This window comes from Solanum verrucosum, unplaced genomic scaffold (assembly GCF_900185275.1).
Source record: "Solanum verrucosum unplaced genomic scaffold, falcon-dt-bn FXZP01000062.1, whole genome shotgun sequence".
Classification (NCBI taxonomy): domain Eukaryota; kingdom Viridiplantae; phylum Streptophyta; class Magnoliopsida; order Solanales; family Solanaceae; genus Solanum; species Solanum verrucosum.
The window spans coordinates 1,866,634-1,938,722 of NW_026020477.1; the positions used below are offsets into that span (position 1 = coordinate 1,866,634).

The 72,089-nt window shown below is 37.5% G+C and overlaps 1 pseudogene; it reads left to right on the forward strand.

Annotated features, from left to right (window-relative positions):
- The first annotated feature begins 20,886 nt into the window (after positions 1-20,886).
- On the forward strand, positions 20,887-52,208 carry LOC125809286 (putative late blight resistance protein homolog R1B-16; annotated as a pseudogene).
- Positions 52,209-72,089: the final 19,881 nt, after the last annotated feature.

The window sequence follows — 72,089 nt, forward strand, 5'->3', positions numbered from 1 at the left end:
ATTCAATCAATGGTCCGTTGATTGGATCCGTAGGTCGAGTCTGCCCGACAGGGTTTCACTAAAATGAAAATAACGTTTTACTCGGAGGTCAAAATTTAGCAAACTCGGTGGCGTTGGAAAGATAATTCAATTATCAATCATATCATAGGTCATGGGACACCTAATTCATTTTGTGATAAAAGTTATGACCATCTGAAGTTGATCCATCAACAATTTTCAGCTAACTGGCTGTTAATCCTTCCTACGGTTAGACCTACGGATCGTGGATCGATTGACGATCCGTGCTGGTCGACCGTAGTTTGTGTCAGAGGCTGGGTAAGAGAAGTCTCGATCCACAGACACAGACCACGGACCGTGGTCTGATCTACGGACCGTGGGTCTGTCCGTGAGTCAGGACTTAGCCAAATTTTTTGACTGAGTTTTGGGGAAGTTTTCTGTCACGAACCACGGACCTGCAGGATGGACCGTGAGTCCATCTACGGTCTGTGGATGGTGTCCGTGAGTGCCACCTGTAACACCAGAAATCTGAAATCTCTATTTTTGGATACGGGGTGTTACATTATCTCCCCCTTCGGACCATTCGTCCTCGAATGAAGACTAATCTAGCTGAAATAGAGGAAGAGGGCTGCAATCCCTACCACTAAACACTGAGAACTGAATTTCTAACTGAATTGAGTTCCAAGAACATGCAAATACGCTGAAAATGGAAGTACAAACTGAAGGAACATGATTCTAAGACTGAATTTTCGCATGGATGACTGAAAAACTGAAGAGGAACTATTACCTCAAGCTGGAATGGAATCGGAAGGAAAGAGGTGAGGATACTTGGACTTCATGACAGCTTCTGCTTCCCAAGTAGCTCCCTCTACAGACTGACTCCTCCACAAAACCTTGAGTGAAGCGACTTCTTTATTCCTCAACCTTCTAACCTAACGATCGAAAATCTCAACTGGTACATCCTCATATGAAAGGCTATCTTTCACGGCCACACTCTCTAATGGTCCTATGGGTGCAGTATCACCCACACACTTCTTCAAAAGAGAAATGTGAAAGACTAGATGTACTGCTGCTAAGTCTGCTGGCAACTCTAACTCATAAGCCACTTTACCAATCCTTTTCAAGATCCGGTAAGGGCCTACATATCTGGGGCTGAGCTTCCCTTTCTTGCCAAATCTCATCACCCCCTTCATCGGTGACACTTTCAGGAAAACCCAATCATCAACTTGGAACTCTAGTTCCCTTCTTCTCACATCTGCATAAGACTTCTGGCGACTCTGAGCAGTCTTAAGTCTCTCTCTAATGAGTTGCACTTTTTCCATAACATCAAGTTCCGAATCTGGTCCTATCAAGGCTATTCACCTACTTCAAACCAACCAACTATAGATCTACATCTACGCCTATACAATGCCTCATAAGGGGCCATTTGAATGCTGGAATGGTAACTATTGTTGTAGGCGAACTCAATCAGAGGAAGGTGATCATCCTAACTACCCTTGAAGTCGATCACACAAGCTCTCAACATGTGCTCTAAGGTCTGAATGGTACGCTCTGCCTGACCATCCATCTGCTGATGAAATGCGGTGCTAAGATTAACCTGAGTATGAAGACCTTTCTGAAATGACTTCTAGAAATAAGATGTAAACTGAGGAACTCTATCTGAGATGATAGACAAAGGAAATCCATGCAACCTCACAATCTCATTAATGTAAAGCTTGGCGTAATCCTCCGCCGAATCTGTAGTCTTGATCGCCAAAAAGTGAGAAGACTTAGTAACCCTATCCACAATCACCCAAATGGAGTCATGGTGTCTGTGAGTACGAGGTAAACCTGTGATGAAGTCCATGTTGATCACTTCCCACTTCCAAGTAGGAATTTCAATCTTTGAGTCATACCTCCTGGTTTCTGATGTTCTACCTTGACTTGCTTGCAATTGGGGCACTTAGCCACAAAGTCTGCTATATCTCTTTTCATACCATTCCACCAATAGACTACCCGCAGATCAGGTACATCTTAGTGGCGCTTGGATGAATAGAATATCTGGAATTGTGGGCTTCTGCGAGAATGTGTTGTCTCGATTCACCCACATCAGGAACACACAATCTACCTTGATAGCGAAGTACACCATCTCCCCCTTGGGAGAAAACCTCCACTCTCTGATTGTGGACTACACCCTTAAGTTCAAGCAAGATTGGATCACTATCTTGCATTTCCTTAACCTCTACTACCAAAGAAGATTCTGCCCCATTCTGAACCATTACACCACCATCTGATATGCTCATAAGATGAACTCCTAGGCGAGCAAGTCTGTGAACATCCTTTGCTAGCTCTCTCATTTCTTCCTCAACATGTGCTACACTACCCATGGATAATCTGCTAAGAGCATCTGCTACTACATTCGCCTTACTCGGATGGTAATGCACACTCATAACATAATCTTTGAGTAACTCAAGCCACCTTCTCTAGTGAAGATTCAACTCTTTCTGGGTGAATACATAATGAAGGCTCATTGGTCTGTGAACACATTTACATGAACACCATACAAGTAGTGTCTCCAAATATTGAGGGCAAACACCATGCTGCAAGCTCGAGGTCATGAGTTGGATAATTCTTCTCATGTACCTTAAGTTGTTGAAGCATAAGCTATAACCTTACCTCGTGCATCAACACACAACCTAGGCCGACCTGGATGCATCACAATAGATCACATAACAATCTGAACCCTCTGGTAGAGTCAAGACAAGAGTTGTAGTCAACCTAGTTTTCAGTTCTGCAAAGCTATTCTCACAATCATCTGACCACTGGAACTTAACTTTTTCTGAGTTAACTTAGTCAATGGAGAGGCTATGGATGAAAATCCTTCCACAAACCGTCTGTAATAGCCCGCTAGACCCAAGAAACTTTGATATCTGTAGCACAGGTAGGTCTGGGCCATTGTTTCACTGCTTCTATCTTCTGGGAATCTACTCGAATTCCTTCACTAGATACAATATGCCTAAGGAAGGCAACTGATTGTAACCAAAACTCACACTTGTTAAATTTTGCAAATAACTGGCGATCTTTTAGAGTTTGTAGAACAACTCTCAAATGACTCGCATGTTCTTCCTCATTCCTAGAATAAATGAGGATCTCATCAATAAAGACGATAACGAACAAGTCCAAGTACTGCTTGAACACTCTGTTCATCAAATCCATGAAAGTTGTAGGAGCATTGGTTAGTCCAAATGACATAACTACAAATTCGTAATGACCATACCGAGTTCAGAAGGTGACTTTGGAATGTCACTATCTCTGACTCTAAGCTGATGATAACCTGATCTGAGGTCTATCTTCGAGAAATGACTAGCACCCTGAAGTTGGTCGAACAAGTCATCAATCCTGGGGATGGGATACTTATTCTTGATTGTGACCTTGTTCAACTGCCTATATCAATGCACATTCTGAGAGAACCATCTTTCTTCTTTACGAACAACACTGGTGCACCCCATGGCGAAATACTAGGTCTGATGAAGCCCTTATCTAGAAGGTCTTTCAACTGCTCTTTCAATTCCTTAAGCTTAGCTGGAGCCATTCTGTAAGGAGGAATAAGATAGGTTGGGTATCTGGAAGAGATCAATTCCAAAGTCGATTTCCCTTTTGGAGGAACTCCGGAAGATCATCTGGAAACACTTCTGGAAACTCACTGACTACAGGAACTGACTCAAGAGTTGGGATTCGGAACTAGAATCCTTAACCCGAACTAGATGATAAATATAACCCTTAGAGATCATCTTTCTGGCCTTAAGGTAAGAAATGAATCGACCCATGGCGCTAAGCTACTACCCTTCCATTCTAGGATTGGTTCGTCTGAAAACTGAAAACGAACAATCCTAGTTCTACAATCGACTGAGGCATAACAGGAATGTAACCAATCCATGCCTAGAATGACATCGAAGTCTACCATTTCTAACTCTACAATCTGCTGAGGTGACTTTCTGAGAGACTTTACAGGGCAATTTCTGTATACCCGTCTCTATAACTGGGTCACCGACTGGAGTTAGACTGAGAAGGGTTCTGAAGATTTCTGGGCTAACACTGAATTGGACTGCTATATAAGGAGTTACAAAAGACAAAGTAGCCCCTGGATCTAACAATGCATAAACATCAAGATCAAAGACTCGTAACATACCAGTGACTACATCAGGAGAATCTTCCTGATCTTGACGAGCCTGAAGAGCATAGAGCCTGTTTTGGTGCTGTCCGCCACCAGTACCAGATGAGTTACCCTGCTGAGTCGGGCGACCTGCTGGTGCTGCTGAAGTTGTAGACTGAACTCTACCATTATTTCCTCCTTGACCTTTCTTGAAGGACAATCCTTCAATCTATGACCAGACTGACCACACCCAAAACATCCTTCCTTACCTGCAAGGCACTCGCCCGGATGGTTCTTACTACATTTGGGCAAGTTGGGTAGGTTTTGGTGCCTGAAACACTACCTTGAACTTAGAGCCTGACACCCTACCTTTCTATCATTACGGAACCTGGGGGATGGAACACTAGCTGATGAAGGGGCTGGAGTCGAAGACTTCTGCTGAAACTGCGAGCGATTTCCACCACCCGATTTCTGTTGGAATATCATAGTTACCTGTTCTGGCTTTCTTAGTCTCCTTAGCTGTTCCCTAAGCTTATCACCCTCAACCTGCTGAGCATGAGTCATGAGCCTAGAATGTTCATGTCTCCCAACAACATAGCATTCTGCACTCTGTTTTCACTAAGTCTGACACTCCATAGAGAAACTTATTCATCTGAGCCCTGGAATCAACAACCATGTGAGGAGCATACCTGGAGAGTTGGTTAAACTTGAGCCCATACTCTTGACAGTCATGTTACCCTGCCTAAGTTCATAAATTCCTGGGCCCTTGCTTCTCTCAACTCTATGGGGAAAAACCTGTCCAGAAAGGTTTCGCTGAAACAATCCCAAGTAATAGGAGCGACATATGTACCCCTGTTCTCCTTCCACTGATATACCAGATATGAGCCACATCCTTAAGTTGGTAAGATGCTAACTCAACCCGATCATTCCCAGTGACCTGCATCACCTCAAAGATCTTCTTGATCTCATCCAAGAATTCTGGGGATCTTCACCAGTCTGTGATCCTAAGAACTTAGGGGATTCATCCTAACAAAGTCAGGACCCTTGCTACTGCTATCCACCATTTGCATTCACAGGAGCTTGAACCCGCTGATTGTTCTGGTTAGCGACACTCTGAGCCAACATCTGAATGGCATTCCTGAATTCAGCATTCGACACTTCTTGATCTGGAACTGGAGGACTGCGTTTGCGTTCTGGCATTCGCATTCCTGGCATAAGCTCTACGAGGAGGCATGATCACTGAAACGTAGAACGTCGAGTTAGAATGGAATTAGATCATACCTTACGCACGATAAGAGTAACAAGAAATGAAGTTTTCCTAAAACACTTTGTAGCCTCCCTCTCATTAGATGTGGTGCACTACACACCCATGAAAAGACTCTACCTAGTGCGGCTTTTCAGACATCCTAGGACACTTAAACCTAATGCTCTGATACCAAGTTTGTCACGCCCCGAGCTACCCCCGAGACGCGGACACGGGACCTAGGACCACAAGTGATCCCAAGCTAACCCTGTGGCATGATCATGAGCATACTAAAGATAATAAACTGATGCGGAAGCTAAATCATAAATAAACTGAAAAATGGGGAATACCCATATACTATAACTGAATATATCAAATCTGAGAGTTTAATACAAAAGAAATATCAAACTCAAAATACTAAGCTGAATCTAACTATGTCTGAAATAAGCCTCTAAACTGACTAGAAATGTTGGGACATGCCCAACTAGATCTAGCAAAACTGAAACTAAAGACTAAAAGCATAAGATAAACATGTCACTAGTCCTCGAAGAATGAGGACTCACCACTGATGCTGCTGAACTGAAGATCGGGAATCATCTAAGCGTGATCTGGATGCTGAGAACCTGAACCTACATCACGAGAAGATGTAGCGCACGTATGCGTCAGTACTTGAAAGGTACTGAGCATGCAGGATAGAGTAAAGCTGAAATAACATATAACTGAACAAAGCAATAAACAATGAAATCATCTGAACATGATATAGATACTGAAATACTGAATACTGAGCTAACTAATGCAATGACCAATTTATAACATGCTGAGACTGAATACTGATACTGATAAATGGTCAATGCAATAGAATCTGACTGAACTGTGGGAGCTACTAATAACCGACATAAAACCACATGAGCTAAATGTGGAGTCCGATGTATACGCCCCATCGAGAGGACCCAATATACCCTGCCAGAGGTATAGAGGCATGCTGGCGTGATCACTAAACTGATGTTGCCCACAGAGGGGACTTACACCTACGTGGCTCGTAGTTCTGGACTATATGGGTACCTGAACCCTAGTCCAACTCGGTATTATGCTACTCCCAATGAATTAAGTGTTAACTGGTTATGACTGAATTTCTGTAAATACTGGATAGCTCAAAACTGAACATGCAAACTGAGAATGCAACAATTAATCTGATAATGATGCATTCATAAACTGAGGCATGTATAACTGAATATTGAAATATCTGACCTAGCATGTGTAATTCAAGAACTAAAGAAATACATAGCTAGGGTTCTGAAATTCATGCAAGAAACGATGTAATAACATGATAATCTGATTTGGAAATTTAAATAACTAATTCATGATGATCTGTTGAAATTCTAGAAACCCTAGGTCTGTTCATAATCATGGAATCAAGAATCTGACTAAATTCTAGGGACCCAATGGGCGAAAGGAACCCACTAGTGAAATCCCACATACCGTGACGAATTCCACGAGAAATCTTTCGATTTGGGGCTGAACTGAAGAACCTTGTTGCGTTCTTGAACTAGGGTTCTTGACCTTTTTCTCCTTCTTGCTTCTAATTTTCTAAGTTTTGATTAATGATTTTGACTAAGGTAAGTTCTAGTTATGTTTCTAGGTTAAACTGACTAAAACCTCATGATTTAGGGTCTAAACGACGTATCTTAGGGGTTAAATGAAATAGGAAAAGACCAAAAGACCCTGAATTACTGCTGTCGGAGTGACTACGGACGGACTGACGGGCCGTCATCAATCGACGGTCCGTCGATTGGATCCGTAGGTCGAGTCTGCCCGACAGGGTTCACTAAAACGACATAACTTTACTTGGAGTTAGAATTTAGCAAACTCGGTGGCGTTGGAAAGATAATTCAATTATCTATCTATCATAGGTCATGGGACACTAATTCATTTTGTGATAAAAGTTATGACCATCTGAAGTTGACCATCAAAATTTTCAGCTAACTGGCTGTTATCCTCATCTACGGTCAGACCTACGGACCGTGGATCGATTGACGGTCGTGCTGGTCAACCATAGTTTGTGTCAGAGGCTGGGTAAGGGAAGTCTCGATCCACGGACACAGACCACGGATCGTGGTCTGATCTACGGACCGTGGGTCTGTCCGTGAGTCGGACTTAGCCAAATTTTCTGACTGAGTTTGGGAGGTTTTCTGTCACGAACCACGGACCTGCAGGATGACCGTGAGTCCATCTACGGTCGTGGATGGTGTCCGTGAGTGCCACCTGTAACACCAGAAATCTGAAATCTCTATTTTTGGATACGGGGTGTTACATTATCTCCCCCTTGGGACCATTCGTCCTCGAATGAAGACTAATCTAGCTGAAATGAGGGAGAGGGCTGCAATCCCTACCACTAAACACTGAGAACTGAATTTCTAACTGAACTGAGTTCCAAGAACATGCAAATACGCTGAAAATGCAAGTACAAACTGAAGGAACATGATTCTAAGACTGAATTTTGCATGAATGACTGAAAAACTGAAGAGGAACTATTACCTCAAGCTGGAATGGAATCGGAAGGAAAGAGGTAGGATACTTGGACTTCATGGCTGCTTCTGCTTCCCAAGTAGCTCCCTCTACGACTGACTCCTCCACAAAACCTTGACTGAAGCGACTTCTTTATTCTCAACCTTCTAACCTGACGATCGAGAATCTCAACTGGTACATCCTCATAGAAAGGCTATCTTTCACGGCCACACTCTCTAATGGACTATGGATGCTGGATCACCCACACACTTCTTCAAAAGAGAAATGTGAAAGACTGGATGCACTGCTGCTAAGTCTGCTGGCAACTCTAACTCATAAGCCACTTTACCAATCCTTTTCAAGATCCGGTAAGGGCCTACATATCTGGGGCTGAGCTTCCCTTTCTTGCCAAATCTCATCACCCCCTTCATGGGTGACACTTTCAGGAAAACCCAATCATCAACTTGGAACTCTAGTTCCCTTCTTCTCACATCTGCATAAGACTTCTGGCGACTCTGAGCAGTCTTAAGTCTATCTCTAATGAGTTGCACTTTTTCCATAACATCAAGGACCGAATTGGTCCTATCAAGGCTGTTTCACCTACTTCAAACCAACCAACTGAGATCTACATCTACGCCCATACAATGCCTCATAAGGGGCCATCTGAATGCTGGAATGGTAACTATTGTTGTAGGCGAACTCAATAAGAGGAAGGTGATCATCCCAACTACCCTTGAAGTCGATCACACAAGCTCTCAACATGTCCTCTAAGGTCTGAATGGTACGCTTGCCTGACATCCGTCTGGGATGAAATGTTGTGCTAAGATTAACCTGAGTACCAAGACCTTTCTGAAATGACTTCCAGAAATGAGATGTAAACTGAGGACCTCTATCTGAGATGATAGACAAAGGAACTCCATGCAACCTCACAATCTCATTAATGTAAAGCTTGGCGTAATCCTCTGCCGAATCTGTAGTCTTGACCGCCAAAAAGCGAGAAGACTTAGTAACCCTATCAACAATCACCCAAATGGAGTCATGTGTCTGCGAGTACGAGGTAAACCTGTGATGAAGTCCATGTTGATCACTTCCCACTTCCAAGTAGGAATGTCAATCTCTTGAGTCATACCTCCTGGTTTCTGATGTTCTACCTTGACTTGCTGGCAATTGGGCACTTAGCCACAAAGTCTGTATATCTCTTTTCATACCATTCCACCAATAGACTTCCCGCAGATCACGGTACATCTTAGTGGCGCCTGGATGAATAGAATATCTGGAATTGTGGGCTTTTGCGAAAATATGCTGTCTCAATTCACCCACATCAGGAACACACAATCTACCTTGATAGCGAAGTACACCATCTCCCCCTTGGGAGAAAACCTCCACTCTCTGATTGTGGACTGCACCCTTAAGTTCAAGCAAGATTGGATCACTATCTTGCATTTCCTTAACCTCTACTACCAAAGAAGATTCTGCCCCATTCTGAACCGTTACACCACCATCTGATATGCTCATAAGACGAATCCTAGGCGAGCAAGTCTGTGAACATCCTTTGCTAGCTCTTCCTTTCTTCCTCAACATGTGCTACACTACCCATGGATAATCTGCTAAGAGCATCTGCTACTACATTCGCCTTACCGGATGGTAATGCACACTCATATCATAATCTTTGAGGAACTCAAGCCACTTCTCTGGCGAAGATTCAACTCTTTCTGGGTGAATACATACTGAAGGCTCTTATGGTCTGTGAACACATCTACATGAACACCATACAATAGTGTCCCCAAATCTTGAGTGCAAACACCACTGCTGCAAGCTCGAGGTCATGAGTTGGATAATTCTTCTCATGTACCTTAAGTTGTCTGGAAGCATAAGCTATAACCTTACCTCGTTGCATCAACACACAACCTAGCCGACTCTGGATGCATCACAATAGATCACATAACCATCTGAACCCTCTGGTAGAGTCAAGACAGGAGTTGTAGTCAACCTAGTTTTCAGTTCTGCAAAGCTTTTCTCACAATCATCTGACCACTGGAACTAACTTTTTTCTGAGTTAACTTAGTCAATGAGAGGCTATGGATGAAAATCCTTCCACAAACCGTCTGTAATAGCCCGCTAGACCAAGAAACTTCGATATCTGTAGCAGAGGTAGGTCTGGGCCATTGTTTCACTGTTCTATCTTCTGGGAATCTACTCGAATTCCTTCACTAGACACAATATGCCCAAGGAAGGCAACTGATTGTAACCAAAACTCACACTTGTTAAATTTTCAAATAACTGGCGATCTTTAGAGTTTGAGAACAACTCTCAAATGACTCGCATGTTCTTCCTCATTCCTAGAGTAAATGAGGATATCATCAATAAAGACGATAACGACCAAGTCCAAGTACTGCTTGAACACTCTGTTCATCAAATCTATGAAAGTTGCAGGAGCATTGGTTAGTCCAAATGACATAACTACAAATTTGAAATGACCATACCGAGTTTTGAAGGATGTCTTCGGAATGTCACTATCTCTGACTCTAAGCTGATGATAACCTGATCTGAGGTCTATCTTCAAGAAATGACTAGCACCCTGAAGTTGGTCAAACAAGTCATCAATCCTGGGGATGGGATACTTATTCTTGATTGTGACCTTGTTCAACTGCCTATAGTCAATGCACATTCTGAGAGAACCATCTTTCTTCTTTACGAACAACACTGGTGCACCCCATGGCGAAATACTAGGTCTGATGAAGCCCTTATCTAGAAGGTCTTTCAACTGCTCTTTCAATTCCTTAAGCTTAGCTGGAGCCATTCTGTAAGGAGGAATAGAGATAGGCTGGGTATCTGGAAGGAGATCAATTCCAAAGTCGATTTCCCTTTCGGGAGGAACTCCGGGAAGATCTTCTGGAAACACTTTGGAAACTCACTGACTACAGGAACTGACTCAAGAGTTGGGGATTCGGAACTAGAATCCTTAACCCAAACTAGATGATAAAGATAACTTTAGAGATCATCTTTCTGGCCTTAAGGTAAAAATGAATCGACCCATGGCGTTAAGCTACTACCCTTCCATTCTAGGATTGGTTCGTCTGGAAACTGAAAACGAACAATCCTAGTTCTACAATCGATTGAGGCATAATAGGAATGTAACCAATCCATGCCTAGAATGACATCGAAGTCTACAATTTTAACTCTACAAGACTGCTTAGGAGACTTTCTGAGAGACTGTTACAGGGAAATTTATGTATACCCGTCTTCTATCACTGGGTCACCGACTGGAGTAGAGACTGAGAAGGGTTCTGAAGAATTTCTGGGCTAACATTGAATTGGACTGCTATATAAGGAGTTACAAAAGACAAAGTTGCCCCTGGATCTAACAATGCATAAACATCAAGATCAAAGACTCGTAACATACCAGTGACTACATCAGGAGAATCTTCCTGATCTTGATGAGCCTGAAGAGCATAGAGCCTGTTTTGGCGTTGTCCGCCACTTGTACCAGATGAGTTACCCTGCTAAGTCGGGCGACCTGTTGGTGCTGCTGAAGTTGTAGACTGAGCTCTACCATTATTTCCTCCTTGACCTTGTCTTGAACGATAATCCTTCAACCTATGACCAGACTGACCACACCCAAAACATCCTTCCTTACCTGCAAGGCACTCGCCCGGATGGTTCTTACTACATTTCGGGCAAGTTGGGTAGGTTTTGGTGCCTGAAACACTACCTTGAGACTTAGAGCCTGACGCCCTACCTTTCTGATCATTACAGAACCTGGGGGATGGAACACTAGCTGATGAAGGGGCTGGAGTCAAAGACTTCTACTGAAACTGCGAGCGATTTCCACCACTCGATTTCTGTTGAGAATAGTCATAGTTACCTGTTCTGGCTTTCTTAGTCTCCTTAGCTCGTTCCCTAAGCTTATCACCCTCAACCTGCTGAGCATGAGTCATGATCCTAGAGATGTTCATGTCTCCCAACAACATAACATTCCTGCACTCTGTTTTCACTAAGTCTGACACTCCATAGAGAAACTTATTCATCTGAGCCCTGGAATCAGCAACTATGTGAGGAGCATACCTGGAGATTAAACTTGAGCCTATACTCTTGGACAGTAATGTTACCCTGCCTCAAGTTCTTAAATTTCTGGGCCCTTGCTTCTCTTAACTCTATGGGGAAAACCTGTCCAGAAAGGTTTCGCTGAAACAATCCCAAGTAATAGGAGCGGCATCTGTACCCCTGTTCTCCTTCCACTGAGTATACCAGATATGAGCCACATCCTTAAGTTGGTAAGATTTTAACTAAACCCAATCATTCCCAGTGACCTGCATTACCTCAAAGATCTTCTTGATCTCATCCAAGAAATTTTGGGGATCTTCTCCAATCTGTGATCCTAAGAACTCAGGCGGATTCATCCTAACAAAGTCATGGACCCTTGCTGCTGCTGATCCACCATTTGCATTCATAGGAGCTTGAACCCACTGATTGTTCTGGTTAGTGACACTCTAAGCCAACATCTGAGTGGCATTCCTGAATTCAGCATTCGACACTTTTTGATCTGGAACTGGAGGAGCTGCGTTTGTGTTCCTGGCATTCACATTCCTGGCATAAGCTCTACGAGGAGACATGATCACTGAAATGTAGAACGTCGAGTTAGAATGGAATTAGATCATACCTTACGCACGATAAGAGTAACAAGAAAGTGAAGTTTTCCTAAAATCACTTTGTAGCGTCCCTTTCATTAGATGTGGTTCACTTCACACCTATGAAAAGGACTCTATTTAGTGCAGATTTTCAGACATCCTCGGACACTTAAACCTAATGCTCTGATACCAAGTTTGTCATGCCCCGAGCTACCCCCGAGACGCGGACACGGGACCTAGGACCACAAGTGATCCAAAGCTAACACTGCTGGCATGATCATGAGCATACTAAAGATAATAAATTGATGCGTAAGCTAAATCATCAATAAACTAAAAAGATGGGGAATAGTCTAAAGCTGAAATAACATATAACTGAATAAAGCAATAAAACAATGAAATCATCTAAACATGGTATAGATACTGAAATACTGAATACTGAGCTAACTGATTCAATGACCAATTTATAACATGCTGAGACTGAATACTGAATATACTGATAAATGGTCAATGCAATAGAATCTGACTGAACTGTGGGAGCTACTAATAACCGACATAAAACCACATGAGCTAAATGTGGAGTCCGATGTATACGTCCCATCGAGAGGACCCAGTATACCCTGCCAGAGGTATAAAGGTATGATGGCGTGATCACTAAAGTGATGTTGCCCACATAGTGGACTTACACCTACGTGGCTCGTAGTTCTGGGACTATATGGGTACGCTGAACTCTAGTCCAACTCGGTATTATGCTACTCCCAATGAATTAAGTAGTTAACTAGTTATGACTGAATTTTTGTAAATACTGGATAGCTCGAAACTTAACATGCAAACTGAGAATGCAATAATTAATCTGATAATGATGCATTCATAAACTGAGGCATGTATAACTGAATACTGAAATATCTAACCTAGTATGTGTAATTCAAGAACTAAAGAAATACATAGCTAGTGTTTTGAAATTCATGTAACAAACGATGTAATAACATGATAATCTGATTTGGAACATTTAAATAACTAATTCATGATGATCTGTTGAAATTCTAGAAACCCTAGGTCTGTTCATAATCATGGAATCAAGAATCTGACTGAATTCTAGGGACCTAATGGGCGAAAGGAACCCACTAGTGAAACCCCACATACCTGGTGACGAATTCCACGGAGAAATCTTTCGATTTCGGGGCTGGAACTGAAGGAACCTTGCTGCGTTCTTGAACTAGGGTTCTTGACCTTTTTCTCCTTCTTGATTCTAATTTTCTAAGTTTTGATTAATGATTTTGACTAAGGTAAGTTCTAATTATGTTTCTAGGTTTAAACTGACTAAAACCTCATGATTTAGGGTCAAAAAGACGTATCTTAGGGGTTAAACGAAATAGGAAAAGACCAAAACACCCCTGAATTAGCTGTTGTCGGTGTGACTGACGGACGGGACTGACGGGCCGTCATTCAATCGATGGTCCGTCGATTGGATCTGTAGGTCAAGTCTGCCTGACAGGGTTTCACTAAAATGAGCATAACGTTTTACTCGGAGGTCGGAATTCAGCAAACTCGGTGGTGTTGGAAATATAATTCAATTATCTATCATATCATAGGTCATGGGACACCTAATTCATTTTGTGCTAAAAGTTATGACCATCTGAAGTTGATCCATCAACAATTTTCAGCTAACTGGCTGTTAATCCTCACCTACGGTCAGACCTACAGACTGTGGATCGATTGACGGTCTGTGTTGGTCGACCATAGTTTGTGTCAGAGGCTGGGTAAGGGAAGTCTCGATCCACGGACACTTACCACGGACCGTGGTCTGATTTACGGATCGTGGGTCTGTCCGTTAGTCGGGACTTAGCCAAATTTTCTGACTGAGTTCTGGGGAAGTATTCTGTCACGAACCACGGACCTGCAGGACGGACCATGAGTCCATCTATGGTCCGTGGATGGTGTCCATGAGTGCCACCTGTAACACCAAAAATCTGAAATCTCTATGTTTAGATACGGGGTGTTACATGAGTACCCATAGTCGAATATCATATCTTTGAGTTGAGTATCTAATCTTTGAGTTGACTATCTTATCCTTGAATACTTCTTAGTTGAGTAAGTTGAGTAGTTTTGAGTATCCTTGAGTATTCCTTGAGTTGAGTAAGTTTGAGAAGAGGTAAGTATGTTTCCTTTTTATCAAAGTTCAAGCTTATGTTTATGCTTTAGAATTCCTCTTACATGCTCGTACATTCCACGTACTGATTCATTTGGCCTGCATCTTCTCATGATGCAGACACATGTATTCAGGATCATCAACAGGAGCTTCGTTGATACATCCGAGAGTTCGAGTTAGCTATGGTGAGCCTCCTTGCTTCTGGAGGATTTCATTTACCTTTTAGTTATATCAGTTGTTAGGATGCCGTGGGTCTTGTCCCGACTTCCATCTTTATCAGTTAGAGGCTTCATAGATAGTCAATATAGTTGAGAAGTCTGTATTATTCATTTATTTTATTTAATGTTTAAAGACTTAAGTTGTCTATTTCATGGCGAGTTGAATATATTATTTTATTCTAAGTTGTTCATTTGAGTTAAAGTTTTGAAAAGTTGAGTTTATTGAATATATTCAGTTTTTAATCTTTGTATGCTTGAGTTAGTCTTCCGCTTGAAGTCAGCCAGGATGAGGGTTCGTTTGGGGGCCAGCATTGGTTCTCGAGTGCCGGCCACATCCATGGTGTAGGCTCGGTTCGTGACAAACTTGGTATCAGAGCCCAGAGTTTAAGTGTCCTAGAGTGTCATGAAGCCGTTTCAGTAGGTTCTCGTTCATGGTTGTGAGGGCCCCACTTCTAATAATGAGGGACTACAGACATTTAAGGAAAGTTTCCCTTCTTTCATACTCTTAATCGTGCAATATAGCTATGTCGTAGAGACTTATTATAACTCGTGCGTTTCTCAGAATCATTCGACTACCCATCATACTAGTGGTGGTTGAAAAGCAGAGTCAGTTCTTTGTTGATGTGTTGTTCTTAGCAAGAGTCTTGAGAAAGTCATGAGACTCTAGAGGGGCTTGAGAGAAGCCCAAGAGTAAGTTAAGTATTCAGTTTTAGAGGAATGCACCCATATTCATTTGAATCGTGTGTTTGAGCTAAAAGTGAGTTGTACTCACTTCCCTAAGCCGTGTTTTAGTTGAGATCCTTTTTAAGAAGTATGTTTAGAGCTTGGGTAAGATTTTCACCCGAAAAGGTAGCATGAGTTAAGAGATCATGATGAATAGTAGTGAAAGAGCCCAGAGTTAGTATGCATAGGTTTAGTAATCTAATTGGTGTATTGACAAGCTATGTTACTATAGTCATGCACCTAGTAAGTTATTAATGAGGAGTTTTCCCTTATGGGTAGACTAAGAAGTGATGAGTTGTGAAGATTCCATCATAGGAGGTAGAGTGTGTTTTAGCTAGAAAGGAGTTTGTGATGAAGTGTCATTGTGTAGGTAATGACCAAGTGTAAATGTTGAATAGAAGAGCAAAAGTATTCATAAAGTGATACATCTAAGCTAGGCTTATGATTTGTTTGAGAGGGTCATGATATTCATAAGGTTATAGAACTGATCAAGTAATGAAGTATAGTATATAGGCGAGCAATCGTATTGATATTTGGGTTTAGTAATGAACATTAAGCTTGAATTTGAGATGTGTGTCATGATCAAAAGAATGACAACATAAGGTTGATGATATTAGTCTTGAGATTTGATCTAGAAGACGTGACATAAAGTAGGTGAGAGAAATTGAGATGATTAGCTGCATTAAATATGAGTGGTATAAGTGAGAGACCTTAACCTTAGATAAAGGCAGTGAAGTATGGCTAAGTCACAAGAGTAATAAGAGCGTTAAGAGGTGTACCGAGAGGGTATGTAACCAGAAAAGGTTAAGGGAAACACCTTAGAAAGAGGTCTTAGTACCACTTATAGAGAGTTTGGTAGGCATGAGATAAACTTCTCCCAAGTGTTAGATTAAAAGAAGAGGTAGACCATTTAGAGATGATGGAATCTGTCCATAGATTTCAAGTGTTAGCTTTAGACCTAAGCGGGAGATAATAAGATGAGAAATCAAGTCAAGTGTTGATAATTTCTTAAGGAGTTGATTAGTAGTTGTTAGAGTACTAATCTTGAATGTGGTGTTGTTAAACATTAGGTAGCTCTTGATATGAGACCAATGTGGTAGTAAAGAGTATTAGTCTTACGATGAGATTTCCTATAGAGAGCTATAGAACCTGAACCTAAGGATTTGAGTTAAGATTGACTATATTAAGAGTATACCATTATACTCAGACCTTAGTAAGAGTAACCCATTCCATACCCAGTCCAGTCGTCATTCGAGGACGAATGATCCAAGGGAGAGATATTATAACACCCCAGAAAATTTTGAGTTAAGACTCAAATCGTTCTCCGTAGTGAGTGAGATTTTACCAAGGAATTTAAAATTTCTTAGGTTTTAAGGTCACTAGATGTAGCACCTTGAGTTCCAAAAAGAATTAAATTGGAAATAGCAAGATCTAAAATTTTGCAAGTTAAGCTAAGTTTGAGTTTTGGGTCGACTTCAAATGATCATAACTTCTAGCTCAAGATGAGTTAGGCGTGATACCAGAGACCATAGGGAAGAACTTTGGATTATCTTTCCAACGCCACCAACTTTGCTCAGTTTCGAGTTCGTATGAGGGAGATATGTCCATTCGAAGTTGGGCTGTCTAGATAAGGAAAGTCAAAACCGGATTTTAGAGGGGTATTTTGGTCTTTTCCTTACCCAATCAGATTTGATTCATTTTTAGTAATATTTTAGGGGTCTTATCTGATTAGGTTCAGTTTTATAATCCTAAATTAGCCTAGGGTTTTAGTTGAGAGTTCAAGAAGAGAAAAGAAGAAGATAGAAGAGGAGTTTCATTCTCAAAAAGTTGAAGGATTTAAGTTCTTGATAGGTGTTCTTCAAGTTCATCCTAAATCTTGTTTTGTTGGGTTTTGATGATTTCTTGAGATGAAAGTGATTGTCTTGAGTGTTGTTTTGAGTGGATTAGTGTGTACTTAGGTTGGGTAATTGAATCTAAAGAAAACTTGAGAAAATAAATTGATTAAAGGCGATTTAAGGTCAGAAAATGAGAGGAAGAGTTTGTTAGTTTTGCCTGGGGCAATGCTGGCACGAGGCTCCCCCGTTGTGCCAGGAAGGCTAGGGTGACGCGCCATCAGTGCGCCAGAAACGAGCCCCAGTAAATTGGGGCTTGGCGCGGCTCGCCAGGGAGGCGCCCGGATAAGCGTTTTTCACCAATTTTTCATCATTTAGCCTATTTAAGTTATTCTAAAGTGTCCTAACACTTTCCATTGATTCTAACTACTCTAAATGACTTCAAAAAATCTAGAAACCATCAATGAACATTAATCATAACCTTTAATCCATAAGTTCAAATTCAAGGTAGAGTTTAGATTTAAGCCTTGACAGTTCCTGCGAACATATATATGAGATAGTCCCTTTGAGTTTTCTTTGAAGAACCTTCTACAAATTTAAGTAACTTGTTTCAAGACTCGAACAAGTGAGTATGAGGATAAGGAGAATGTATTCATGAGTCTACTTTGTCATCATGAGACCTTTCATATCATGAACCATAACTCTTGAATTCATAATTCACATTCAAGAGAGAGTTAAGAGTAGAGTTCAGGCAAAGCTTTGAGTTCAATTGTGAATCCTTTGAGATCAACTATCGATTTGAACTAGGATCTGAAAGAGTAAGTATGAGAAGAGTTGTATTCACAAATTCTATTTTAGTATGTAGACCCTCGAGTCGAGTCGTTCATTCCCATAACTTCCGCATGAACTCCATCAGTTGAGTACCTTTGAGAGGAATAGTATCTTCAAGTTCTAAGTCTTGAGTATTGAGTTCCTAATCACCTTTAAGATTATATTTCTAATCATGGGACTATTACATGTTACCCATGAAGTCTTTGAGTTGAATTGTTCATGCTCATAATTCCGCATGAACCCTATAAGTCGAGCAGTCTTGAGATGCGATGTATCTTTGAGTCCTTGAGTTGAGTAGTTCATGCTCATATTTCCACATGAACCCTCTGAGTTGAACATTCTTGAAGTGTGTTGTATCATTGAAGTTCTTGAGTTCCAAGTATTTGACTCTATATATGGTTATTGAAAACCTTGCATTCAGTCATTCAAGTCCATAATTCGGCATGAACCATATTTTTAAGAAGTCTTTTACAAACGTTTTAACTTTGTTTTAAGACTTAAGTTTTGAGTTTAGTAAGGAGTAAAGTTGAAGTTCATTTCTTCAAAAGTATATGGGGACTATGTATTCCCAAAAGAGTTTAAAATGTTTTCACATTTAAATAAGAACGGAAAACTAAGATTTTCAGTAAAGAGCCTTTGGGCTAGTTTTCAGTTAAAGAGTAAATGCTTTTACAATAAAGCAAGAGAGGAAACCTTGATTTCCAATATTGCCTTTGAGATAAGTTTTTGAGCAATTATATCATATCATATAAAGAGTTTTGTTTTTACAAACATATGAGCTAAGTATATTTTTGGAGTAGTATTGAGCACCGATATGGGGATGCGAGTTCAGATAACTCAAGTCTCCATAAACCATGTAGCCATCATGGGCAGAAAAGGATCTTACTTTTCCGATGATTCCTTAGTGCTTTTTAGCATAGACTAGTGGATCCACTTAGTAGTTCAGGTTCTATACCGATGGCAAGGTATAGGACCGTCCTTGGCAACATGATGTAAAATGTTGTACCATCACTTAGGCTCATAGTGATGGTTGTCGGTTAGAGAATCTCTCACAGAAGTTATTGTATTCTTATATACACAGTTAATTGTATTTTTACATACATTTCAGAGTTATGTTGTATCCTTGCATACACATAGAGTTGACAACATGTTTTTAAACAATTTGTTTCTTTATATTGCACCTGTTTTAAATTGCTTTATATTGAAATGAGTTCAGTCATATTGAGTTGAGTACCCAGAGTCGAATATCACATCTTTGAGTTGAGTATCTTATCCTTGAATACTTCTTAGTTGAGTAAGTTGAGTATCCTTGAGTATCCTTGAGTATTCCTTGAGTTGAGTAAGTTTGACAAGAGGTAAGTATATTTCCTTTTTATCAAAGTTCAAGCTTATGTTTATGCTTTAGAATTCCTCTTACATGCTCGTACATTCTACGTACTGAGCCATTTGGCCTGCATCTTCTCATGATGCAGACAGAGGTATTCAGGATCATTAACAGGAGCTTCGTTGATACATCCGAGAGTTCGAGTTAGCTATGGTGAGCCTCCTTGCTTCTGGAGGATTTCATTTACCTTTTAGTTATATCAGTTGTTAGGATGTCGTGGGTCTTGTCCCGACTTCCATCTTTATCAGTTAGAGGCTTCATAGATAGTCAGTATATTTGAGAAGTCTATATTATTCATTTATTTTATTAAATGTTTAAAGACTTAAGTTGCCTTTTTTATGGCGAGTTGAATATATTATTTTATTCTAAGTTGTTCATTTGAGTTAAAGTTTTGAAAAGTTGAGTTTATTGAATTTATTCATTTTTTAAGCTTTGTATGCTTGAGTTAGTCTTCTATTATTCATTTATTTTATTAAATGTTTAAAGACTTAAGTTGCCTTTTTCATGGCGAGTTGAATATATTATTTTATTCTAAGTTGTTCATTTTAGTTAAAGTTTTGAAAAGTTGAGTTTATTGAATTTATTCATTTTTTAAGCTTTGTATGCTTGAGTTAGTCTTCCTCTTGAAGTCAGCCAGGATGAGGGTTCGCTTGGGGACCAACAATGGTTCTCGAGTGCCGGTCACGTCCAGGGTGTAGGCTCGAGTCGTGACACTTCAAAACACTTGTGTTTTAATTTCTATATGGTCTAGATAATAGAAAATGTATATCACACAAAATAATTAGTCTTTGCTCTGTTGAACAAGTTAAACAAATTTTTTATTTTTGTTTTCCTCTTTAAATTTCTATTTTAAAAAAAGTGTAGTGAACTTGTGTTATGTATTCTAACTTTTTTTTTTTACTTTCTTCTCCTATTTGGGCTATTCCTATGTGTGATTCTACTAAGATGCTTGCAGCCTAAATGGTCTTAGCAGTCCACCCTCCATCATTAGCGTTACACATTTATGTTAGTTTCCTTTTGTTTAAAGAAAATGACTATTAGTTGAGTGACCATATGAAAGTTGAGTGAAATGTGATTTTTTTGTGATAATATGCACCATTTGTTAGATGAAATAGTACATAAAATGTATTATCTTTCTCAAGCATCAACATAGCTACAAACACTAGATATGAAAGACACGAATAAAAATGTTGTTAATGAACCTAATTCCAAGAGTTGGCGAACTTGCAGGAACGTTTTTATAGAAAATGGCTCAAAATGAAATTGAGGAAATGTTAGATCACCTGAGAAGGATCAAGAGTGGATGTAATCTGGATAGTGCCAAGATTGATAAAATTAAGGAACTTGAAATGGTGCTAAGAATTTTGAGAACCTTTATAAAGTATCATCATGTTCTTTTTCGTGATTCCTTAGTCAAACACACAAATAATGCCAAATTGACTATGGCAATGCTTCACCATGTATTGGATGGGATTCCAGATCAATGTAAAACTAACCTTAATCTAATAAGGCAAGAATCACATTTGTTTGAATTCTTGGAACGTAATACCATTTTAAGTGACAATTATGAGTTGAATAATGTTGATATGTCAGAATATATGGATTGGCTCGGAAAGAATCTAAATGATGTACTGATGATGTTACCAGAAGGGGATAGGTCTGACCCTCCTGAAGAAAACCTTGAAATACACAGATTTATAAAGGAAGTGAAAATTATTCAAAAGAAACTGATATTTTTGACATACTTATATGCCACAGATATAAATGGTTATGTCAACCATGAGAAGCTAGAATGTTTGGAGACTCAAATTCGGTTCATGGCTAACAATGTGGGACAACTTTGTCTTGATATTTTAGGTTACGTTGTTTCTGATGAGGTCGCTACATATGAGTATTATGATATCATGTATAAATCTCCTTATCTATTATTCTTGATTGTGTTAGTGAAGCTGGAAATGAAGAAGATTTTTCTTAGTGATCTAAAGGCTTCAAAGTTTACTTATTCAAGAACTTTCAAGGACAATAAATTACCAAAAGGATTTTCTCATCATCTCCATAGTCTGTTGATGTAACTCAAAAAAGAAAACCTCGAGAACTTTCAAAATAGTGTCTCTGCTCAAACTATTGATGTGGCAATAGAGTTCTTGTTGGTTTTCCTTGATGTTGATGTGTTAAATCATGTTATTAACGGTAAATGGTTCAATGAGGTTATGGAAAAAGTTGGAGCTATAGCAGGTGATGTTATATATGTCATATAAAAACTTCTTCCTAGCTCTATAAACAAAGATGATACTAGTAGAATATGTCTTTGCTCAATACACATATTGGAGAAAGCTAAAGATCTGAAGGTACAAGTGGAGACTTACTACAAATCCTTAAAATTTACTCCATCTCAGTTCTCCACCTTTTATGGATTGAGCTTTCTTGATTCTCTTTTAAGGAAACTGAATGAGATGTCGAAATATGATTTAGATTTCTTGATGAAACCTCTTTTAGGTAATTTGGAGAAAGAGTTATCAACTCTTATATCCATTTAAGAGATGGAGTTGTCATTTATATCATCAATTTTCAGAGATGTCGCAAAGGTGCACCATGAACATAAAATTCCTAAAGATCTTCAGGGACGTACCATCAATTTGGCATATGATGTTGAAGTTGCCATTGACTCTATTCTTGCTCAGTATAATATTTTTTGCATATTTTTTGCTCACTTCCTACAATCTTAAAGGAGATCAAACAAATTAATGTGCAAGTAACTGAGATGTGGCAGCAGAAGTTGCTCTTAAGCCTTGCTATGTGGTAGCACCATTTAAACACCTGCCAACTCAACATAGCAATCCAATGACTGATGAGGAGATAGTGGGTTTTCGGAATGACATAGAAAAAATTATTCAGTATCTAATTAAAGGTACAAATGAGCTAGACGTCATCCCAATTGTAGGCATGGGGGGACAAGGGAAAACGACAATTGCTAGAAAGGTGTACAATAGTGAAAACGTTGTTTCTCATTTTGATGTTTGAGCATGGTGCATTGTTTCCCAAACATATAACCGGAGAATGATATTACAAGAGATTTTTAGTCAAGTTACTGGTTCCAAGGACAAGGGAGATAAGGATGACATCCTTGCCGACATGTTGAGGAAAAGTCTAATGGGCAAAAGATATCTCATTGTATTGGATGATATGTGGGATTGTATGGAATGGGATAACTTAAGGCTTTGTTTTCCAGACATTGGAAATATAAGTAGAATAGTAGTAACAACTCGACTTGAGAAAGTGGGTAAGCAAGTCAAGTACCGTATTGATCCTTATTCTCTTCCATTCCTAACAACAGAAGAGAGTTGCAAATTATTGTAGAAAAAATTGTTTCAAAAGGAAGATTTGCCGCCTGAACTACAAGAAGTGAGTCAAGCAGTTGCAGAAATATGCAAAGGATTGCCCCTAGTGGTTGTCTTGGTAGCTGGAATAATAAAAAAAAACAAAAATGGAAGAATCTTGGTGGAATGAGGTGAAAGATTCTTTATTTGACTATCTTGAATGTGAGTCCGAAGAGTATAGTCGGGCTACTATGCACTTGAGTTTTGATAACTTAGCAGATCGTTTAAAGCCTTGTCTTCTTTATATGGGGATGTTTCCGGAGGAAGCAAGAATTACAGGGTCTAAATTGATAAGTTTATGGATAGCGGAAGACTTTGTGGTGAACACTGAATCAGCTGAAGATTACTTGATGGATCTCATTAGTAGTAATGTTGTAATGGTTTCAAAGAAAGAATATAACGGTAAGGTTAAATAATGTCAGGTTCATGATGTAGTCCTTCACTTTTGCTTGGAGAAGAGTAGAGAAGAAAAGTTTATGTTGGCTGTGAAGGGAAATCATAGCCAATTTCAACCTTGTGATTTGAAGGAAAGTCGAGTGAGCTTCAATTTGAGTAAAGAGCATTCTAAGTTTGCATCTCTGGGATCCAAAACACGGAAGCCTTTCCACCAACAGTTGAGGTCACCGATAACGATCAGAAAATCTTTTGATGGGATTCCTTTAAGGTTTTGATTCATAAATTGTGACTTCTTAAGGTCTTGGATTTGAGTTCCCATGAAGTGAGTTCTTTGTCTTCAGCTACATTGAAACCACTAAATCACCTTAAGTACCTCACAGTTTGGGTAGAGAAATTCTATTTTCATCCAGAATCACATCTTCCCCATCTTGAAACTTTAATTGTGAATAATTGGAATAATGTAGTACTGTTACCGGCATCTTTTTGGGAAATGGAAAAATTAAGGCATGTTGAGATCGTCGAAGCTAAATTTGATAAACATGTGTTCTTTGAAGGATCCTCTAAATTGGAAAATTTGAGGATATTAAATAATATTGTTAGATTTCCAATTGATAGGGTAGATGTGTTATCAAGGAGGTGTCCTAATCTTCAACAACTTCACATCACGTTTAGGGGTGATAATGATTCTTCAGAGTCGTTTTGTCTGACATTGGAGAATCTTACACAGCTTCAATTGGCTTCAAATTTAAAGAAGTTGGTACTAAGAGGGACTCGTATTGAAAACATGGTTCCCTTCATTGCAGGACTATCAAGCCTGGAGTATCTCCAATTATGGAACTCAGATTATTTTGAATCAGAAGAGTGGTGCCTAGGAGATATCACCTTCTATAAACTTAAGTTTTTGAACCTGACACACTTACGTATCTCAAGGTGGGATGCCTCGGAGGAATCCTTTCCCCTACTTGAAACACTTGTTATAAAAGAGTGCTATAATCTTGAGGAGATCCCCCTTATCTTTGCAGATATTCCAACACTGAAACAGAGTAAGTTGATTAGGTGCAAGAACAAATCCCTGGAAGCTTTAGCTCTGAGGATTAAGGAAGATGTTGAAGAGAATGAAGGAAACGATCGTATTGACCTCATTATCAAAGTAAGTAAAAAAAAACTCCTATGTTTTGTTTTTGAGTATCTACCTGCATCTAACTTGACACCAATATGTATAATACAGAAATATGATTAGGGTCATCTGGCAGCTGTGAGCCAATCATGTGCCAGCCTGAAATCACAACAATGGTATATATTTTTTCTTGTTTATTCTTATGCTTGCTTTCTCTTAATTTCTCCATGTTGATCTCAAACTAACGAGGATGTCTTTCAATTTGATAACTGCAGCAAAAGTACAGACAAAGTGGATGGAATTCTTTCTTAGCTAATTGTTGCAGCCCTGCTCATGCGCTGAAACGCCCCTCCTTTTTATGTATGTTTCAGGTGATTGGAGACCAATATATATCAGATGATCCTTCACTGTGATTTCTTGTTGTAAAATCATGCCTTTGTTGTCAAAACATTGCTTCTTGTTTGTGTTTTGTAATATAGTAGTAGTTTCCCTTCATCTTATATCTGCAAAATTCAATGAAGGATACAATTGAAAGCTGGTTGAATACAAGTATACCTATGAAAGTTGTTTTGGTAGCTTAGTACTAAATAATTTAGGAGTAATCCGTAACATACGTCTCACTTCATAAATACGTATTGAGTACATGTACAATAGCTATCTATATTGTTCAAACTCTTCAAAAATGTCGTCAAGTGTATATTAGATTTTCCATTGCATTTTTGGAGGATTTGACATGCGTGCAACAATAGCTTCGGAGAGTTTGACCATCATAAGAAGCCAAATAGATATCACTTGTCAAACCCCTATTCAGCTTTCTAGGGAGGACAATGGCGGTGTCTTTAAATTTATAACTATGCCTCAATCATAAATAAGTTGGAATTGACTATACGAAACCTCAACTACACCGCTAAGTTCGTTCAACTCACGTCTTCATCATACCAGATAAAATAAAAGCAAAAAATAAGTTAAATATATAAAACAATATTAGAAGTTCTTAAAAAAAAACACTAAATCCTACTCTCCACGGCTAGATATCATCTATATATGGTTCTTTATCTTCTATTATGCAATATTTTTTTGTAAGTATTTCAAGATTCTTCCTCGTCTCCTTTTCAACCTCCAGTCACCATAGTTTCACACCTATAAACCAGTGTATCTGTAGGTTGACACAAGACATGTCAAACCATTTCAAGCACAATTCTCTGTTTCATTCTCAATGCTACTTGCACTTCTAGCGAATATGGATCATTTTTTATTTTATTTAATATTATATGACCGCATTCTCAATATTACAGCATGCTTGGTAAAACCAGATCACTCTATGCTTAGTTAGTGTCAGGCAGTTTGATTCAAAGACATCAGCATGTAACCATAAGCCAGTAGAATTTCCAGATTACAAGAAGGCTTATGATAAGGACTTACAAATTTGACTGGTTCTTGGACAAGTGCGTTGCACATGTAGTTCAAGATATATAAATTAAACTTTATTTTTAAATTTTTGGAAGTATGTTTAGGTACTTAGTTTTTTCTCCCTTCTACGAAGCTAATTTCGATACGTATTTGCAATTATAAATTCAATAAAAATATAGGTTTGATTTATGATGATTTGGGTTATGTTCTTATACATGTTTTGTATTTTTCTACTTGTATATCATTGGAGTTGAGACTACATATTTAATGAAATGACTACCTATTTAATTTATAATTGTTCTTATTAATAATTTTATTATAAAAGGAAGAGAGTAAATTAGGAAAGAAACTGAAATTCTGTAATATTAGATTTAATTTGCATCCTTAAGAAGGCTGGATTTTAATTACATGAAATTTTATTTTCAACTTCAAAAAATAAAACATGATAAAAAAAAAAAAATATGTATCATCATTGACTTAAAATTGTAATTAACAATTCAAAGCAAAGAAGAAAATGCTAATAATAGGTAGGAGAGAAATAAAAGGGAATTTTTAGAATGTGGTCCCATCACATCACATGATAATTTTACATAATTCATTACTTATTGTTGCTAAATCTTAAACAGAAGAGGAAATAAAGAAGTAATGTCGATTGTAATTAGCCTAATATTGGAATTAATCTATTTTAGACAGGACAATATAGAAATAACAAAGGTAACACTTTTCTATTGAAAATCAGTAAGTACTACATCATTGATAAAATTTATATAACCAAATCCAATTGTATGATAATAATTAGTTAAATATATGTAGATAAGAAAGAACTACAAACAAAGAGGATACCCAACAAAAACAATAGTAAAAAGGAAAAACTCTTGCTGCAACAATCTTGCCTAAGTCTACCTCATTTCATTCAATATTTTTGACCAGTTTCTATGTGTAGCGTGATTCATCGATCTTTAACATTCATCAATGAGCTAAGTCTATAAATTGATGGTGTGTGTTATAGATGATAAGTAGGTATGCCAAACGAAAAAAATCAACTGAGAATGCTTTTTGGCAAGGTCTAACTGGTTTCATATTTATATTAACAAGTGAAAGAAAGAAAATGAAAAGGTTGAAATGAGTGAACAAGTAATGTAGGAAGCTAAAAGTGTCACGCCCCGAGACTAGCCCCTAGACGTAACACGGGGCTTAGGGTCACAACTGACCCCAAGCTAACCCTGAAGTTGACATATCACAAGCATACTGAAATAATTCTAAGTAAGCGGAAGCATAACTAATAGATGAATAAATCAAAAAGAGTTCAACTAAGAATATAACTGAGTTAAAATGTGGAACAACCAAAAAACAACTGAGTTTGAATCTATGTCTAAAAGCCTATAATACTGATGACCTGCTGGGGCAAGTCCCTAGCTAACTCTAAATTACTAAAACTAGTAACGAACTAACTAAACTAAAAGCATAAAGAAATGTCCTCAAATGATGACGACTCACCACTGAAGTTGTTGAGTACGGACTGGAAGTCGAGCTATGCGCAGTTTGGATGTTGAGTATCTGAACCTACATCATGCAAAGATGTAGCGCAAAAGTATGTGTCATTACTTTGAATGTACTGAGCATGTGGGATATATACTAAGCTAAACAATATAAAAACTAAAAATGGAAATAAATTTACTAAAGCATAAATGGAAACAAAGTTGGATGCAAAGACCAAGTACTAATGATGAAGATATATCATGTTGAACTGAATACAAAACAAAATAGTGAATACATGGTCAATGCAATATGAATCTAACTGTGGGAGATACTATTAACTGACATAAACCACGTGAGCTAAACATTGAGTCTGATGTATACGTCCCATCAAGAGGACCCAATATACCTTGCAAGGGTATAAAGGAATGATTGTGGCGTGATTACTAAAACTGATGCCCAATAGAGGAGATTTATTAACCTACGATGGCACGTAGTTTTGGGATTTGAGGGTACGCTGAACCCTAGTCCAACTCGGTGCTAAGTTTACTTCCAACTGAATATAAAGCTAAAACTGCAACTGTAATACTGAATAGCTCAAAATACTGATAATTCTCATAGAATGCATCATACATATACTGAAAGATATGGCATTCGAATTCTGAAGCATGATTGTCTGGCTAATCTGCCTAGCAAGTATAACTCATGAAATACGGATAATTAACACAAGCTAGGGTTTCTATGTTTTATACATAGGACTATTAATTCTCCAAGAAATGTGTAATTAATATCATAGAAACTATAACAACTAAATTTCATTGGATCCCTAAGATTTAGGAACTCTAGGTCTGAACAAAGTATGGAAAAGCTGAAGAATTGAGTGAATTCTAGGGACCTAATAGATGAAAGGAACCCACTAGTGAAATCTCACATACCTGGTGAAGAAAACTACGAGGAAATCCTTCGAATTTCGGGGCTGAAATTGAAGGAGAGCTCTACTTTTTCTTGAGAGAAAATTGTCTCCTTTTTCTATTCTTTTCTTTCTAAGTCTAATGATTTTAGGAGAATGAATGTTTTAGGAAGTTTCTAACTAGTGCACTAGGCTTAGATGAAGTAAAACGATGTAGTTTATGTACCCAAAGCATAGGGGAAAAGACCAAATGACCCTGACTTAAAGTCGATGAAGTGCCTCTCACGAGAGGCTTCACGGGCCGACTAGAGCATCATTCCCCGTCTAGTGGGTCGTGATGATGCCCTGCCGACTGGTTTCACTAAGACAGGCATAATTTTTTACTTTGGCTTATAATTAGGTAAAATTGGTGGCATTGCAAAGAGGACTCAAATATTTTTAATTTAATAGATGATTGGCCACCTAACTCATTTTGTGATGAATGATATGATCATGAAGTTGACCCAAAACTCAAAGTATGATAAATATCTTCCACGTACGAATTCACAGTCTGTTGTGAAGCTTTACAAACCGTCTAGGCATCTATAGTCTTTCATAGTGACCTGGGGTATAACCTCACTATCTGGGTGACTTGTACATACCCCTAGATGGGCCGTCCAAGTTACCACGAGTCGTCTAAGGCACCGTCTTGGTGACTCCTGCCCAGGCAGTCCCTGGATGGTCACTCACGACACCCTTAACAAACCATGGAACCCTCAACAAATTGTCTAGGGTGTCGTGAAGTGTCCATGGTCCATTTTAGGTTCGTGGACTTGCCCATTTTCTCTTTTTAGCCCTTTCTCGAAGTTTGAAGTGTTACAATATCTCCCCCTTGGATCATTCATCCTCGTATGAAGATTAAACAAGTTGAGTTTGGAGGGAAGGAGTTGCAATCCCTACCATTGACTTTTAAAAATTGATATCTAAGTGAATTGAGTTTCATGAACATGCAAATATGTTGAATGCAAGGATAACTGAGGGAACATGATACTGAGACTGAATTTACACAAGATTAACTAAAAGACTGGAGAGGGACTATTACCTCAAGCCGAAACTGAATCGGAAGGAAAAAGGTGAGGATACTTGGCCATCATGGTTGCTTCTACATCCCAAGTAGCTCCATCTACAGAGTGATTCCTCAACAAAACCTATAATGAAATGACTTCCTTATTTCTCAACCGACTAACCTAACGGTCACGAATCTCAACTGGAACCTCTTCATAGGTGATGTTATCCTTCACAACCACACTCTTTAAAGGTACTGTCGATGCCGGATCACCCACACACTTCTTCGACAAGGAAATGTGAAAGACTGGATGAACGTCTACTAGTTCTGCTGGAAACTCTGACTCATAGCCACATTACCAACCTTTTTCGGATTCTATAAGGACCTACATACCTGGGACTGTGCTTCCCTTACTTGCCAAATTTCATCACCCCTTTCATAGGTGACACCTTCAGGAAAACCCAATCATCGATTTCAAACTCTAAGTCCCTTCTCCTCACATCTGCATCGAACTTCTAACAATGCTGAGTTGTTTTTGGTCTATCTCTGATGACCTGAACTTTCTCCATAGCCTCATGAACCGAATCTATCCTAATCAAGGTTGCTTCACCTACTTTAACCAACCAACCGGAGACCTACATGTATGCCCATACAATGCCTCATAAGAGGCCATCTGAATACTGGAATGGAAGTTGTTATTATAGGTGAAATCTATGAGAAGTAGGTGATCATCCCAACTACCCTTGAAATAGATCACACAAGCTCTCAACATGTCCTCTAAGGTATGAATGGTATGCTCTGCCTGACCATCTTTCTGCGGATGAGATGTTGTACTGAGATTTACCTGAGTACCAAGACTTTTCGAAAACGATTTCTAGAAATGAGATGTAAACTGAGGATCTCTATATGAGATGATAGTCAAAGGAACCCTATGCAACCTAAATATCTCGCTAATGTATATTTTGTCGTAGTCCTCCGTTTAATCTCGCTAAGAAGTGAGCTGACTTAGTGACTCTGTCCACTATCACCCAAATGGAATCAGGTTGTCTGCAAGTATGATGTTAACCCATAATTAAATCCATGTTTATCACTTCCCACTCCCACGTAGGAATGCTAATCTCCTGAGTTACACCTCCTGGTTTTTTTTCTACTTTAACTTGTTGATAGTTAGGACACTTAGCCACAAAATATGTGATGTCCCTCTTCATGTCGTTACACCAATAGACTTTCTGTAGGTTACAGTACATCTTAGTGGCACTCGGATGAATAGAATATCTAGAATTATGGGCTTCTGTAAGGATTTGCTGCCTCAACTCACATTAGGGACAAATAAGCGACCCTGGTAACGAAGCACACCATCTCCCCCTTGGGAGAAAACCTCAACTCTCTACTGATGAACTACACCTTTCAAGTGAAGCAATATAGGATCAATATCATGTTTCTCCTTAACCTCCGCCACCAATGAATATTCTGACCCATTCTGAACTATCACATCACCATCTGACGTGTTCATAACGCAAACTATTAAGAGAGCAAGCCGGTGAACATCTTTGGCTAATTCTTTCTTCTCTTCCTCAACATATGCCACACTACCCATGGATAGTATCCTGAGGGCGTGAGCCACTACATTGGCCTTACCCGGATGGTAGGGCACATTTATGTCATAGTATTTGAGGAATTCAAGCCATTTCCTTCGATGAAGATTCAACTCTTTCTAGCTGACCACATACTATAGGCTCTTATGATTTGTAGTCATGAGTCGAGTAGTTCTTCTCATGGACTTTAAGCTACTTGGAAGCATAAGGTATGACCTTGCCATGCTGCATCATCACACAACCTAGGCTGACTCTAGATGCATCAAAATAAACCACATAACCACTTGAACCCTCTGGTAGAGTCAAAACAGGAGTTGTGGCCAACCTGGTCTTTAGTTCTAAGAAGCTTTTCTCACACGAATCTGACCACTGAAACTTGACCTTTTTCTGAGTCAACTTAGGCAGCTATGGATGAAAATCCTTCAACAAACATCCTGTAATAACCGACCAAACCCAAGAAACTTCTAATATCAGTCAGAGAGGTAGGTCTGGGCCAGTTCTCTACAGCCTTAATTTTCTAAGAATCCACTGGGACTCTTTCGCTGGATATCACATGACCAAGGAAAGAGACCAACTGTAACCATAATTCACATTTTCTGAACTTAGTAAATAGCTGGTAATCTTTGAGGGTTTTGAGAACAACTCTCAAAAGAGTCTCGTGCTCTTCCTCACTCCGAAAATAAATGAGGATATCATCAATAAAAATGATGACGAACAAGTCCAAATATTGTACTAACACCCTGTTCATTAAGTCCATGAAAGATGCAGGAGCATTTGTTAATCCAAAAGACATAACCACAAATTCATAGTGACCATACCAGGTCCTGAAGCTTGTCTTTGGGATGTCAGCATCTCTGGCTCTGAGCTGATGATAGTGTAACACCCTGACTTTTCAAAACGTCGAAATTAACTCGTATCTTCGTGGAAATACAAGGAGGGTGAGTAATAAATTAAGAATGATGTGTTATGTCCTATTTTAAGTTTTCAAGTGTTGCATCTAAAGTTTTGAAGTTAGGTAAGTGGCAAAATAAAAGTTGGCGGAAGTTATCGTAAGTTCCTTCTTAAAGATTTCTCTGAAATTTGGGTCAAATGCCTTGGAGGTTTTCTCCCAATCTATAAAGAGTTATGGGGCCCACAAACTATCGAATCGAAGGTCTACGAGTCTAGTTTCCAACGCATCAAACCGTTCATTCATACGACTTTAGAATAGAGAGATATTCGCAATTTCGTGGGACTGCGCAAGCAGGCACGTGAGGTGGGGCCCCAGGTCGGTGGAAAGTTGTATATATCTTCTTCTTCGAGTTTTTTCTTCATTTTAAGCTAAATATACAGAGAAAACATAGAAACCCATTTTAGGTTCAAGTGAAATATAGATTTTCTCGATGTAAGTCCTTGACGAAAGTTGTTCTACGCGTTGGGCTCATCATCGTGGTATAATTTGTTTTATCGATTGCATGGCATATCACATTTTAGTGTTGGGACAGCAGGGGTTTGAGTATATTTGAAGGTTTTGAGGTGAATTACGAACCTAAGATCGAGTATCGAGGGAGTTATGAGTTAAAGTCTTTAGGCCACGTGAATTTAGCGAAAAAGGTATGTTAAGGCTATTCTCTTCCTAGGGCATGTTTCCTTAAAGCTTAGGAGCAATGTAATTGAGTTGTTATCATTGTTATAATCATAGCTATTATTGTTGATTGTTGGCTGCTCGAGTGCGTGTAATCCTCTCTTATCGAGATTCTTATTCAGTAGTAACATTCGTATGTTGGACACGACTTAGAGGCTATTTGTATAGGTTGCCTATAACTAAATTGCTCACTTTTAGCCGTTGGATTGTTATTGTTGCCTTTGGGCTATTGTTGTTAGCTGCAGGAATGTGATCTATGCCTAGCAGGGTTATGTTCTGCCTACAGGGCTATATGGATGCCAAAAAGGGCTATGAGTTGCCTACGGGGCTATATTGATGCCTAGAAGGGCTATGAGTTGCCTACGGGGCTATATTGATGCCTAGAAGGGCTATGAGTTGCCTACGGGGCTATATTGATGCCTAGAAGGGCTATGAGTTGCCTACAGGGATATATATTGACCCCTAAGAAGGTTATGTGCTTCCTATAGGGCCATGTTGTTGCTTAAGAGGGCTATGAGTTGTCTATAAGATATGTTGATGCCTAAGAGGGCTATGTGACTGCCTGCGGGGCTAGGGGATTACCGATAGGGGTATATAGGCTGATTGGCACCTTCCGGGCTTATGGGGGCCTGAGTAGGTGGTCTTGTGTGTTGTTTGTACCTACCGAGCTTATGGGGGCTTGGTTAGGTTGTTGTTTTATTATTTTTGATAAATTTAGATTTAGAAGCAGGTCAGTACAATTATCTTATCCTTAATTTATTTATCAGATTATTCCAGTAAATCAGGATACCTCATCATAGTTTATTGCCTTTCATACTCTGTACATTATTTTGTACTGACGCCCCATTGCCTTGGGGGCGCTGCATTCATGCATGCAGGTCCTGACAAATGACCGAGTAGACCTCCATATCAGCAGGATTGACTTTTATCCGATTGGTCAGCCCCTTTCCTCCGGAGCTGCCAGAGTTAGGAGGTTTGTTACCTTTTGTTGTATATATTCTCATGGGTAGGCTGGGGCCCTGTCCCACCAATCTTTACTACTCTTAGAGGCTTGCAGACTAGTGTGTGGGGTTTATAGCTACGTTATGGCCATGCTGACCTATGTTGTTGGTTTGCTGAAGCTTGTGAGCTGTGTGATGTATTGTACTGATATTTACCTGTTTTTTAGTATTGGTATAGATATCATGGTGGCCTCGACGGCCCAATCAGGACTTCTGTGCTAGTTGGATATTTCTTTATATGAACTCTTGGGAGTAGCTGGTTCTTTTGTAGATCTATTGACAGGGGCCTTTCCGGCCGAGGGATTAGTTTGAAGCCGAGATATACTTGTTTGTTTTCTTAACTGCATGTGACTGCCATGCGCTAGTAGCAAATGGTTCAGCAGGGTCGGCTCAGGCCTGAGTTTTGGCTTCAGGAGTTAGTTGCGCCCCTTAAGTTTGGGGCATGACAAACTTGGTATCAGAGCAACGTCGTATCCTAGGGAGTCTGCAAGCCATGTCTAGTAGAGTCTTGTTTATAAATGTGTTGTGCACCACATTCAATAAGCAAGAAGCTGCCGGGCATGTTAGAATGACTATCTTTCTTTTGCTCACCTCGTGCTATAGAGCGGTGTCATAAGGGTTGAGGTTTCTGGCTTATAATTGATACTTGTATGCAAATAGAAATGACTGACACTAGACAGACCACAACTAGCTAGGGGCTAGATACAACTGCAAGTGAGGGTACCGACAAAGTACCACAAGTGGAGGTGGCCCATTGTGAGACCCGGGGGGAGACATCTTCTCAGCCCCATATAGCTTCTCCACAGCTTCAGGAGCCTCCGAGGGCTACAGGACTTCCGGCTCCACCAGCAGTACCACCTCTAGTTCCTCCTATTCCATCTGATCAGGATTTCAAGAGTGCAGTATATATGTTAGCACAGTTCATCAGCTTCATAGGATCTTCAGAGTCATTCATGCCTCAGCGACTGAGTCAGTTGAGTTAGCAGCATTTCGATTGCGTGATGTTCAGTATTGTGGTATGAAAGTTGGGAGAGATCTAGGGAAAAAGATACATCTCTACCCACTTGGGATAGCTATCCAGAAGCTTTCATAGATCACTATTTGCCACGAGAGATTAGGGATGGCCGGGTGGACCAGTTTCTGAACCTCCGACAGGGTGGCATGAGTGTTCGAGAGTACGGGCTGAGATTTGATTCATTGGCTAGATATGCACCAGCATTTGTTGATACGATGCATGACAGGGTGCGTAGATTTGTGGGAGGGCTTGACTCAGACTATATCGAGGCTTGTTCTACCGCTGCACTAAATGATAATATGGATATCTCGCGGATTCAGGCCTTCGCACAGGGCATAAAGGATCGAGAGAGAGAGACAGAAGAGGGCTAGGCCCACTGGTTCACAGGGAGATTTTCAATGTGGTCCCAGACCCCGATATTTTATTAGGCCACCTGGACCTCCGCCACAGCAGTTCAGGGTAGTAGATTTTATAGTCAGGGACAGTCAGGCCTAGGTGAGGGCTCACGAGCATCAGACTCTCATCAGTAGAGAGGCTTAGGCCAGGCTAGGACAGCACCGCCGCGTTGCGCAACTTGTGGTAGGTTGCATTTCGAGAGGTGTAAACAGGGTTCCACAGGTTGTTATTCTTGTGGACAGGAGGGGCATGTGTGGAGAAACTGCCCGACCATAGGTCAGGGTGGTATAGGTCAGTCGACCAGGTCAATAGTAGGTTCCTCTTCATCAGCACAGTCTACAGGGCGTGGACCCCAGACTTCAGCAGGTAGAGGTAGAGGCAGAGGCAGAGAAGGAGCATCTAGTTCTAGTAGTGGCCAGAATCGTACATATTCACTAGCCGGCCGACATGACTCAGAGTCATCACCAGAGGTTATGACAGGTACATTGATTGTTTGCTCCCATTGTGTTTATGCTTTGATAGATCCTGGATCTACTCTGTCTTATGTGACTCCATTTATTGCGGGGAAGTTATGTATAGTAGCAGAGTCATTAGATCGACCATTTATTGTATCTACCCCTGTTGGTGAGTCTATTGTTGCCAAGAGAGTCTATCGAGGTTGCACGGTAGAAGTTATAGACCGTCAGACCTCTGTAGATCTCGTAGAGTTAGAGATGGTCGATTTCGACGTCATTATGGGTATGGACTGGTTAGCGACTTTTTATGCTAATGTTGAGTGTCGAACAAAGATTGTTAGATTCCACTTTCCAGGAAAGGCAGTTCGGGAATGGAAAGGCGTTACAGCAACGCCAAAAGGTAGGTTTATTTCCTATCTTAAGGCGAGGAGGATGATTACTAAGGGTTGTATTTATCATCTTGTTCGTGTTCATAATATAGATGCAGAACCACCGACACTTCTGTCTATTTCGGTAGTTAATGAGTTTCTAGATGTATTTCCAGACGAACTTCCTGATATCCCTCCAGAACGAGAAATTGATTTTGCTATCGATATGCTACCAGATACACAACCCATATCTATCCCTCCTTATAAAATGGCTCCTGCTGAACTAAAAGAGCTGAAGGGTCAGCTGAAAGACTTGTTGGATAAAGGCTTTATCAGACCTAGTGCTTCACCATGGGGTGCACCAGTGTTATTCGTGAGGAAGAAAGATGGCTCACTAAGAATGTGTATCGATTATCGACAGCTGAATAAGGCGACTATAAAGAATAAGTATCCCCTTCCGAGGATCGATGACTTGTTTGATCAGTTACAAGGTGCTGAGTGCTTCTCGAAGATTGATTTAAGATCAGGTTACCACCAGATACGAGTTCGGGAGAAAGACATTCCAAAGACAGCTTTTAGAACTAGATATGGACACTTTGAGTTCTTGGTGATGTCTTTTGGATTAACTAATGCCCCAACAGTGTTCATGGACCTGATGAATACTATATTCAGGCCGTATTTAGACTTGTTTGTGATTGTATTTATTGATGATATTTTGGTGTATTCACGTTCAAAAGCTGAGCATGCAAATCATCTGCGAGCAGTCCTTTAGGTTCTTCGAGATTAAGAACTTTATGCAAAGTTTTCTAAGTGTGAGTTCTGGTTGAACTCTGTCGCTTTCTTAGGCCATATTGTATCAGATGCAGGTATTGCGGTTGATACACAAAAGATTGAGGCCGTAAAAACTTGGCCCAGACCTATGACTCCAACTGAGGTTCGTAGTTTCTTGGGGTTAGCTGGGTACTACAGAAGGTTTGTAGAGGGGTTTTCTTCACTTTCAGCACCATTAACGAAGCTGACTCAAAAAGTAGCTAAGTTCCAGTGGACTGAGGCTTGCGAGCATAGTTTCCAGGAGCTAAAGGACAGGTTGACATCAGCACCAGTTCTAGCATTGCCAGAGGGCTCAGAAGGCTATGCGGTGTACTGTGATGCTTCTGGGGTTGGGTTGGGATGTGTTTTAATGCAACATGGTAAGGTTATCGCATATGCTTCAAGACAGTTGAGGAAACATGAGAAGAACTATCCGACCCATGATTTAGAGTTAGCTGCAGTTGTGCATGCATTAAAGATCTGGAGACACTATTTGTATGGTGTTCATGTTGACATCTTCACAGATCATAAAAGTCTTCAATATATATTTAGACAGAAGGAGTTAAATTTGCGACAACGTCGATAGCTTGAGTTACTGAAAGACTACGACGTGGATATTTTATATCATCCAGGAAAGGCAAATGTGGTAGCCGATGCCCTCAGTCGAAGATCTATGGGTAGTTTATCCCATTTAGGTGTTGAGAAGCGGGAGCTAGTGCGAGAGCTGCATCAGTTAGCTAGCTTGGGAGTCAGATTGTTAGAGGCAGAAGATAATGGGGTAACAATTCAGGACACAGCCGTATCATCTCTAGTTGTAGAAGTAAAGTCACGGCAACAAGAGTATCCTAGCTTAGAGCAGCTTAGAGCCAAGGCTCAGGATCCACAGTCTTTAGCATTTGATATAGCAGAAGATGGAGTCCTCAGATATAGCGGTCGATTGTGTGTTCCGAATGTCGCAGGGCTTCGACATCGAATTATGGAAGAGGCACATCATTCCCGTTATTCTATTCACCCTGGTTCGACGAAGATGTACCATGATATTAAGGAGATCTATTCGTGGCACGGGATGAATAAGGACGTTGCTGAATTTGTGGCACAGTGTCCTAATTACCAACAGGTGAAGGTTGAGCACCAAAAGCCCGCTGGGCTAGTTCAGGAGATAGTCATTCCTTTGTGGAAGTGGGAAGCAATTAATATGGATTTTATTACAGGGTTACCTCAATCGCGTCGCAAGTTTGACTCTATTTGGGTAATTGTTGATAGACTAACAAAATCAGCCCACTTCTTACCAGTCAAGGCTACTTTTTCGGCCGAAAACTATGCAGGGCTCTATATTAGAGAGATTGTTAGGCTACACAGTGTCCCAGTATCTATTATCTCTGATAGAGGAGCACAATTTACCGCCAATTTCTGGAAGTCCTTCCAGAAAGGATTAGGGACACAAGTTAATCTTAGTACCGCCTTTCACCCTCAGATAGATGGCCAGGCTGAGCGAACAATTTTGACACTTGAAGATATGTTACGGGCATGCGCGCTAGACTTCAAGGGAAGTTGGGATGACCACTTGCCTCTTATTGAGTTTGCATACAATAATAGTTATCATTCTAGCATCGGGATAGCACCTTATGAGGCTTTGTATGGGAGAAAATGTAGATCCCCCATTGGATGGTTTGAGGTAGGTGAGTCAGGGTTGATTGGACCCGATTTAGTCCAGCAGACAGTGGAGAAAGTTAAGCTCATTCGGGAGAGGTTGCAACAGCTCAAAGCCGACAAAAGTCATACTCAGATGTACGACGAAGAGACTTAGAGTTTTGTGTCGATGATTGGGTATTCTTAAAAGTCTCGCCTATGAAGGGTGTTATGCGATTTGGCAAAAAGGGAAAGCTTAGTCCAAGATTCATTGGGCCATACCAGATCCTTCGGAGGGTAGGACGTGTGGCTTATGAGTTAGAATTGCCTTCAGGGCTAAAATCTGTTCATCCAGTTTTCCATGTATCAATGTTACGGAAGTGTGTAGGAGACCCTTCTCGGGTTGTCCCAATTGAGGATGTTCAGATCACAGAGGAGTTGTCCTATGAGGAGACTCCAGTTGCTATATTAGATCGGCAGGTCCGTAAATTGAGGACCAAAGAGGTGGCTTCGGTTAAAGTATTGTGGAGGAATAAAAATAGAGAAGAGGTGACCTGGGAAGCTGAGGATGGCATGAGATCCAAATATCCTCACTTGTTTCATACCTCAGGGTGATGTCATATCAATTTATATTAGGGCAGTAAGGTAAGATACCTATATGTATATATATATATAAATATATACTATTGCTTATTATTATTGTGGTTGTCGTTCTATGTTTGCTCCCACTGTTGTGGTGGAGCTATAACACTTAGCTATTTATGTTGTCATGTGAGACGCCTAGGTTAGAAATTTTGCATTACAGGTTCCTGGATAGTGACATTTACAAGGGATAAACTGCCTAAATTCTGGCAAGTCCTAAGGACTGAACAGTGTGCCTCAGATTTTTCATTCGAGGACGAATGTTTCTAAGGGGGGAGGAATGTAACAACCCGACTTTTCAAAACGTCGAAATTAACTCGTATCTTCGTGGAAAGACAAGGAGGGTGAGTAATAAATTAAGAATGATGTGGTATGTCCTATTTTAAGTGTTCAAGTGTTGCATCTAAAGTTTTGAAGTTAGGTAAGTGGAAAAATAAAAGTTGGCGGAAGTTATCGTAAGTTCCTTCTTAAAGATTTCTCTGAAATTTGGGTCAAATGTCTTGGAGGTTTTATGCCAATCTATAAAGATTTATGGGGCCCACAAACTATCGAATCGAAGGTCTACGAGTCTAGTTTCCAACGCATCAAACCGTTCAATCATACGACTTCAGAATAGAGAGATATTCGCATTTTCGTGGGACTGCGCAAGCAGGCACGTGAGGTGGGGCCCCAGGTCGGTGGAAAGTTGTATATATCTTCTTCTTCGAGTTTTTTCTTCATTTTAAGCTAAATATACAGAGAAAACATAGAAACCCATTTTAGGTTCAAGTGAAATATAGATTTTCTCGACGTAAGTCCTTGACGAAAGTTGTTCTACGCGTTGGGCTCATCATCGTGGTATAATTTGTTTTATCGATTGCATGACATATCACATTTTAGTGTTGGGACAGCAGGGGTTTGAGTATATTTGAAGGTTTTGAGGTGAATTACGAACCTAAGATCGAGTATCGAGGGAGTTATGAGTTAAAGTCTTTAGGCCACGTGAATTTAGCGAAAAATGTATGTTAAGGCTATTCTCTTCCTATGGCATGTTTCCTTAAAGCTTAGGAGCAATGTAATTGAGTTGTTATCATTGTTATAATCATAGCTATTATTGTTGATTGTTGGCTGCTCGAGTGCGTATAATCCTCTCTTATCGAGATTCTTATTCAGTAGTAACATTCTTATGTTGGACACGACTTAGAGGCTATTTGTATAGGTTGCCTATAACTAAATTGCTCACTTTTAGCCGTTGGATTGTTATTGTTGCCTTTGGGCTATTGTTGTTAGCTGCAGGAATGTGATCTATGCCTAGTAGGGTTATGTTCTGCCTACAGGGCTATATGGATGCCAAAAAGGGCTATGAGTTGCCTACGGGGCTATATTGATGCCTAGAAGGGCTATGAGTTGCCTACGGGGCTATATTGATAACTAGAAGGGCTATGAGTTGCCTACGAGGCTATATTGATGCCTAGAAGGGCTATGAGTTGCCTACAGGGATATATATTGACGCCTAAGAAGGTTATGTGCTTCATATAGGGCCATGTTGTTGCTTAAGAGGGCTATGAGTTGTCTATAAGATATGTTGATGCCTAAGAGGGCTATGTGACTGTCTGCGGGGCTAGGGGACTACCGATAGGGGTATATAGGCTGATTGGCACCTTTCGGGCTTATGGGGGCCTGAGTAGGTGGTCTTGTGTGTTGTTTGTACCTACCGAGCTTATGGGGGCTTGGTTAGGTTGTTGTTTTATTATTTTTGATAAATTTAGATTTAGAAGCAGGTCAGTACAATTATCGTATCCTTAATTTATTTATCAGATTATTCCAGTAAATCAGGATACCTCATCATAGTTTATTGCCTTTCATACTCTGTACATTATTTTGTACTGACGCCCCATTGCCTTGGGGGCGCTGCATTCATGCATGCAGGTCCTGACAAATGACCGAGTAGACCTCCATATCAGCAGGATTGACTTTTATCCGATTGGTCAGCCTCTTTCCTCCGGAGCTGCCAGAGTTGGGAGGTTTGTTACCTTTTGTTGTATATATTCTCATGGGTAGGCTGGGGCCCTGTCCCACCAATCTTTACTACTCTTAGAGGCTTGCAGACTAGTGTGTGGGGTTTATAGCTACGTTATGGCCATGCTGACCTATGTTGTTGGTTTGCTGAAGCTTGTGAGCTGTGTGATGTATTGAATTGATATTTACCTGTTTTTTTAGTTTTGGTATAGATATCATGGTGGCCTCGACGGCCCAATCAGGACTTCTGTGCTAGTTGGATATTTCTTTATATGAACTCTTGGGAGTAGCTGGTTCTTTTGTAGATCTGTTGACAGGGCCTTGCCGACCGAGGGCTTAGTTTCAAGCCGAGATATACTTGTTTGTTTTCTTAATTGCATGTGACTGCCATGCGCTAGTAGCAAATGGTTCAGCAGGGTCGGCTCGGGCCTGAGTTTTGGCTTCAGGAGTCAGTTGCGCCCCTTGAGTTTGGGGCGTGACAGATAGCCTAATTTGAGGTTTATCTTAGAAAATCAAACCTCAATAAACCTCTCATTTTAATACCTGTTTTTGGTGACTCAAGGTTTTATGCATCCAGGATTGTCATGGTTACGTGGAGGACTAATTGGAAGATGTTGAGGGCATGTCGTTTGAGGTGAAATTGCCATTTAGTTGTTGGCTTAACTTTTTTGTTGCCTTTAAATTGCGATAATTTGCATGTGATGATTGTTTGATTTTCGAGCCCTGAATTGTGTTTCATTTGGGAACACAAGTCAAGGTATTATTTTAGACATTTTGACAGAGTCAATTCTAGTTATTCCTATGTAGGTCCCACGATTCATGTTTAACTCCAAAATTGGTCTTTATCTATTTTATATGTTTTGGTGTTGAAATGACCATATTAATGTTGTGAACAAATTTTTGATAGTGTGGCAGCGTTCTGAGGCTGTACAAAAAGGAATAGCTCCCGCATTGTCATTCGAAGCGTGTGCAGTCGGCCTAAAGGTAGGCTCGACTTTCCTTCTCTTATATTAAGCTAGATTGTGTAAATTCTTGTTGATTTGAGTTAATTTTGGGTAAGTACCTAGTTGTTCCTATTTTCTTTCTTAGATACTATGTTTTAGGCTTCATTGGCTCTTACATGTATAGTAACATGCTAGTCAGGGATTATGTGTTTATTTATATCTTGTGAGTTGACTTGTATGTTGTTGTTATGGTATAATTGAGCATTATTAGCCTCAATCTAGGATTAAATTAGTGTTTGCCTTAGACATGTGATTCTTGCCACGTATAGACCTTATTTCTTCTCCAACATTATTCAGATAGTTTAGCTCCTTGTAGACAAGAGTAGCAAACTTGAGTTTGATAGTATGAGCCTTAGTTTAGGCGATGATGTAGCTTCGTCGATCTTCTATTCACTCTCTCTATTTCTGAAACGGCATTGCAATTTTGGAGGTTCTGTACCTCGTTGGGTGACTTAGGATTGCAGTGATTCAGGCTTGGAGCCTTGTTTTTATTTCTTGTAACTAGATATCTTTCCACGGTGGTACTTTTGATTGATTGTGATGAGATCCTCTCTGAAATAGACACTCCCCTAGGTTAACTTTTTCTAGCTAGGCGGTTGACGCCTTTGGGAGTTTACTAGTTTGTTGGACGACTTTTATTTTTTATATTTACGCCCCTCGGTTACTCTTGCTAGTTGGGCAGTGGGCGCCAATGTACTGTGAACTTACAGTATTTTTGATGCATTAAACTTAGAGTTTTGCATGAGTCTTAGACATTTTGTTAGTAAATGTGATGGTATTTTGATCTGATTTTGTAGAACTAGGTTTTGGAGCAGTTGGTATTGTAAGTGTTGAAGCAGCGGGATTTTGGTGACAAAAGACCTCACCTACGAGCCATAGTTCCTTCGACCAGTTGTAGGTGGAAGGCGTGGGTTGAATTTATGAGAAATGGAGCTAAGTGTTGAATTACGAAGGTTGCTGATGAGCCATAAGTTCTGCTATGAGTAGTAGGAAAATTTAGAAATAAAAAACTCCAGTCCATTTATGACGATTGAACAAGACGGGCTGTACTTAGACCTACAATCCGTATGTTATACCCGTCGATGGAACCCATTGGAAAATTGACTAATTGCTCATTGACTGAGGCACCTACGAGTTGTCGTCTCTATGACGAGCCGTAGATGGCCAACCGTAGGTGACATTGCCCATGACCGGATTTCCTTAGTATTAATTTTCCTACTTGGTTTGGGTCCTTTTTTTTTATAAATATTAATTGTAAATTTCGTTTTTGGGTTGTTAGACATTTTGACATACTTTATTTTAGCTTTGGGAATTATATTGCAAACACTTTTGGCATTTAATTCTTGAAGTTTGGTTTATGAAATTGCATTTGTTCTTCAATTCACGATTCCGAATTTCATCTATTCTAATTGTAAGTTTATGATTTATATTATTAATCCTAATATGAATTGTGATAACTCAAGCATGAATAACTAAATCCACAACTAGGGTTGTGGGAACCATGAGTAATTAACAATGTAAAACTAATAACTAAGGGGTCGTTTGGTAGAGTGTATTAGGATAATGCAGAATATGATGCATTAGTAATGCTTGCATTATTTCTTATACATTGTTTGGTTTGATGTATTGGAAATTGCAAGCCTTGTATAAAGTCTATTAAAAAAATATTTGTTTACAAAAATACCCTCACTCTTTTATTTTGTACACTTTCTTTTGCAACAAGGTTCTTTAATAAAACAATCACAATAGAATTCTTTGCTAAAATGTCATTAGCTCTTCTTTTCCCCAAAAATAAATTAAATAGTTTTTAGTATTACTTTAAAATATTTTTGAGGAAAGCTGGCAAGAAAAAAAAACCTCACTTCTATTGTTATTTTTGATGCGTGCACCACATATTGGCATTGATAGAACCCAGAGATAAAATTTTCTATGATATTTATAAATTACGGATTTGAATCACAAAATCAATAACTTATGATAATAATTTTACTCATCACACTCTAAGATTGGAAGTATATCAAAAGTGTAATAAAAATAAATTGAAACTCATAATTACACTTCAAGATAATCATTTAACATTGATAATTCAAGTCATTTGAATACCTCATCATTTAACCCCCACTGTGCCTCAAAGTCTACCACCAGCAAACTAGTTATTTCAAGTTCTCAATATTCATTTTTGATCAACTCATTCCTTAAAAGCAATAATATTTTATTATTATTATTTTTTTCCAGAAGCAATATATGTGTGTTGCCTGTATTTTGCCCCTTCATACCCCCCTTTTGTCAATTGTGTTTTGATTTTGAAGAACATAGTGGAGCAACAATATTTTTTAAATTTTCAAAACTATTTTATCAAAAAAAAAAAGTTCTTCGTATAAAAAATCTTAACAATTGCGATAAACTATTACTGCATTTTACAAAGATTACGTTTCGAGAATAGCATTAGCTTACGGTGGAAAAGTATTGAAAAATGTTTTGATAAGGTTCAGAGGGTAGTTTTGTCATTAGATAATCTAATGCAAGTGTTAAAATCATGTGTATTACTAATACCTAGAAATCCATGGTATTAGTAATACACTCCTTAATACACAATAGAGTATAACTAATACATAGCATGAAAAAATGCACCAAACAAGGTATAACTAATACACAAAGTTAATGCATGCATTATTTTTTCTAATACACTCTATCAAACGACCTCTAAGTATTTCTAAAATAGTGTTTATGCATGTATTGTTAATCTCTTCGTTTTGAATGTTTAGCGATGCGCAACGTTAGAACTCACCTCATTCCTACTTGCCTGACTAAGAAAGTAATGAATGAGAAAGAGATTAAACAACTAAGATTTAGCGTGATAATCTACTATCTAATAGCATAACCGAAATAATTTACGGCTAGTTTGGGGTCAAGGGTAAGGGTTAGTAAAGCATACACTTGTAGAACGATCAAGTTGTGTGAAGAAATTCCCTACTTGGACGACCAATAACTTAGGAGATACCTAACTTATAAACTTTGCATGTTAAACACTAGGAAGGAGTTACTATTATTAGGATTACTGCATTAAGAACTTGTGAGGTACACATGTACCCTACTTTCATATCATATTGATATTAAAAACTGTGAATTCTGCTTACTTGTTACTTGTTACTACAAATCAATCAACAATTACTTTGTTTACAAATCCCTCCTTTTCCGGAAGAAATTTGACTAAACGTACAATCAACTATAAATAAGCCTAAGTCTAGACCATATTCCTCGTGAGATGGATCCTAACCTCAATTAGATTCTTTATTTGACAACGACTGCTTATACTTCTTTAGGGATGTGTAATTTCGGACAAAAATCCAAGTGGTTAATTACTTGTCCAAATTAGAGGAAGACTCTATGTTGAAGCTAGCTGATGGAATTGAGATAGATAATGCGTTCCCAGACGAACAATGAAAAGAAAAGTGTCACTACATTCCTGAAAAGAGTATTTTCTCCAGATTTGGTACACCAAGGGAGATTATTAGTGATAGAGGTTCCCTCTTTTGTAATAGGTTGTTCAAGACAGTGCTTGACAAGTATGGTGTTCGTCAGAGCGTAGCAACTCCGTATCATCCATAGTCTAGTGGGCAAGTGGAAGTATCAAATAGAGAGATTAAGCAGATCCTTGCAAAGATTATGAATGCGAACATATGTGACTAGTCAAGAAAGCTTGATGATGCTCTATGGGCCCATCACACTGCATTCAAGAATCCCATAGGTATGTCTCCCTTCCAAATTTTTTTGGGAAGTCTTGTCACCTGCCTGTAGAGTTAGAGCACAAAGTGATGTGGGCACTCAAGTAGCTGAATTTAGATTGGGATGCCATATCAAGTCAAAGATTGAATGTGTTGAACGAGCTCCATGAGTTTTGCCTAAAAGCATATGAAATTTCAGCCTTGTATAAGGAGAAGATGAAGAGGTATCATGATCAAAAGATTCACAAGTGTGAATTTGTTCCCGTTGATTTGGTACTTCTTTTCAATTCAAGGTTGCCCTTTTTCCCTGGCAAACCCAAGTCTAAGTGGACGGGGCCATTCAAAATGGTATAAGTGTTTTCACACGAAGCGGTTGAACTTGAGAATGAGGAATGAACGAGATTCAAGGTGAATAATTAAAGGATCAAAGTCTATTTAGGTCAACCGGAAGAGGTCAAAGAGGTGATCGAATAATGGGATCTTAATGAAGTCTGAGTAATCAAGGGATCTACATCGTGTCACGACGTTAAATCAAGTGCTACTTGGGAGGCAACCCAAAATGTAAAATCTAGCCAATTTTATGATTTTTTTAGTGATTTTTATGCTTTTGAAGGATTGTCTATTGAGTTTTATGTTATATTGAGTCCTAGTATTGGCTAGATTAGGCTAGTATAGGGTCCGTGTTCAAAAAGAGTCAAGAAAATGTAAAAAGGAAGTCGTAGTGTTTGTTATACGTGTGCAAGAAAGCAAGGCAGATCTGGAAAAAAAATTGTAGGTGCGAAATGTCTAATGTTCCCATAGACGAGCTGTCGTTCAATCGACGGACCGCAAATGACATCCGTAGATCCCATACATAATTTTGAATTTTACTAAGTGTAGAGGTTAACGACGACACCCATCAATGGACAATAGTTTTAACTACGACCGTAGACGGGAAATCATATATCCAAACAGTGATTTTGATTCGACCCAACCCGCAACATTAATAAATAATAATTTCCATTTTTAAAATTGTTCCCTATTTCCCTCTTTCCCCAACCGTTACAAACTCCTAAATTCAGTAAATCTTCCACATTCTCACCCCTTCACTTCCATTTCCAACCCCTCAATCTCCCAAACTCCATTATATATTCCTCTTCTCCCCCATTTCTTCCACCCTTTTTCTTTTCTCTCATTTTTCCCCAAATATTATTCTTCTAAAATCAAAAGTCACAGGTATGGATTCTACCAAGATGGTTGTCAAAGGATTAAAGAACACACTCACACAACTTTGTACTTCTCTTGAAAGGTATTGATTTTGAACCTAAACTATTCAATTTGTAGTTGAAATCAAAAGTTGTTATTTGACCTTGGGTATAAATTCTTTGTTGAAATTGATACAAATAGTTATAAATACCCTTGGGATGATAGTACTGTGAGTTTTGTTGAGTTTTGATGTAAACATGTGGGTAATTGACTTCTAGTTGTGTTCTTGACTTAAGTTTTTTGATTTGATTGTCTGTCTCATATTTAATTTCTTGACTAAAGCCCTAGGAATGATAGAATAACATGAATATATGTTGAAATGCATGTTCTAGAAATGATTTGGTAGTTCAAATGATAATAATGTGATGTTGGATGAAAATTGAGAAGTGAACTGACACAGTAGTGACTGACGACCTCAACATACGGCTCGTAAGGCAACCTACAGACCGTAGGTCAGGTTTCATTCGTTAGAAGCACAAATTAGTAGCCTAAATTGTGAACGGCGATTTGGATTACAGTCTGTTGTTCCATCGATGGACCGTTTTGGTGAATCGTCACTCCAACTTCTGGGACCTAAAATGTGACCTCCTTACTTACTGTTGGGTCCTACGGTCCGTAGGTTCTTCTACGACCTGTAATAATCAACCGTAGATCCATAAAAGAGAATTTTTTTCTAAAATATTTTTAGTTTTGTAGTTTATTTTTCTTCTTTTTATTGTTTTGTTTTATATAGGTTGAGTACTAACAAGTCTTCCATAAGTATTATGGCACCAAAGAAACTACACACTTACCATGGGTCCAATCAGGTTTACTTTAGTTTTACTTCTGGTACGCTCATGTGCTTTCTTTAAATTTCACTTGGAACTTTGTTTGTGTAAAGATTCTATCTTTTCATATTGTCTTTACCTTTCTTGCTTTGTAGGCCTATGATGCCTTCTAAGTACCCTTTTTTTGGTACTCATGCTACACTTTTCATTTGTTTCATGATGCAGGTCTAGTATAAGTAATCAACTGTTATCATTTGGTCCAGCAATAACTTTTAGATCGAAGGCGAGGGTGAGCACATGGAATCTTGGACTTGTCTATCTCCTATTGTATATTGTATAGCTAGCCTTTTGTATTTTGAGACAAGCTTTGTTTTGGGTCCAATTTTGGGACTTGTACTCTTTTGTTAGAACAACTTTGTACTTGTGACTTCTAAATTCATGGAGGGATCTTTTTCTATATAGTTTTGGCTTGCTTACTATAATGACCCTCCAGATCATTTATGTGTGTATGCCTTTTGTTAGTTGTTTTAGAGTTCCTATAGCAACGCCAAGTCATTTATGACTTGTCGGGATTGAGAGTTCAGTCACCTAGTCGTTTGTTTGGTTTTTATGCGAATTTTGGTGTTTTGGAGCTTTTGAACCTTGAATGGTCATTTTTTATGAAAAGTTCAGGAAGCTGATCTCATAATCTATTTCTAACGATTCCATCAGCTCTGGTAGGGTTATTTTAGTCTAGTAGCATGGTCGGCATGACTCCTAAGGTTTTAGTGTGAGTTTGTGTGATTAAGCATTTTAACTTTTAAATTAAGGTCTAAGTTTGAATTTAGTCAACGTTCTGGGAAAACATGCTCGGATGAGAATTTTGTTAGTGCAGTTAGTTCTGAAATATTGAGTTTGGTCTATAACGACCCTTTGCGTGGATCCGGAGTCTTCTGGGAAAATTTTGAGTCTACAAATAGATTTGGACTTAAAATGTAGTTAATGTGGGACCCACTCCTATCGAGACGACCTCGTATGGAAGTTTTTATTGCTCCATTGAGTCTGTAACTTTGAATTTGATTGTATTGCATATCTCGTTTGCATGCATAGGGTTACGAACGAATTTGGAACACCTCATCGGAGATTCAAACTTGCCAAAAACTAGCAGATGTGCATCATATGGGGTAGGTCCTAATTACCCTTCGCATTCAGGAGCCTCTTGTCTGTGTTTGTGGGGCCTTGGTCACATTTACGAAAGCCTATCCTTTTAGAGCTTCACGACCATGAGGCCTCTGGCCGCGATCGTGATGAGGATCTGACCATCTTTGATTGTCCTTGGTCATTGTGAACACGAGGCCTGGCCTTTGTGATCGCGATAGTCATCACTTTAGTGGGACACGATTGCGATCCTTCCTCCCATTATCATGATGAGTTATTTCATCTGGTCTTTTAAATAAAGACCAGACCCGGCCAGCTCAATGTGATTATATTCTAAATGTTATTTCATCTCGTTTTGGCTCGAAATTAGGTGATTCAAAGTCATGTGCATTCATAATTGTCGAGGCTTTGTACGCGGGTGTTCAGAAGTAGTTGGTGAACATCTATTTGAGGTGAATTTGTATTTTAGTTTGCTACCATGGCTTTATGTGCTCTTTTTAGAACTATGAATTGTTGCATGCTTATTGTTTTCATAGTTCTGGTTCCCACATTGTGTCCCATTTTGGAATGCAAATTGAAGGTACTGTCGGACCTTTTGATAGGGTCAATTTCGGAAATTTTAGTACGGGTCCCACAATTCCCATTTGACTCTGAAATTGGTCAATTTCCATTCTATGTGTTTTTGGTGTACAAATAATCGTATTAACATTGTGATTCAATATTTGATAGTGTGGTAGCACATGCTATTTGGAAGGGAAAAGTTTTGGCAATGTGATTTGGAGCGCGCGCGGTTGGCCTTAAGGTATGCTACGACTTCCTTTCTATTAGATTGAGTTTGAATGTGTGAATGCAGGTTGATTAAAATGAATTGGGGGTGGGTACATAGTTGTTCTTATTTTCCCTTTCTTAGATGCCATATTTAGGCTCGACTAGCCATATTTTTTGTTGTAGTACCATGCTAGTTGGGGATAGTGTGTTATTCCATGTCGTTGTGACTCGATTGTTTGTTGTTGTATTGGTTTTCGAGCATGTTTGGCCTTAGATTAAGGTTAGACTAGTGCTATCCTTAGACTTGCGATCTTTGTGGCATGTTAGTCTTATTTCTTCTCTGAGACCTGTTCGAACAGTCTAGATCCTTATAGATTGGATAACCATACTTGAGTCTAATAGAATGAGCCTTAGTTTAGGCGTGACACAACTTTATTGATATTCTATTCTCCCTCCCTATTTTCTACGGTTGTGATGCGTTACTTGAGGTACTGTGATTTTGTGGGCGATTAGGACTGGAGTGTTTTAGGTGTAGGGCCTTCTTGTGATTCCTTGTGACTGGACATCGTTCTATGGTGGATTGGTATTGATTGTTGAGGTCCTCTTCGAAGTCGACATGCCCCCGGGTCACTCTTGCTCGCTGGGTAACTTACGCCTATGGGAGTGGACTGGCTGGTTGGGCGACCTTGATATATTTGAGATCCTCTTTAGAGTCGACATGTCATCGGGTCACATATGCTAGTTTGGTGTCTTACACTCCTGGAAATGGACTGGCTGGCTAGATGACCTAGATTGATATGTCACTCTTACTAGTTGGGCTGGGAGTTGACTAGCTATCAGAGCAGCCTATTGTTTGGTATTTGTGGTTACTTGGGATGGGAGTCCGACTTTCACTTCTTGTGTTCGGATTCATGGAACTTCTCTCTGGTAGACTTAGCTATTATGTGCACATGTTGGGCTTGTGAGGGTCCGTTCGGGTTTTATTTAAATTTGTGCACGAGTGTACCTTCTGGGCTAATAGGGTCTAGTAAGGTTTAGTTTAGTTGTACTTAGATTTACTTTTGGTATTCTCGTGTGCTTTTCTTTAAATTTTTCTTTGACCTCTGTTTGTGTCTAGATTCTATCTTTTTATATTTTTTACCTTTACTACTTAGTCCTAGTACCAGTGAATGTTTGTTACATCATTAGATTTTTGGGATCAGAGACGAGGGTGAGCACTTTACGTCATGAATCAACCTGTCTCCTTTTATACCTATTTAGCTAGTATTTTGTTTTTGGAGACATCTTTGTTTCATTCCACTTTTCGGACTTGTATGTTCATTTTAGACAGCTTTGTACTCGTGAATTCCAAGTTCTGGGAGGGATCTTTTTAATATAGTTTTTGGTTCGCTTCCACTTTTGTTTTTTATGTTGTTATAGTGTGATTTCTGCTTATTTCTACCCTTATACTCATTACTTGCGTCTAGTGTTGCAGATTGGCTTACCTATTGTGGGTTATAGTAGGTGTCATCATGACTCGAGGAATCAGGTTGTAACACTTCCGCTATTGTCTTGTTCTGTTGTTTAAATTATTGCTCAAAATTCTTTTTCTTAAACTTTGCTCAACAATCATTTTCTAAAACATATCTTGTTGTGAGACTATGCTCGCTCAAATCTTTTTTTCTTAAATCATATGCTGAATTTTTTTTCTAAACCATATCTTTCAAATCATGAGAAAGTTCTCTAGAACATACATAACTTGTTTTGGTACTCATGACACACTCTGCATTCTTTTCGTGATGGAGGTCCTAGTACTAGCTACCGTTGGTGACTATTAGTGCCATTAGCAGCCTTTTGGGATCGGAGACGAGGTTAAGCACATGGCTTCTTGGATTAGCTTGTCTCCTTCAGTACTTATTTGGCTTGTCTTTTGTTTTAGGATACAAATTTGTTTTGGTCAAATTTTGAGACTTGTATTTTCAATTCAGACAGCTCTATACGCGTGACTTCCAGGTTCTGGGATGGATTTTTTGTATATACTTTTTGGTTTGCTTCCACTTATGTTTGTTCTATTGTTATAGTGTGATTTCTTCTTATTTCTACTTTCATACTAATTGCTTGTCGTCCTGGGTTACGGATTGGCTTACCTACTGGTGGATTATAAAGGTGATATCATGACTCAAGGAGTCGAATTGTGACATGGTGGTATTAGAGCCTCAGGTTCGTCGGTCTCACTTGTACAGGGATAATACCTAATAGAGTCCTATGGATCGGTGCGGAGACGTCCGTATCCTATTTTAGGGAGGCGACATGATGTATTTAGAATTTTTCCCTCATTTTTATTGCTTTCATGTAGTGTGTTTTATTGGCTTCTTGAAATCTCACTTGTTTCACTATTTTCAGCATATGGCTCGTACGTGCCACACAGCGGCTTAGGGTAGGGGTCGACCTCCCTTATCGTCTATGGGTGCACCAGCAGCCCCAACTAGACAGAGAGAGATCTGGAGCTAGCAGCGGACCCTCCATCAGTACGAGTTCTAGCTTAGTAGGTGGGGTCGGGGCCAACCCAGCCGCTATCCAGACCAGTTATGGCCCCGGAGCTTCAGGCAACCATTACATCGTGCTTGGGGGTGTGCAGCAGGTCCCAGCTTATGCTACAGCCTCAGTATCACCAAGCTAGCAGGGCAGTCTGTAGTAGACGCACCTCGGGACTAGGTACCACTTGGGGGTTCCCAGCCCGTGACTGCAGCCAAAGTTATGCCTCTAAAGAAGCAAAAGATGCTCAGATTGTTTCTCATACTTCAACCTCCGAGGTATTCTGGGGAAGTAGGTAAGAATGCCCATGAGTTTCTAACTACTTGTCGAAAGTGGCTTCTTACATCGGATGAGGAGTCGACTTCATCGCGAATTAGCTAAATCGGCCAGCTTTCGGTGAAGATTAAGGCTTTTCGTGATTAGGCTAGTCCCACTTTGGTTACTGAAACTCGGAGCTTCATCAGATTGGAAGGCTACTATCGACAGTTTATGGAGGGCTTCTCCACTATTGCGGCACTTCTCACCCGATTAACTCATCTCGATATTCCTTTTGAGTGGTTCGAGGAGCGTAAATTGAGCTTTTGGAAGATCATAGAGTTGTTGACTATTGCTCCCTTATTGAATTTTCCACTTGAGGGTGAGGGCTTCACGATATATAATGACGCATCCAACGTTGGTTTGGGTTGTATATTTGTGCAGTGTGGTGGGGTCACTGATTATCCGTAAAGGTAGCTTAAGTTGTATGATTTCAACTACCCTACTCAAGACTTAGAGTTGGCAGTGGTAGTTTTTGCGCTTTAGATCTGGAGGCATTACCCGTATAGAGTTCGTTGCAAAATCTACACTGATCACAAGAGTCTTCAACACATTATGAGTCAGATGAACCTTAATTCGAGGCAACATCTTTGGATTGAGCTTCTGAATGACTATGACTTCTCAATTCTTTACCATCTGAGCAAGGCAAATGTGGTAGAGAACACCTTGAGCCGGAATGCGGTGAGTATGGTTGTTTTAGTGTTAAGAAATAACCGGTTTTTCAAAATCGATTCAACTTTAAGAAAAAATAATTTTAAAAGGAGTCGCCAGTTAATTTTTTTAATGGAAAACGCTCAAAAATAACCCTAAACTATCGAAAATAGCTCATATTTATCCTTAAACTATATTTCGGCTCAATATACCCTTCCCGTCAAACTATTGGGTCAAAAGTACCCTTCTTATTAACAGAAGTTGTTAAATGCCATGTGGATGCCACATAAGCGCCAACAAGGGTTCCACTGCCACGTAGACTAATAAAATTTCCCCTAATTTTCCCCTCATTTCTCCATTTCCCTTGAAAACGATTTCATCCATTTCCCCTCATTTCTCCATTTCCCATAGAAATGATTGAAGTAAAGAAAATATTAAAAGTCATGCAACCAATAATCAACCATTGAAGTTCTTGATCTCGAGTCAGGTGTTTAGTAAGGGCATTTGTTGTATGAACCAGTGGTAAGAATTTATATGGTCAAAAAGGAATACCAGAATAGCTTCTGATAATGGCATGTTCCATTGTCAACAAGATAATTGAACTCAACAGCATAGCTTAGGGGAACTCCAAGGGAAATGGAGAAATTAGGGAAAAATTAGGGGAAATGGATGAAATCGTTTCTAAGGGAAATGGAGAAATGAGGGGAAAATTAGGGGAAATTTTATTAGTCTACGTGGCAGTGGAACCCTATTGGTGCTTATGTGGCATGAAATGTGGCATCCACATGGCATTTAACAACTTCCGTTAATAAGAAGGGTAATTTTAACCCAATAGTTTGACGGGAAGGGTATGTTTGAGCCGAAATATAGTTTAAGGGTAAATATGAGTTATTTCCAATAGTTTAAGGGTATTTCTTACCCTTTTCCATTGTTTAAAAGAAATTAAGAAAACTTTAATTGTAAAGATTTTAACAAAATTATGCCTAAAAATTAGAAAAAGGGGCTCGAGGTTCTTATTTACATCAAGAAGATTTTTAAGGCATTTGGAGTATCCACTAACACGTGATTATCCTACGACTTGAAAAACATTTATTTGACTAATTTGGAAATATGCTTAAAAAAATAATAATATACTTTAAAACCATTTGAAAAGTAATTAAACTTTAACACTTGAAACAATTTTAAAAAGAAAACTCGATGATATAACCAAGTAAGAAAGGTAATGACAAAAATAAATCTTCATGACAAAAAATCATTCATTTTAAGGGATTAAATTATATTAAACTAAACAAATAAAGTTGAAGTTAAACAAGAACAAATATGCAATAAGAAAAAGTATTTAAAGCTATCAAATGCCCGAAAATGGGCTTATTCAGCCTAAAAATCATATATTTCCACTTGGGCTGATTTTATGGCAAAATTGCTGCTGAAACCTTTTGGGCTTTGGCCCAACACCTGTCCTAAAGAGCAAACAAAATGGTTGTGATTATTGGGCCTTGATTTGGCCCAAATAAGTCTTTGTATTACTGTGTACATAGGAGTGTGTATTGACATGTATATTAGCCCTTTTTCTGCATTATTTGCTTCCGTTTACCTTGTATTTCAGCTTCCCTTTCACTCGAACAGCGATGGGGCTGACTCGAAGAATTCAACTCGATGGAATGCAACAATGGGGTCCAAAATAGACTCGGTAAATGTAACATGTAGAAGAAGTAAAGACAGGAAAAAAAAAATTAATATGAGTAGGAGGAAAGTAGCATTCAAGGTTCATTAACAAGAACATTTTGTTACTACCAGTGAAGAAAAAATTGTAATAAAGAGCTTATAAAATACTAATGGACTTTACTGGAAATAATACATAACACTATGAATTAGTGAGATAAGGATCATCTATGCATAGGCTAATCATTTAGACATATAATAAGAATAAACATTTGCAGAAAAGATTAAATGCAATGGGCATAAATTAGTGAATCATGACTTAAGTTTTCCCATTTGCAATAGCTTTTCGTGATTTGTAATATAATAGGGGACTGTTATTCTTATTGTGTCTAGTTGTATTGACAAATTTACCATATTTATTTCCTTCAAAGGTTTTATAGGTATAAGGAGTACCTTTGTATATTGGTAGTCCATCTAATAAACTACCCTTGACATGGTTGGTTGTTGCCCCTGTTTGGACCAAGATTTCTTGGTTTTTTCATTCTATTCCATTAAAGATTCTTCCTGTAATTTTAGTAGTGTTAGAAATTTCAAGAATCTTCTTAGAATACTTAGTAGATATGCTTTTGTTGATGGAATTTCTTCCATATTCTATTGAAAGTCTCGGATTGCTATCTGAGCTTCCTATTTTCTGTGTGTTTCCAAATCGAATTTCATATTCATCTGGAATTTGTGCATGTTTATATATATATATATATATATATATATATATATCATTTAGACAACCATATTATTAAGAATAAACATTTGCAGAAAAGATTAAATGCAATGGGCATAAATTAGTGAATCATGACTTAAGTTTTCCATTTGCAGTAGCTTATGGTTTCAATGTACACTAGTAGCAGCAACTATATTAGAAATCTGATATATATATATATATATGCATTTAGACAAGCATATTATTAAAAGTAAATTTTAGGTTTAGCGAACATAAAAATCACATTTGTATGTTATAGCTATCTTTGCATAATTGCACTCCATAGAAAATTTCATATTTGCTATGGAGCTTTTGATTTGTATAATTCGCTAAATACATTCAATTTATATACAAATTGTTCAGTTTTGTATAAATTCATTTATACAATTGGATAATTTGTATATAAAACACTTTAGTTTTTTCAATAATTGTATATGTATACAGTCATGTTCGTGAATTGCGTTTGTATATTAGATGTTATTTGTATATGTATATGTGTTTTTTGTTAGTCTTGCCCATTGTATATGTACATATAGCCGTAATTTGTATGTACGTGTTTTTTGTATAAGTGTATATCTGAAATCTATATGCAAATAAGAAATAGTATTAGCTGTAATTTGTATAAGTATGTGTTTTTTAGTTGTATATGTATATATGTGTAATATGTATATAAATAAAAAATTGCATTAGTTGAATATGTATATGTATATGAAAATTCATGAAAAAAATTAACAATATTATACAGAATACGAAGAAAAAAAAATATAAAGTTGATTTCAACATGTTTTTGGCGATTACCTGAAATTTTAATAGCACAATTGGGAGGGTAACGACGACAATTCAAAATTCAAAAATAATGTTGGTGAGAGGAAACTAATCTGGGTGAGAGAATTTAGGAGAAAATTGTGTAAATGGGGAGAGAAAAGAACCGACAATTCAAAAATAATGTGGGAGAGAGGAAACTAATCTGGGTGAGAGATTTTAGAAGAAAATGGTGTAAATGGGGATAGAAAAGAACTGCTTTAATTTGTATATATCTTTATACAAATATACCTTTCGCCTCTTTATACAAAATCGTGGGTCCCACTAGATAGCAAAGTATGTGGAACAGTAGCTACGAATTGAAAATAAAGTAAACTATAGCTATAGCATTTAATATGAATTAAATGTTTGCTATGTCATACAATTTTCCCTATTATTAAAGGAAAATTTTTCAAAATGTCAAAATATTTTAGCATTTAATATGACCCTTTAGCCACCATGCTTTCAATATTTATTAAAAATGTTAATATTTTAGTTTGTTATGTATCTGAATTATGTTTTTTATTTGTTTTAATTGAAATAATACAATTATTTAATAACATAGGAGAAATTTAGGGGAGAGAATATTTTTAAAAAGGAACACATCACTTAAAATTCTCTTCAGTTCCAAATTTAAAAATAAACTACAAAACACCCATCCCCCTTGTTCATCAAATTTCCAATATCAATTTAGAAGTTTCCATTGATCAGGTAAAACTTCGTTAACAAACATGTTTGGAGAAGAAATTCTCAACGGAAACTTCGATATAATCTATAAAATACAAATTCAATCTGACATTAGTTAATTGGTGGATCCATAATTGTAAATCGTATCTATTTTCATTGATAATTGTAAATTATATCTATTATGAAAACAGTGAAAAGCATTAGTTTTGCTATATAGTTTTAATTTTAGCTTGTTTGAATACCAAGTAAGAATGAATGTGGTTGTTTGAAGAATTATTTTTGTTTGGCTGGTTGTTTTTCATAAATATTGTATCCATTATCGGTAAAACTATGATAATTGTATTTTGTAAGTGATTAATTGGGATACAACAAATAGATTTGATAAGGATACAAATATATTGACAGACCTGTAATACAATTGTTACTAGGATACAATTTTGTTCACATGGGTATAAGTATGAGAGTAAATACATACATTTATCAATCTTGAATACAATATTGGTAAACGAATGTGAATCTTATTTTATTAATGACTTTGGCAAAAAAAATTCTAGAATACAAAGAAAATATGGGGACCATTAGTTTTCTAATCATGCAGTCTGAGAGATGGAGCGAAGAAAATTGCTACATTGATTACACAATAGAGGCAATTATGATGAAATAATATGCAATATTTAGAGATTTAGTGGATGAAGTTGCTAAATATATTGGTGTTGATTTGAGATACAATTGTGTGAAGCTTAAGTATAAGATAGAAGGTAGTAATGCTTCTTTGGAAATACACAACGAGATGGGTGTGAGAGTGTATGTGTCGTTGAAGAAAGATAACAAGGATTTGGCAAAGTATCCCCTATGAGTAATTGTAAATTTGTGAAGCATTGTGAATTAACTAATAGAAATCTTTATGAAGACAGGGTTGGAAAGTGTGGAATAGATGGAGGAGATACTGCTGATACACAAGCATTAGTGCTGAGTGTATCATTCGTGAGCAATGATATAAATAGCGATATTATTTCAAAAATCAATCAAAAGGAAGTAATGGAAGATTAAGTTGACAATGAAATACAAAATTGATAAGAGCCTTTGATAATAGTTAGAACAATTTGAATGAACAAAAAAATACTTAAGTAGAGAATACATAAACTAATTATAAAACAAGAAAATACAAATACCTCTATCGCCCCAAACTCATTTACATGATCTTGGTTTCTTGAAGAATCGAGACTTGTAGATGGTGGTGATCTTTTACTACCTTCCTCATCACTATGGTTGTCCTGTATAACAAAAAAGTAAATACAATTAAGAATATTTATTTAAAAATAAAATATTTTTTTATATAGACATGCATTCTGAGAAGGTTTTTTAGACATCATTACATCCAGAAGAAGTTTGAATTTATCAAATTGCGTATGTTTTTAAACTCTTCTCTGACATGAAACTCAAATAATATGTTATAAGTTCACGGAAAGTAAATATATTAATAAGCTTAATTAAAAAACATAGAAGTATACCTTTTTCTTTAAATCGGAGAGTTCTTTCCTCAAAATTTGTTCAACAGATTCACTTGCACTTGGTATTTCAGATTCCACTGCTAGTAAAGAAGTGTGAGGCGTTGTCTTCTTTATAACAACTTTTGATTTTCTTTCGCACAATTTTTGGTTGTTGTACTTTTTTCACCTCCTGTTTCAAGACTGGAGCAGATTATTCCTTCCATGCAACCTGATCTGCGACAACAGTCGACTGCTGCTTTCTCTTTTTTTTTAACAGGTGACACTGGAGACCGAATTTTCCTTTTACCTTTATCCTTAAATGATGGTGGGGGTTCATCTTGAAAATCATCGTCATATTTTTTTTCAGAATCTGATGAACCATCAGAATCATCATCTAATGAGTTTGTATGATGACCTTCATCCGTATTTTCGACACCTTTCGGTGGCAATAGGAGAAAAGTAAGTTCCCTTGGAGAAGAAACAGTATTCTTGAATTTCAACTAAAAAGCAAAAAGTTAGACAATAATTGATGAAAATTATTAATATATTTAAAATTGATATAGTATGAAAGTAAAATAACTATAAATACCAAATACCTAGTCATTATCATCACTACATATGCTTCTCATCAAATTATTGTATGGAGGTTTTGCTCCTAACGTCTGTGAGTTAAGAAGGTTGGGAATACGATCGTCAATTTTTTGTGAAAATTTGAGGTCAATCGTGGAACTACACTCGTATTTACATATTTGAAGAGCAATTGATATACCACCTATTCTGTAAAGTTTTCCAAAAGTAGTCATCTTCTTGGTAATGCTCTAAAGCAATCAACAGAAAACTTTCTTAGACCAAGGATAGTTCTATGTACTGCCCACTCTCAACCAAATCAAAGTGAATTTTGAGAATTTTCTTTGTATTTTTTTCGCCGGAATAAACATAAGTATGGACAAAATATAAGATGGCAAACTTTAGAGCATCCTCTTCATTGTCACCCCATTTTTTTTCATTGAATCTCTCAATCAAGTCTACTCTACAGATAAAATTATTACCACCAAATTATTACTCTACAGAAAATTCTCAAAATTCACTTTGATTTGGTTGAGAGTGGGCAGTACATAGACTATCCTTGGGGTAAGAAATTTTTTCATTGGTTGCTCAAGAGCATTAACAAGAAGATGACTACTTCTAGGAAATTTTAAAGAATAGGTGGTATGTCAATTGCTCTTCAAATAAGGATATATGAGTGTACTGCCACAATTGACCTCAAATTTGCACAAAAAAACTGACAATCATATTTTCATATTGCTCAACTGACAAATGGTAGGAGCAAAACCTCGATACAATAAATTTTAGAGGCATATTCAGTGATGATAATAACCAAGTATTTGGTATTTGTAGTCATTTTACTTTCATACTATATCCATTTCACATATATTAATAATTTTCAGCAATTATCGTCTAACTTTTTGTTTTTTAGTTGAAATTCAAAGATATTGTCCCTTCTCCAAGGGAACTTGTTGTTCTCCAATTCCCACCAGAGGGTGTCGAAAACAAAGACGAAGGTCATCATACAGACTCATCAAATGATGTATCTGATGGTCCATCATATTCTGAAAAAAAAATTGATGATGATTTTCAAGATGAACTCCCACCATCATTTAAGGATAAAAGGTAAAAGGAAAATTGGGTCTCCAATGTCACTTGTTTAAAAAAAATATTTAGGAGTCGATTGTTGTTGCAGATTAGGCTGCACGGAAGGAACATTCTACTCTAGTCTTGAAACAGGCGGTGAAAAAAGTTTAACAACCAAAAATTATGCGAAAGAAACCGAAAGTTGTTATAAAGAAGATATCGACAAATACTTCTTTACCAACAGTGGAATTTGAAATACCAAGTGCAAGTGAATCTAATGAGCAATTTTTAGGAAATAATTCTCTGATTTAAGGAAAGAGGTATGTACATTTTTTACTTCTATGTTTTTTAATTAAGTTTATTTATATATTCACTTTTCATGAACTTATAACATATTATTTGAGTTTCAGGTCAAAGAAGAGTTTAAAGACATACACAATTTGATAAATGATAAATTATAACTCCTTATGGATACCATGAAGTCTAAACAGCCTGCTCAGAATGTATATTTAAATAGAAAAAACGTATTTGTTTTTAAATAAATATTGTTAATTATATTATATTTACTTTTTTGTTATACATGACCGCCACAGTGATGAGGAAGATAGTAAAAGATCACCATCATTTACAAGTTTTGATTCTCCCGAAAATCAAGATCAGGTAAACGTAAATGAGTTTGGGGCAACAGAGATATTTGTATTTCCTTGTTTCAAAATCAGTTTATGTATTCTCTATTTAGATTTTTTTTTTGTTCATTCAGATTGTTCTAAATATTATCATAGGATTTTATTAATTTTTTATTTCACTGTCATTACTTCCTTTTGATTGATGTTTGAAATAATATTGTTATTTGTCTCATTGCTCGCGAATGACACACAAAGCACTAATGCTAGTTTATCAGCAGTATCTCCTTCATCTATTACATACATTTGAACCTCGTCTTCATAAAAATTTCTATCATTTAATTCACTATCTTTCACAAAAACAGTTACAGTTAAGGGATACTTTGTCAAATCTTTGTTATATTTCTTCAACGACACATACACTCTCACACCCATTTCGTTGTGTATTTTCAAAGAATCATTACTACCTTCTATCTTATACTTAAGCTTCACACAATTGTATCTCAAATCAACACCAATTTGTTAGCAATTTTATCCACTAAATCTCTAAATGTTGCATATTCTTTCATCATAATTGTCTCTACTGTGCAATCAATGTAGCAATTTTCTTCATTCCATTCTTCAGAATAAATGATTAGAAAACTAATGGTTCGCATATTTGCTTTGTATTTTTTGAAAAATAATTGTTAAAGTCATTAAAAAATAAGATTCACATGTATTTATTAATATTGTATTCAAGATTAATAAATGTATGTATTACTCTAAGACTTGTACCCATGTGAACAAAATTGTATCACATTCATTAACAATTGTATAACATGACTGTCAATATATTTGTACTCTTATAGAATCTATTTGTTGTATCTTAATCAATCACTTACAAAATACAATACAATTAGCATAGCTTTTTCGATAATGGATACAATATTTATGGGGGAAAAAACAATCACATTCATTCTTATTTGGCATTCAAACAAGCTAAAATTAAAATTATCCAGCAAAACTAATGTTTCCACTGTTTTCATACTAGATACAATTAACTATTATCAATGAAAATAGATATGACTTACAACTAAGGATCCAATAATTAACTAGTACTTGGTCGAATTTGTATTTCATAGATTATATCTAAGTTTCAGTAGGGAATTCCTTCTACAAAGTTGTTTGTCAATGAATTTTATCCCTTTTTTATCAAAATTTTCTTCCCAAACAGAAAAAATGGAATTTAATTTAATTCACTTCAATAGAGAATGAGCATTATCAATGGAAACTTAGAAATCGATATTGAAAATTTGATGAACAATGGGGATGGGTGCTCTGTCATTTATTTTTGAATTTGTAACTGATGAGAATTTTAAGTGATATGTTCCTTTTTAAAAATATTTTCTCCCCTTAATTTCTCATTTCTGTATGAAATAATTCTATACTTTCAATCAATAAAAAAGCATAGATCAAATACATAACAAACTAAAATATTGACATTTTTAATAAGTATTGTGTAACATTCGGCAATTTGAAATAACTATGAAGAGGCTTAGAATTGGAAATAGTCATTTATTGGAAGGAATTAAAAATCTGGAAAATTTGGTTAAGTATGGGAAAAAGTGAGTTTTTGGCCAACTTTGAACAGTTATAACTCCTAGCTCAGGATGAGTTAGATGTAGTTCCAGTTATTTTTACAAAGTTCGTGGAATGGTCTTTCCAACGCCGCCGAGTTTGCCCGATTCCGAGTTCGCATGAGGGAGTTATGCCCTTTGAAAGTTGGGCAGTTGGCAGGGCAGTTAACCCGATTTTTGTAAGGGTATTTTGGTCTTTTCCCTAGACTTTTCTTTTGGATATATATTAAGGTTTTAGACTGATTTTAAGTCAGTTTTTCCTTTTTAAAGTGAGAGTTAGGGTTCTTGTTAGAAAAGGAGAGAAGAGGAGAAAGGAGAAGAAGAAGCAAACTTCGTAGAGATCGTCGTGGATTTCGTCGGGGGTGATCCCTATTAAGGTATGTGAGATCATAGTGTTGGGTTGGTTCTCCCCACACGCCAAACTCGTTTTAATTCCGAGAAAAGATTGGTTGTGTTGTTGAAATTTGTGGTTGTGTGTGTGTTGAAGTTGTTGGTTGTGTTGTTGAAGTTCCTTGTTGTTGTGGGACATGTTTCCGGTTGTGATTTTGAGTTGAATCTATCGTATGTTGAGGGGTTTTATGATTCTAAGTGTTTGGGGCTGGAACCATTGAAGTTAAGGAGGTTTAGAGTTGGAAAAATGAAGGAGAAAAGTCGAATTTTCGGGGAAAAGGGCTGGGGCGTCGCGCCAGCCAGCGCGCCCCAAAAGGGGCTCTGAAGCCCAGCCCTTGGGGCGGCGCGTCCAGCAGGCCTTCTGAGGTCTGAAGGCTGGCGCCCCGCGCCTCTCAGAGCGCCAAGGACGCCAAGTCTTCCCATTCATTCCCCACTTTTTCATGCATGTTCCTTGATAATGTATCTATGTTTTATAGTTGTTTTCCACACTCCAAGGTACGTCTACGTCAAGAACTCATCCCTACACATGAGATCATTACCTTTGAATTCATAATCCAATTCGAGGAAAGTTCGGATCGAAGTCAAGTGAAGTAAGAGTCAAGTCTAGAAGTCAAGAAGTAAGTCAAAGCAAGTCTTTAAAGTTTTTCAAGAGTCTTTGTTGAACGTTTTAACTTCATTTTAAGGCTCAAGTTTCAAGTCAAGCAAAGAGTATAGAGTTTCAAGTTAAGCCAAGAGTATAAAGTTGAGTTCAATTCTCAAAAGTTATTAGGGAACTATATATTCTCAAAGAAGTTTTAAAGAAATGTTTTCACATTTAAACAAGATTGGAAATTGAGATTTCCAAAGAGCCTTCGGGCTAGTTTTCCAGAAAAGAGTAATCGCTTTCTAAATGAAGCAAGAGAGGAAACTGAGATTTCCAAGATAGCCTTTGAGCTAAGTTTTTGAGTAATTATCTCAAATCAGCAGGAAGACAGACATATGTTTTAAAAACATACGAGTCAGTACATTTTTGGGAGTAGTATCGAGCACCGAATTGGGGGAGCATTCAAAGAACCCACAGCCCCCATAGAACCATGTAGCCACCATGGGTAGAAGATGTTCATACTTTTTAGATGAATCCTTTTCAGATTAGACTAGTGGATCCATTAGGCAGTTCAGGTCCTATACCTTTGGTCGGGTACAGGATGCTCTGGCAGCGTGAGGTTGATCACTGTATCATCACTATAGCTCTTATGTGATGGTTGTCGATTAGAGAAACTCCCACATAAGTTATTGTATTTTTATATACATCAGTTCATTTGTATTTCTCTATACATCTCAGGCTTATTGTATCTTTGTATACACACCGAGTTTATAACAGGTTTTAAACAGCTTTTCTTTATATTGCACTTGTTTTAAATTGCATTATATTGAAATGAGTCAGTCATGTTGAGTTGAGTTGAGCCAGGTAAGTTATTCAGTTTCTTCCAAATTTCTTTCTAGCCATTGTTGCTTAGTTTTCCAGCTTGCATACTTGTACATTCAATGTACTGATGTCAGTTGGCCTGCATCTTATGACGATGTTGACACAGGTACCCAGGATCAACATCCAGCACGCCGTTGATCCAGCTGAGCACTCCAGAGTCAGTGGTGAGCCTCTTTGCATTCCGGAGGACTCGGTTATTTTGTTATCTTAGTTTTGTTTTATTAGGATGTTGCGGGGTCTGTCCCAACATCCATCTCAGTGTTATAGAGGCTTCATAGATAGTCAGTCAGTTAGTATTGAGTCTCTCATCTGTGTATATATGTAAATATTCTATTTTGAGACTCGAGTTGCCTATTTGGGCCAGATTTCATCAGTTAAGTTGTTTTATGTCATTGCATTGCATGGAGTTATTCTGTTGAGTTAGGTTTTCGTTGAGTTAAGAAAGTCATGTCAAGGGTTCGCTTGGGCCAACAATGGTCTTCGAGTGCCGGCCACGTCCAGGGTGTAGGCTCGGGGCGTGACATATTGAAAATGTGACTAAGGGGTCCTACTAAATACTAAAATATTGACATTCGAAATTCAAACTTATGTGAGGAGATAAGGTTGGCAAGCTCGGATATGTACCAATTCTCAACAGAATCAAGAGGTGAACAGTTTGATTTCAAGAGAAGGATGAAGGAGACACAGGATGGCTCCACCTAAATAAGTTGTTCGATCCACGTAGGGAAAGATAAGGGAGAGAGGGAGAGGACAACGCAGCCATGCTTTGGGTTTGTTAGGTTTTGCTGGGTGGTACTGGTTGTGTGAAGAAGACAATGAGTACAGGGTCGGGGTAATTCTGTATGTGTTGTTGTATTGTGTTAGGGCTTGAGAATTAAGGGATTGGACTTCTAAATGCGGGGGAGGGGGGGGGGGTGGGGTGGGAATGGGTCGGTTTTGGGCTGAAGATTTGTGATTAGATTGAGGTTTAAAAGGGGAAAAAAAAAGGAATAATTAATTCACATAGACATAATAGAACATATATTACATACCGGTATTTATTACTTTAGTAATATAACGTAATAATTACTACCGATGACAGATTTGAATTAATTAATAATTAATAAATATTTATTTAGATTATTTAATTAAAATTAATATGAATCGTGTAAATATATATTTAGATTATTTAATTATTTAATAAGGAAGCGTGTACCTAGGAAATGGTTACTGCACACGTTTCTCAATAAGGCCATTTGAATTTTTTTAATAATTAATTTATATTTATATTCTCTAATTAAGTAAAAAGTAAGCAGTTTTTATTAAAGTGCTCCTAGAAAGTTGTGAATATCTATATGTGACTGCACACGTTTCAATTGTAAGGTCATTTGATTTTTTTAATAATTAATTTATATTTAGATCATTAATTAATTAAGGTGACTATCTTTATGTGTCTACTACACATGTTCCGAGTATAAGGCCATTTGATTTTTTTAATAATTAATTTATATTTAGATTATTTAATTAATTAAGAAGTTAGCAGTTTTTGAAAGTGTGCCTAGAAAGTAGTGATTATGTGTATGCTACAATTGATTGATTACACACCCATGTATCACTAAGACAATAACTTTAAGTTTGTTTTCAATTATCCCATTATCTTCTCCAAATTATTTTCTCTACCATATCAGTGTTAATATATTTTTATATATTTTGTTATTGAAAATTAACACCATTTCAAACTTGCATGTCCTTCATTCTCAATGTTGTGTTTATTAAATTATATTAACAATCATGAAGAGAAATAAGAAATTTCACATTTTCCCTCGAAAAAGCTCTAGATTAATTAACAACCATTGATTGAGTCAACCTCAAAGTTTCAATTTGATATCGCAGACAATTGAGAAGGATTGTTTGGAAAATAATGAAAGTGAGATGTTCCTATTCAAATTAGTTCAACCAAGCAACACGACAAAAAAAGGAAATACAAAAGTGTTGTTTATACCTAGGAAATGGTTACGGCACACGTTTCTCAATAAGGACATTTGAATTTTTTAGTAATTAATTTATATTTTTTAATTAAGTAATAAGGAGAAAAGGATCAAAATTGTCGTTTATCTTTGAGTTAAGAATCAAAGTAATCTGTCTTTTAATATAGAGCACTAATAACCTTCATGTTTCAAGAATTGATACACTTTCCATACTCATCCAAACATCCGTTTATATTTTTATGGCACTTGATCTCTTTGCACGTGAGAAAGCTTCCCTGTTTCCACCATTGTTAAACAGATTTTTCCCATAACTATGCTTCCACCATGGCTAAACAAGTCTTTCACTTTTTCCCCTCAAATAGTAGTCATTCATAATTCCACTACTCTGATTCACCTATGAGACAAACAAAATCAAACTAAAAAGACTGATATTTGGAGAAGTAAAACTCATTGAGTTACATCTCATTGTTATTGAAGAATATCTTCTTTTCCTTTTTATGTTTTGTGTATCTATCTTCAACAGAAGTCTGCGGCAAGAGTAAACTTTTCTATTTTTATGAATACATAGTAATCTTCATTGAGCCTTCTTCGATGTCCTCTACGATAGATTGTTTAAACTCAAGGAGAAAAGACTATAAAATTTTGAGTTTATAGTGATCATTGGGTGTGCTTTCGCAGTTGATAATTCACTAACTAGAAACATATCATTATCTTGTACAATATTTGCAGATAAGTTTCTTGCACACAAGGTGCTCAATCAATTGTCCCAATGATCATTTAGCACATTGTCCATTCTGAATGCGCAAATTATAACATATACATTCTAAACATTAGTGAGCTCGAAGAAAATTGAAGGCACGTGAGAATGTAGAAAAGCTTAGAAGTTGAAAAGAAAAATATTGGGGCAAATTCAATATTCTATCTCACAGAAGTTTATAAATGTGAGTTTAGATCAAGAAACTGAAAATTGTTCTTTTAGATTCATAAACGTGTTGTCCTAGTATAGAAAAATGTATCTTTTCATTTTACAATGTAATGAATTCTGGTATGAATGAATACATAATGTATGTTTGGTTTCAATTTGTTGAGAAGTTGGCTTTAAAATTTTGATATTATATGCGTTGATGGTGCAAATATGTTATACATTCTAAGATGAAATTACACAGTGGACAATATAATCTAAAGATGAAGTATACATTTCGTTGTTTGATATAAATAGAATTGAAAATAGTTTGGACAAAATATATTTCATGATAAATATTTCAATTCATAAAAAGTCAAGTATCTTGTATTTACCTTTACCAAAAGAATCAAAAGTGTTTCAGATTTGCAGAACAACACTAAAATTGAAGCAAATTTGCACCAGAACTGCATGAAAGCAGCACCAAAAGTTCTTCAAAACAACACCAGAATTGCACTGAAAATGCACTAAAACAGCTAGACTAGATTCACATTGCTACAACTCTAAAGTTGCACCAAAACAGCAGCAGAAAAGATCCAAAACTGCACTAAATTTACACTAAAAAAGTATCAAAACAGCATTGGAATTACGCCAAAACAGCAGCATCAGAATCACCTACCACGTTTTTGTAGAGAATACATAATTCTCAAAAGCAATAACAATGATCAAGAGATGAAAAACAATTCTCACCATAAGTCAGAGTTGATTCTCTGTCATTGTTGCACGCCTGCGCCTTAACGACATAGTTGCTTCCGAAAATTGATCAAGATTTTAATGAAATTCAGAAAAAAAAATTATTACAGGGTTTGATTTGAAAAAGAAAGGAAAGAGACAAATCAGAAGTCTGATTTGATAAGAAAAAATGAGCATAGAAAAATGACTTTTGGAGGGAAACTTTCTCACGTGCAATGAGAAGTGCTATTAAAATATAGATAAATGTTTGGAAGAGTATCAAAAATATACCAATTCTTGAAACATAAAGGATTATTAGTGTTTCATATTAAAATACAAGATAACTTTGACTCTTCACTCAAAGATAAAGGATAATTTTGATCATTTTCTCAAATTATAAGTAAACAATTTTTTAAAGCGCTCCTAGAAAGTAGTGAATATATGTATGTGACTGCACACATTTCAATTATAAGGCCATTTGATTTTTTTAATAATTAAATTATATTTAGATCATTAATTAATTAAGGTGACTATCTGTATGTGTCTGCACATGTTTCGAGTATAAGATCATTTAATTTTTTTAATAATTAATTTATATTCAGATTATTTAATTAATTAAGAAGTTAGCAGTTTTGGAAAATGTGCCTAGAAAGTGGTGATTATGGATTATGTGTATGCTACAGTTGATTGATTACACACATAGCAATAAGACAATAACTTCAAGTTTGTTTTCAATTATCCCATTATCTTCTCCAAATTATTTTCTCTACCATATCAGTGTTAATATATTTTTATATATTTTGTTTTTGAAAATTCACAACATTCCAAACCTGCATGTCCTTCATTCTCAGTGTTTTGTGTTTATTAAATTCTATTAACAATCATGAAGAGAAATCTGAAATCTCACATTTCACCTCGAAAAAGTCCTAGATTAATTAACAGTCATGGATTGAGTCAGCCTTCAATGTTCAATTTTCTGTCGCAGACACCTGAGAAGGATTGTTTGAAAAATAATGAAAGTGAAAATGTTCCCATTCAAATTAGTTCAACCAAGCAACACGACAAAAAAAAAAAGAAATGCAAAAGTGTTGTTTATACCTGGGAAATGGCTACTGCACACGTTTCTCAATAAGTCAATTTGAATTTTTTAATAATTAATTTATATTTATATTGTTTAATTAAGTAAAAAGTAAGCAGTTTTTTTAAAGTGCTACTAGAAAGAAGTGAATATTTGTAAGCTGTTTTTTTTTATAGAATTGATATCCTATGCTGAAGCACTAATTTGTTATATTATATATGATTCTAGTTTCTAAATATGATGTGCCGGGAACTTCGTCTACTAAAACACCAACACTGGATGATTTTTCTCCATTCACAGACACACAAATGGTTGCATTGGACCCAATACTTAATGAAACAGTGACACCTCAATTGCAAATGCGAATTAAAAATTCGGGCAAGTATGATACATCCCCATATGTGCAACTTCCTGAAGGTGGAAACAGTTGTGAAAAACGTCTGGTTTTTTCTAATGCTAAGCATCCTTTTGAAAAGTTTAGAGGGTTTGATTGTTTAGCTGATTTGATAAATAAGTTGGGTGTATCAGAATGTATCACAGAGACGAAATAGGTAATTTTAGCATTACATTATGATGATTTTACTCAATTTTTTATCAAGTAGCTTCCATACTGTGCATTTATATATATAAAAACATAATTGAAGCAGGAAGTCTACGTACATTGCAGTGTATGATAAGTTGAAGCCTAAACTTGATCTAGGAATTGTAAAAGTAAAGAAAATGACTTGGTTCCACATAATGGTTCATGATGGAAGACCTTGGGAAGATGAGGTATGTTTTCAAAATTTGATCTTCTTCATGTTTGATATTAATACGATGTTGTCTATTAGAAGGATATCCAGATTCACATTTTAATGTCATTTATTATTTTATATGTATGTGACCAATGAGTATAATAATTCAAAAATATGTGGAAATCTTATTATATATCTATTATATACAGTACTTGTGTTTTTGAAATCACAATAATTTATAAACTACAGTTAATCATATTGTATGCAATTAAAACTGGTCTCTTTATCAAATAGATGTAAAAAATGTTTTTCTCCATAGTGATCTTAAAGAAGATACTTATATGAAACCTCCACCTTATTTGTTTTCATCCCCTACATCAGATGTATGCATGTTGAAGTGGTCTTTGTATGGATTAAAACAAGCTCCTAGAGCTTGGTTTGATAAGTTTCGGTCTACTTTGCCCGGAAAATATTTACAGGTTCTGTTCTTCTTTTGGTGTATGTAGAAAACATTATTATCATAGGAACCGATTCTTCATTAATCACTAGCCTCCAACAACAACATGAAAGATCTTGATACTCTTACATATTTCTTGGGTTGGAAGTTCATAATGATGCTTCAGGTGTGTTTCTAAACCAACACAAATATACCCAGGACCTAATTTCTTTGGTTGGTCTTCAAGATTCCTCCTTTGTGGATACTCCATTGGAATTGAATGTGAAGTATCATCGTGAGGAAGGCGATCTTCTTCCTATCCAACTATATTTTGACAATTAGTTGGGAGTCTAAATTACCTTACAATTACTCGGCATGATATCTCTTTTGCAGTTCAACAAGTAAGTCAACATATGCAAACTCCCTGTCATCTCCACTTGGTGACTTTTCATTGCATCATTCGATTTCTTCTAGGAACATCTACTCATGGATTGTTCTTTCCAAGTGGTTTTCCTATTCGTCTTAATGGTTTTAGTGATTCTGATTGGGCGGGATGCCTGATACTCGTCGTTCAGTCACTGGTTGGTGCATATTTCTCGGAGAGTCATTGATTTCTTGGAAAAGTAAGAAGCAACGTCGTGTGTCAAAATCTTCAACAGAGGCTGAATATTGATCCATGTCTACTGCTTGCTCCAAGGTTGTATGCTTTGTGGATTACTTGCTGAGATTAGATTTCCTTAATCTCATCCTACTCCTCTCCATGCTGACAATATAATTGCTATTGAGATTGCTATTAATCCTGTTTTTCATGAGAGAACCAAACACATCGAAGTAGATTGTCATTATATACGAGAAGAGGTAGATGAATGAGTCACTACTCATTTACATGTGGCCAGTGATCTTCAAATAGCTGATTTGTTTACAAAATCTATGGCACGACAATGCCAGCAGTTTCTAGTAGGCAAAGTGATGCTTCTTGATCCACCAACATCAATTTTGTTAGCATAATGGACAACTGAATAATTGTATATATTAATGTAATTATATAGTGATATAAATTAGTATTTTTATATAGATTTGTTGTAGAATCATAGAAATAAATATTGTGATAGAATTGATGATTCAGAGGTATAACAAAGCAAATTTAGAGGGATCGAATAACAGATTTGTACAAATAGAATAACTGATCTTTAGGGATAGGAATAGCGGATCTTTAGGGATGTGCAATCTTTATACTTTCTATTTAATGGAAATACTCTCTCACTTTGAGAGGCATTCAACAGAAAATTGACAACACCTTCCCTCTTAAGAATATTCGTCCTCAAATGGAAATCAACATGACATGGCTAAGTCCTCAAGAGTTGCCAGAACTTCGACAGAGTCTCCTTTATAAATAGGACTATCCAAAAACCTGAAATGCAAAAAATTCTAGCACAAGTGTATATCAGAGTTATACAACATACAAACAAGATGCAACTCAATAAACAAATTTCTGAATCAAATAATAATTACAATAAAAAGTTTTGACCAAAAGAAGGCAACTCAATCTCGGCCTCTTCAATCTAACTGGCATACTCACTCTGGTGCTTGATATAGGTAAGGGTATATGGATCTTATATCCTCCTCGTCTTCCCATGTCATTTCTTACACGTTCTTGTTTCTCTACAAGGCCTTTATGAAAACCATATATATCTTTGGTCCCCAATTTGCGGACTTGCCAGTCTAGTATCGCAACTAGAGTCTACTCGTAGGACAACTCCTGTGAGATCCAACCAATATCAAGTGAGATAACTCGAGAAGGGTCATGTCTTATGAATTTTATGCAGCATATTTACATGCAAGATTGGATGAACAAACTCTAGCGCTCCCAAAGACAACTCTATCTCGTAAGCTACTTAGCCTTTGAGGATTCGATATAGCCTAATGAATTTTGGACTGAGCTTACCTGCAAATCTCGCAACGTCCTCCATAAGAGAGACCTTTCAGCAATACCCAATCATCAACATAGAACTTCAAGTCTCATCATCACACAACAAAATATGACTTCTGATAGCTCTAGGCTATCAACAATTGCTCTTGAATACGCTTA